Below are 71,863 nucleotides of genomic sequence, written 5' to 3'. Positions count from 1 at the left end.
ATTTGTTCGAAATTTGAATAACACATTTAGACTCTAAATGTTCTCTTGGCTTTCATTGTAATTTGTTGCTGGGAGCTGATGGACAGTGAGGACAATGTCTTCAAAACAAATGTCCCAATACATTTTGATGACAGCTTTTTATTCAAATATATAGCAGACATGTGTGAAACAACTTAGTCAAGTTGTTCCTAACACATTAATTTGGTTTGTAAATGCGTCGTAGCTCAGGACAGTGACGGGAAACGAGTTCCTGCTGCAGTCGGAGACGGACTCTCTGATCCGAGAATGGTACGCCACCATCCAGAGCATCATCGACAAGCTGGTGAGACAACGCACCAGGAAGGGCGTGCATTTAAGACGTGCTCGGCTCCATATTGCTGGATAAAGCGTGTATATTTAGGATAGAATAGTTTCACAATCTAATATTCACATATCACATATCAACACAATGAGCAGCATCTCCCTCTGCCTGCCGTCCAGGAGCGTGAGAATCCTTTGGACAACGTCCTCCTGTACTCCCTGAGGCGGGCGGGCAGCGTGGAGATGCTGGAACACAGCGGAGACGAAGATGAGAAGAGAAAATCCCGTAAGTCATCAACTCGCCCATCCTGACCGCCCTCCACATCACATCTCTTCAGGTTTCTGTCACTCCATCATCATCATCATCGCTCTTTTTTCTCTATACTCTCACACAGGCTTTTTACATCCCTCCATCTTCTCCTCCATCCTCTCCTCAATCCAGCCTACTTACATTTTCACACACCCTCCGTGGCAAATAATCCCCCCGGCAGTCCTGTCTCACCTTCGCCGTCGCCCGGCCCTGCCACTGTTCATCCTCACCACCATCCCTCCTCACTTGCTCTCCTATCCTGCAGCCGAACACCCTACGTTGATCTCCTCCTCGTCCTCCAACTCCTCCTTCTCTCCTTCTGCAGTCCCTCGTTCCTCATCCAACCTGGAGAACACAGAGCGGAAGAGAGTGAAGACCTGCCTGAAGAAGCTAATCCTAAAGAGGCCTCCTCTGCAGGCGCTGCAGGAGAAAGGCCTCATTAAAGGTGGGATTTCTTTTGGATGTTTTTATTTTAATGCAGGTGTCCTTTATTCAGCAGAGTGATGGATATGCATCCAAAATAATCTTTTCTCCACAGCGTGTTTTGTTGATAATGTCGACAGTCTCAAATGATCCTTTGCTTTTGTCTGACGAGTTTTACAAACAAAACGACCCAATAGGAGGAACTCTGCCTTTGTAAAAATGATTTATTTTGTTCTTCAAGTCAAGGTCAGAATCAATCCTCAGAACCACTGAAGCTCTTTCTGAGTGGCGGTGGCCCTACGACTGAGGCGAGAAACAAAATGCAGTTATTTAGCCTTTAAGTCTTTACAGAAATAAAACAGTTATGTTTTGAACCTTTAACTTGATCTTTAGCTCAATGGAGGGAATGATTTTTGATTAAACAGCATCCTGTAAAAAGAGGAATAAGAGGTTCTTTGGGGTTTCCTAAAGAAAAAGAAAAAAGAAAGAGTATCTTTAGTTGTTTTTGCATTTTTTTTCTCCTGTGAAACAGATTCCAGACTCAAACTGGGGATGTTTCATTTACGTGGTCAGACTCACAACACGGCCGGGATGTTCCAACACCTTCCTTTTTTTTTTTTTTATCAAAGATTAAACAGTTGTGTGGTTAACATTGAAAAGCTACAGCTTCCTTACAGCTTTGGCAGGATCCCAATGAGCCACGTAACCTCGACTCATCCTCATCCACCAGGAGGCGTTCCATCATTTTCACTAAACCACCAGATGAATGTTGATCTGTGGACTTTGGGAAATGGGGCTAATTGGGGTCATTCATTCAGTTGTCCTAATAACCCGATCCAAACATACAGCTGCAGTATGCATGAGAGCAAACCGAGTAGTAAGGGGTTGGTGATGACTTTTCATTGCTAACAGTACAGTACAACATGAGTTGCATTGCATCATCAAGGGTGGGCTTCCATCCCTGCTGGGAATGTGGCGGTTTTCTTCTATAATGAAGAGTAAATGCATGAGTGGGTTAAGTTGAGCGTGCAGCTCTTACATCATGTGTCGGCACACTTAGTTTATATATATATAATACTGTAACATAAGAAGCGTGTGTGTGTGTGTGTGTGTTTGTGCCGTCTGTCATCCCTTCTCAGATCAGGTGTTTGGCTGTCGTCTGGAGATGCTCTGCGAGCGAGAGAAGAACACCGTCCCTCGCTTCGTCAGGCTTTGTACCGAGGCCGTGGAGAAGAGAGGTAGAGCCGCCGCCGCCGCCGACACGCAGCAGTTCTCAAATTAAAGTAGACGCACGGGAAAAATCCATTCAGTTCTGTTTGGCTTCACGTTACAGTTCATCCAGGGAAGGTTCGCTGGCAAATGCTTGTGATTAGCCGACTGAAACGCACAGAGGAGTCATGACAGCTGCCAGCCGGGGAGAGATCTAAATGAGACACAATTGTTGTTTAGAAACAGTGCTCAAAATAAATAAATAAATAATACTCACAAAAGTATCAGCATTTTGATCATAAGCGCTTTTAAAATCCTGGGTTTGATGAATTATATATCTTTAGGGAAAACTTTCAGCTGGAAATATTGAGGCTGTGTCAGACTTCAAGGGCAAAGTCCAGTCCAGCAAAAGAAAGAGTCATTATTTAGATAATTTGACAAAAGATAACAATTACATTTGATAGCAGAGGAACAAAACTAGCAAGTATATGAAATATATTAAAAAGATATTTGTGAATTCTGAAGGGTGATTAAAGGAACAACGGATGTGTGCAAATATATTGATTTTGCACTTCTTGTTAGGGAGTATGGACTAGTGTTTGATTTAATTAAAATAAGCTGTTAGTATGTTCCTCATCCAATATCAGATTGCTATAAATAAAGTGCATTCAGATCATTTGAGACGAACGCACCAGTGATGAGGTCTGCCTTTAAGACGCTGAAGACTTCGTTAGATCATGCATTTTGGTTACCAGCAGCACGATGGTGCCTTAATTATCCTTTAATGGCTCTTTGTGTCTGTGAATTTAAAGTGAAAGCTTTTAACGCCGCAGGTGGCACAGTGGGTAGCGCTGTTGTGCTCACAGCAAGAAGGTCACAAGTTCAAATCCAGCTCGGGGGGCCTTTCTGTGAGGAGTTTGCATGTTCTCACCCCGTGTCGGTGTGGGTTCTCTCCGGGTTCTCCGAGTTCCTCCCACCACCAAAAGAAAAACACACAACTTAGGTCCAGGTCATGATTGGAAATGAGAGTTAGTTCTCAATTAACTCACCTGGTTAAATAAAGGTTAAATAAAATACCAACCAATACCGGATACCAACGTTCATTTATCCCTAAAGCACCATTGTTCCACGACTTCTCGGACTGAAGACTACGCTGAAAGAGCAGAAACCCTATCATGGCAACACTTGGTGCAAGTCTAACACCCTGAAATATTGAGGAGTTTAAAAGGCGATCAGTCACAACGGAACTGGAGATTTTGTCTAAAACAATCATGAATTATTTTTGCCTTCTTTTAGACAAACGTTTCTGTGCAACAAAGCAAATTTCCTTGATGCAAAGAAAATGTCTGCTCCTTTGCTCTTGGCACTGACCCTCATTCATACTCAGCAGCTGACCCAGACAGCTCTGCATGAAAGCAACTCTGTGTGGTATGTTGCAGGACTGGACACTGATGGCATCTACAGAGTATCAGGGAACCTGGCGGTGATTCAGAAACTTCGCTTCCTGGTGAACCACGGTGAGGATGAAGGGGAGGCGGGGCGGGGGGGGGGGGGGGGATGTCTGACAGTGAATGAATTCATTTTTTTGGCAGGTAGAAATTGGACTTGTCTCTCGTATTCGTTTTCAGCACACACAATCTTGCTTGCATGCACAAAGCGTCCCAATTAGACGCTGTGGGAAAGCTGAGCGAGTGACTGTTGGTTTTTACAGAGCGGGCGGTGACCACTGACGGCCGTTTCATGTTCCCAAAGGAGTTGGTGCAAGGTAGATTCAAAGTGTTGGTGGGGGGGGGGAGCCGCTGTTCACGTCGCCTGCTTGTTTTGTGCATCGTGTGTTGCGTAATGTAAAGCCCACGCCTTAAAGCACCCACCCACAGACCAGCAGTGAGAGCTGAGCTGCAGCGCGGGCCAGCCCTGAACAGTCTGGGAGCTGAACTGCCATTTGCTCAATGTGTGTGTTGCCATTAGGCTTTTAAGTTTTCTGATGGCTCGGCAGCACGTTCTCACGCGGTCCACAGCTGCCACCAAGTGGATGGATCGGCTCCGTGCGATGCTGTGCTCACTGACGGATGTTTCTCATCACTATTAGAGCCCCGCTTGCGCTATAAATAAGGAGCATCTTGATATAGAGCATCCTTCCTTTTGGTTGTCGCGCGCTTTGAGAAGCGCAAGGCAAGATGTGCATTAAATGTGTCCGTTTGTGCTTCTGTGTCTTCTCTCACTTTTACAGACCGTCTCTATCTCCCTGCCGCAGCTGCAAGCTTCCGTGTTTACACGTTAAAAAGCTTTTTCTCTCTTCACTCTGACTCTTTGTCGCTTTTTCCATATTGCCTGACTGCATTTCTCCTCTCAATCTCTCCTCCAACACCCCCCCCCCCACCTCCCTCCTCCCATTGTCTCAGAGGAGAAGCTGAATTTGGAGGACAGTAATTGGGAGGACATTCACGTCATCACAGGAGCTTTGAAACTTTTCTTCCGTGAGCTTCCTGAGCCCGTGGTGCCCTTCGGCTTCTTCGCCGACATCGTGGAGACAGTCAGTGAGTGGCCGGATTTAGGCTCAAACCAATCATTTGTTTCGCGTCCTGTGTATTCCCTCGCCCTTTTCATGAAATACTTGAATGGCGTCCAGAGAGACATTTGCAATCAATCCGAGATGGAAATCAAAGCATTCCTTCAGGTCCTGATGGCTGACAGATGTCACAACAATAATAATAATTATGTTTGAGGTGAGCTTAATCAAAATTTTTTTTATTTTGACACCACTTTTGAAAGGATACTGTTGGTTTTATTCTGCCTTTCTTCCTGTCAACAAATGCCATGAAATCAGTTATAGACAGACTTCATTATCTTGTCAACAAATGCCATGAAATCAGTTATAGACAGACTTCATTATCTTGTCTGTGGTGTTCTCAAATATATGGTTACGTAGTTTAGAAAATTCAAAATATTCCAAAATGCCTATATTTTCTTCAAATGGTACGACAAGAATACTTGTCGTTTTGTGGACATTTTTTGGCTATGAATTAAAGCGCCCTCGGTGCCCCATGTTAGTTATGACTATTTCACCAATCACAGCGTTGCGGTGTTATAAACGGCATTGCGAGATTCATCTTTTCCTTTTATCAGTTCATTTCCACAAAACTCAAAACATGTATATTAATTTTCAGTTTGAATTTCATGTGAATCCTTGGGATTGTATTTTTTTTGTGTGTGAGTGATCATCAGTTTAATCTTCATCAAACCAGAGCAGTGAAGATTGATGCTAATCAGGTCCGCTGGTTCCCGGCCATCGGGATGTCTGTCTAATAAAGAGCCAGATTGATATGACGTGATGCAGTTGCTGTGATTTGACATGGCTCTCACTCTGTGCTGCAGAGATGTCAGACTACATGGACAAAGTGGATCGCCTGAAGTGTCTGGTGCTCAACATGCCTCCTCCAAACCACGACACCCTGGAGTTCACCTGTCGCCATCTCATACGGTGAGAATGCAAGAGTGAAGCCGCTAAGGACACCTCTGCTCATGCCGATCTTCACTGCGGCGTGTTTTTATTTGCATTTAGAAATAGAAAACTATTTCATAATGGAGTCTATTCACTCGGGACATTTTGGCATTAATGGGATGAGCCGAATGCCCTTGTAGAAATGCAACGTCTCCTCCTGTTAATTTGACTTTTAAACGTGTGGCCACAAGAGGGGGTAGTTTCACTGTTTCACTCAGTCATTCTGGTCAGTGCTGATGCTTCTCAGGATCACTATTGTTATGTTTGGGTCTCTGAGAGGATTAAATGAAGATGAATGTCATACAATACTCTGTAAGCCAGTTCCTTTAACAGAACATATAATGTGTGGGGTTGTTTTTCTTTCTCCTTCTAAAGGGATGTGAGCTCATGTTCTGAGGCCTCTTTTTATGGCAGGGTGTGGTGGGCCCCACAGATTTATCAGCTCTGCAGCTTTCTGTCATTCCTTTCTATCCTCACGCTGTTTTCCATTGATCATTTCCTCTCCCAATCACCCCGTGCTCTGCTGTCTCGCTCTTACGCATCTTTCTTTCCTCACTTCCGCTTCATTCGCATCCCACTTTTTTTTATGTTTCCCTCTTCCTCCTCCTTCTATCCCTTCCTTTCTGTTCTTCTCCGTTCTCGTCCTCCCTCCGCCCCCCTGCTCGCCCCCTTGCCTCACAGATCCCATGAGAGCCTTGTGGTTCGTCTGCTGGAAGGCATACCAACACCACCGCCGCCACCACTGGAACCTCTCTCTCTTCTCTTTTTTTGCCCTCTTCTTTGCTCAATTCTTTTTTTCCCCCCTTCTTCCCTCTCGTTGCTCTCCTTCTTCGCTCCCTCTCTTTTTTTTCCTCCGCTCTTTTTAATGTGGAAGTTTTGAGCAATTGCTGACTGCTTCTGTGGTTTGGTGGGAATGGCATTTTTAGAAGAATGCCTCATGCTGTGGCTAAATCCATTCCTACCCCCCCCCACCTCCAATCGTACACACTCATACACACAACATGCTTCTGCATGATTTTTCATGCATGGTCTGCATTAAGTTACTGAATGTATAAAAAAGATATGCTGACAACAATTTTGAGGGTATTTGGGCAGTTAGCTCTGTATCTCTGCAATCCCAGAGATCGAAAACCGACAGGAATATTTGCAGATCTGCGAGGTTGTATTTAGGCACCGCGGTGCTTCCAGCTAAATGCAAGAGTCTCACGTTTAGACTTCATGCATGAAGCCTGTTATGATGTGTCTCACGTTCACCGTCTTTATTTAGTATTTTAGCACGTAAGCATTGGCTCATGAGCGCGTAAACACAACGTGCAGCCGAGGCTGACGTTTTGAAAGCCATCAACAAAAGAATAATGACTTCAGCTTCAAAGAGCAGTTATTCCAGCTTTACTACAGGCGAGTACAATTCATCCTCAGATGAAATAAATGCACCAAATACGATGACAACGCCATGCAAATGTTGTTGAGACACTGCACACAAAACCACAAATGTCAGCCTCATGGTGGCGTCGTGTAGAAATGTCAGCGGATCATCAGGATGCATCATCTGAAGACCACAGATGTCTGAGCACAGTTTCAAGGCAATCCATCAAGTCGTTGAGCCCAGGTCAAAGCGCCAGAAACAGACGTCCTACTTTCAATGTTTTGTTTTAATATAAAATGTTAAAGCTCTGTCTTTCTTTCTTGTGCTCGTCCGCTCTCTGCAGAGTGCTGGATAATTCAGACACCAACCGAATGACCACGCAGAACATCGGCATCGTGTTTGGGCCGACCCTGATGCGCCCAGAGCGCGACAACGGCAACATGGCTGTGAATATGATTTACCAGAACCAGGCGGTGGAGCTCATCCTCAGCGAGTTTGACCACATCTTTGGATCAAGAGGCTCCTCTTGATCTTTTTTAGACAGAGGAGGCGGAGGTACCAAAAAAAAAAAAAAAGGAAAAACATTTGCCTGGTTCAGAAGAAAGCGCTGCTTCTGCATTTGTCCTCTTTGACTGTTGACTCGTGGTGGGGAAAAAAAATAAAAAATAGATTTCACATTAAACGCTAATTACCGGGTAGAAGAACAAGAACAGAGGAGCTGCTAATCTTGACATCTGGCCTCCACGCAAAGCCATGTGAAGACAATAGTAGGAAAGCAAACTAATTTTAGCTGAAATACTATGAATCCAGACGTAGAGCCCTGTCGGGGAGCTTTAGACGACAGGAGTCATGGGATGCGTCACGATAAATGAAAGTCGATGGCGCCAGAAAATCCTTGTGACCTAATAATTACGGAAGGAACGCTCTATCTGAAAGTTGTGCTGAAACAAAACGGGCCAGAACCGTCTCACTGTGAACACAAAAGCACCTGCAGGACTTCTCGCAGAAGAAATATGCAAGCGTGGAGGAAGGTGTGTGCTTCTCAGCTGAGGTTTTTTATTTTTCTTACAGACTTCAGAGCAAAGAGGAGCTCATTCATTCGTCAAAATTAAAAGCACCGTTTTGGTGATTTCATGAATGCACCATGAGTGTGTGGGACCTTCAAAGCTTCCCTTGTTGTACAAATTAGGATGTATTTTGTTTATATCAGTACAGCCTCCTTTGGATAGTTTTAAATAATATAAAGTTGTAAATATCTGAAAATGTCTAAGTCTAGTAGCACTTTCTGTGTAACACAGTGATTCTAACTGAAACGCCCTGAAATATACAAATATAATTTTAAAAAAGAACAAACTTATTTAATATATTTTATATATTTGTCCAGGATGTGGCCGTTAGGTTGTTTACTCCTGAAGTCATAAGTTTGTGTGAGACAGTAGAATTGTGGGGCGGTATTTAGGTCTCAGAGACGCGGGGGGTGGGGGGGTTGTAAGGCATCTCTCCCTGTGATCGGTGCAAATGCTGGTGCTTTTAATAACATAACAAAAGAAGACCTGGAAATATGTATGTGTAAAAAAAAAAAAAAAACACATTTCTGGATTTCCCCCAAAAGCCTCTCAGTCTCACTCTGTGGCTTTGGTAATGTTATATTGGCTGCGGGTTTGGCAAGAGACAAAAAAGAAGGAACAAAAAAAGGGGAGATTTGGGCGTGGGGGTTCATAGCTCAGAGAAGTTTTATTAGATTTATTTATTCATTTTTTATGTTCATGTTATTTCAAGTCCGGTAAGTTTGTGACAGATGGATCATCTCATCTTTTCTGTGCGTTTTTAACTTCATTTTTTGGATGAAGGAATATTCTGTAATTTGGTAGGAAGCCATTTTTGTTGATTTGCCTCCAGTGCATGTGCAATGGCCACATTATCACCTCGTGTGCCCCCCCCCCCCCCCCGGTCAGTATTACAGCTGCACAGTGGTGTTACTGTGTGGTTTGTATTTCTTATACAGAAATGAGTTCTGATACAACATCCTGATTGAAGTTGGCCGCTGTTTGTTTTAGCGTTCGTGCTTTGTCTCCTTGAATAAATATTTGTTTAAGAATGTTAAAAGTTTGCTAAATCTTTTCCTCTGTTGTATTTTTTCATCCAAGCAGCTCTCCGGGCTGGTATGCTTTTTTAACCTACCAACCTGTGTGCTCTTATTCTTACAGAGTGAGAATGGCTTTCTGTTGAGCTGTTTCATCCGTTTCCTTGGAGAGTGGAGAAATACTCTACACAGAGAATAACTTTTATTTCGTTGTCTCCTTCAAAAATCACATAATAGCAACTATAATGGCTAACAGGCCAGGGCACCTGGCCTTGACATTCCTGCTGTGGCTGACAATTATCTTTATTACAGATAAATCCATCTGTAGCTGTGTTTTGTCATTCCTTCATTCTTTCTTGACAGGCATGCTTGTCGGTCTGTACAGACAATCTGGTGTGCAATGGTGGTGATGTTCAGGTTGCTGTCTGACTGTGGAGAATGTTACACGCCTCCAACATAATTAATATCACCCGTTATAGATGATATACAGTACCGGTAGTTTAAAGTATTGTGTTGCTGCAAGGCTCCCAAAAGTATGTGCTGTCTGCCACCCAGTATAGTTTGTTACTCTAACACTCTCAACCTGCCACTAATCCTAATTAGCACACACACACACACACACACACATGCACGGGACCTGGCTGAAGATCTTTATGTCCACACTGTAAATTAAGGATTTGATAAGTTTTGTTTGGAATAACTTAATAAAACCCATTTCATAACCATTGGAGAGAAACTGTGTCGATCAAAGTGATTACTCAATAGTCTCATAAAACGACAGCAGGATGTTTGGAAATAAAGGACTTAAAAAAGCGATTTATGGAGGTTTTTAATTACAAAATAACCTGAAATTCAAAATCTAGAGATAAAGTATGTACAGTTGTATCCACAAACATGCAAAAAAAAACCACAACAACATAATATTATGCAAACTGGTTCCTAGTAAAAAAGGTAAAAACACTGCTTGATATTAAAATAGTAGTTTTCTGCCTAGTTTTGGCCAGATGAAAACAAATAAGGAGCCAGCAAGAGTAACTTGGCAGTGAGGGTGTGTGTCACATATGCATAGCTTTGCTGGTAAACACACACACACACACACACACACACATACAAACTCTCACATTCAGACCAGGAAGTGCCTTCGGTGCTTGGTACGCATGAATACTACAGCTGACCCCTTGCAGCACCTTCTAATCTCGTCGCACCAAGGCTTCATCACGTCCCTCATCAGTGTCCGGGAACAGCCGAGGCACTTTTCACGTTTTTGTTTTTTTTCACGTTGACTACACTGCAGTCGGAAAGAGGAAGTTAAAACACTGAAGGGTGGGCCCTGGGTCTGGACCCTTTCAACACACCCCAACGGAAAACCAGAACGTGTGGCACAACAATGTTCGGTGGGTGTCAAAATAAACCAAATATGGATTATCATGAGAAATAAGATGTATTTGAGCAATCGATGAAATAAAGCAGCTTTGTGTGGCGATTCCACGCATAGTTTGCTCCCACTAAGCAAGGGAAGACAATCCAAGAGATAGGCTTTGCCTTTTGTCGCTAATACAGAGCTGCAGAAATGACTGTCCCCCAGCAAGGCACACAGTTACTGTTAAAAAAAACTAAAGGTGCAGTCCACTGCTTTAAACGAAAGAACTAAATAAATGAAATAAAACAAAAAGCCAGGACTAGAAATAGCTGCGTGTGTGTTTGTCAATTTCTGACATTTTAAATGTTATTGCTCATTTCTAAAGACAGAGGTAAAGACATGCATCAAATAATAGATATTGGAAAATTGTTATTCATTTGGAGAAATAAATATACCAACTGATCTATCTACCGATTCTGGCATTATCTGTGACATTTACCTTTTCAATCTGACAAAGGTAAATCTTACTGAAACAGTACACTACCACTACTACTACAGTACTACTACTACTACTACTTTATTGGTGGACAGGCTGCAATAGTTCAAGGAAACAATTCAACTAGATCTGGGGATGTGTGATTAAGGCCTCTGGATTATGGGATGTGCCACAGCTGGCAGCAGGAAGCTCACATCAAACTTGATTTCTGTTGCGGACTGGAGCGAGGGGACCCCAGGGAACAGAGGACGGAGACGGGGTGAACGCTGAATTTGTATTTTACTGAGGCTCATCAGAAAGCTCAATGTCCTGGAGCTGTACACAGGATAGCGGGTCGGCTGGAGCCCAACGAAAATAACTGGGTAACAAAAAGACACAGCCGAGATGGAAAAACCAAAAAGCCAGCTCTAATACAAATCGCTCACAACAAAAGGAAAACGCTGCGCACGACCTGGGCGCACGGATCAGCTGCGGTCGGCAAGGCGAGGTGAGGCGAGACGAGACACAGGGACGGGGAGCGGCAGAACAACGTGATCTAAAGAATAGTCCGACAGGGAAGAGCGGGCGGAGCAGGGTTTATTGATGGCTGGTGGTAATCTGCCTCAATCCGCCTCAGGTGTGTCCGGGGTGACCGCAGCCAATCCGCACGCTGCAGGTCCTGGAGTGAGAGGCAGGCACAGGTGTGCGTAATAAGGCAAATCATGAAGTGCAGCAACATGACCCTCACAGATTTCCATGCTTGTATGGATGACATGACACCAGGTGAGTAAGCGCAATGCTTTGGAAATAAAAGAGTGAACAACAAATCAAACATACAAACGTTACAAGAACAGGAACTCTATATTGCATGACGAAATACTTTACTGTCGTATATTTTATCTGTATGGCTTCATCCACCTATGCTTTGGCTGTTCCATGAATTTTCTCATACTGTGAAATGTAACGTTAAAAAAATATGTATGGAGTGTATAATATGTAGTTAATGTACTGCATCGACATGTTTAAGGTTTTATTCTGGCTAAATCTTTTATACTCAGGTTCAGATCACATTTGTCCAAGTCTCCATTCTGGTCTTTAGTGTTTTGCTCCCAGAGTTGTCTCTTTGCATCGTGATCATGCAGGCATCCCAAATCATAACCATTTCTCTCGTTGTCCTCTGAAGGCGACTGCTGGGCGGTACGCGCCTCTGCTACCCCTGCCAGACGTGGCTCTTCCTCTTGACCATTACTGACTCCTGCCTCTTTATCTTCCTCCTCTTCTTCATCCTTCAGAGCCTCTGCAGCTCCATCCAGGCTGGAATCGCTGAGAAAGGAGTGCAGCGTTTGGGTATCCTCCATCAACAGCGGGGTCTCATCGGCGAAGCGGCCCCCGAGGTTGTCGCCGGTCCCTGGGGTGAGAGGAAGTTCCTCGTTGTCTTGGTCTGGATCCTGGTCCTTGCTGCAGTAGGCATAGCGGTGGTTCATGTGCTGAGAGTAGGAGCCGGAGTGAGAGAAGCGTTTGCCACACTTATCACATTGGTAGGGTTTCTCTCCAGAGTGCAGCCGACTGTGCTCGATCAGATGATGCTTATGCTTGAAGGCCTTGTTGCAGATTTTGCACTCATGAGGACGTTTACCTGTAATAAACATTTTTTTTTTAAAGTTTTTGTTATTTAAACAGCAAAAAGGGTCAGACTTTTCTTTTACCGAAATCTCTTTGACACAGATATGTTTAAAGAACTACGGAACTTAAACTTTTTAACCCACCCTTGTGTGAATTTATCTGAAGTTGAAAGGTGATTTCTATCACCTGTAGGGCTAGGCCAATTGTTAGTCCTTGTTTTCAGCATATATATACCTTGAAAATAAATGACAGTAATCTGCTAATTGAAAAAGAAGACCTGAACTTTAAAGACGGTTCACCTCTAATCCAAGAAGCTTCTTCAGTTCTACATGACTGGGTGAGAGTCCAGATACTTAAACTCCTGTTGGAGCAAAAACACAAAGAAAGGTCCGAAACCACCAGGACTATAATTCTCAATTCTCTCAGACAAACGGAAACCCGTTGTCATCCCCTGCCCTGGCGTTTCTGAAAAATACCGAACCCTAACCCTGCCAGTCGTTCAGAACTGAAGAAGCCTCTCGGATGATGAAGGTGAACCGTCTTCAACCAAACTTGTACGAGTCCAGTTGACTCTTTGTTTTTGCTCTTGGTGATTTACTTCAAACCGGGATCACTGAGAGCTACGGCGCCTGGGAAATGCTTTAGCGGATAGTGTGGCGGGCTACGGACCTGTGTGCTCGTATTTGTGTCGGAGCAGGGAGCTGCTCTTCTGAAAGGTTTTTTCACAAATGTCACAAGCATAAAGCCCCTCGTCTGTCTTCTTCAGTCTCTTCCTCCCTGGCCCTCCTTCTCCATCCAGCCCTTCGTCCATTAGAGAAAGATAATCCAGAGCTCCGCGGTTCAGCACCTCACCCTGCACAGAAACATTTATATAGCAGTTTTTGTTCTTCTTCCATGCAGACTTGTATTTCAATAACTCCCCAGTATTCCTTAAAACAAAGTGCTAGGAGAGAAGCCTTACTCACCATGAGAGCCTGTCTCTCCTGGTGGATCTTTTTCAGTGTCGCCTCTGCATCCGATTCCATCATGTAAGCCATAGGAGAGAGGAACCCGGGGCTGTTAGGCTGCTGGCTGAAGGGAATGGCGATTCCATCATGCCCTGAAAGCCCTAACCCAGAATGGTTAAAGATCGGAAATTCATTGTATAAGGAACCTGGAAAAGCAGGCGCTCCGGCCCTGCTGTAGACTTGGTGGTGGTGAAGGGGTAGATGTGAAGCTGGACTTGGCCTCCTAAAGCCCTGTGTCCTGAGGTCCCTCCGCTCTCCTCGGCCTGAGTTGCCATTTACAATCTTACCCCTTTGGTCTTGTTCTGGGAGTTGCTTGGGCAGGGAGAGATCTAGCGGCTCACTCTGGGACCAGGGGCTGCTGGTCTGGCTCTGTGGAGAGGGGAGTTCATGGGGGCAGCTGGTGAGGTCGAGGCAGATCGGAGAACTGAGCTCAGAAGAGGGAACTCTCCTCCTTGTTGAAGGTGATGACAGCTCAGTGGATTGATTGATTGCTTTGCTTGGGCTTCCCTTTGATTGGCGAGACCAGAACACTCGTGAGGGGATGGCATCGTTTTGGGGCAGAGGGGGCGAGTGCATGGCAATAAAAAGCTGCTGGGGTACAGACTGCCAGCCGGGCTTCTGCAACGGTGAGTTGCTGCCAGGCAATCCGTTGCTTGCTTCGCTCCGTTTGCTGTTCTCCGGTTGGAGAGCAGGTCGAGTGAAGAATAAAGGTGAAGAGGGGTGTTCTTTAATGCAGAGACTCTCAGGCAGCTCCCCGACCTCTGGGTTCATTTTACATTGGTAGCGCTCATGCCGAAGGAGCATCTCCACATTGGGGAAAGGCTGGGAGCACCAGCGACATGTCAGCCCAAGCACACCTCGTTCCCCTCCGCCTGAAACCACAGCATCTCTTCCACTGTCAGGTGAAGCCGTCCTGTTGGATCTGCTTCCTCCTCCTTCTATACCCATCTCCTCATCTTTCCTCACCTCCCTATGAAGCATCTCTTGGAGCAGCTGCTCGAACTTGTTCCCAGAGTGCAGATAAGGCAGCAGGGTGGCCCCTTTCAGAACACTGGCCCTCAGCGAAAGCTCAGCGGAGGCGTCCCAAAGCCGTGCCAGATCTGAAGCTCCGGGGAAGCCCGTGGGATCGTGGCTGGCGTTCCGAACTGTAAGCTCCGGCGTATCAAAGAGTGACGGTCCCAGAGTCATGACATCATCCTGGGTGTGTGAGGCCATCGCAGGGCCCTTATCGCTACTGTTTCTACTTCCGCCTGCAGAGGGAGATGTTGGAAATGAGTGGTTGTAGGAGCTTTGGGCATGCCCATTGAACACATTGCTGGCTCCTCCTGCACTCCCTCCGCCGCTTCCTCCGACGCTGAGGCACTTCTTGCTGCTTAAATGTGAGCTATAGGAGCCTGAGTGGGAGAAGCGTTTCTTGCAGTTGGAGCACTCATATGGTTTCTCCCCTAAAAGGACGAAACACAGACGGGATGCATTTGTCAAAAAGATGCCAGCAATGAATTGAAAGTCTAACTTGGTATCTTCTGTCATCAATTATTTTAACTTGGCTTCTGTCAAAAGATGAAATGATGTGTAATTTCACAACACATGACTGGTAAAGTCACTGGAGCAGTGGAAGCAACAGCAAACTGCAGTTATTTTTCCTCACCACTGTGGATGCGGAGATGCTCTTTGAGGTGGTGTTTGTACTTGAATGCTTTCCCACACTGCAAACATTTGAACTTCCTGCTTTCCACAGCTTGATCCAAAGTAATGGCAGTCTAGCATGATGGGACATTTTTTATTATTATTAGTTTTTATAATGCAACACATCTTAGGGGCAAATTTGTGTCACTTTAATCATAAATAAAATAATAAAAATACACTTAATAAACCCACTTGATTGTGAAGGGCCAGGTGCCGGTCCATCTGTGCCCTATGGGTGGCAGTGTACCCACAGAAGGGACAGGACACGGGGCTCCCCTCACCCTCCTGGCAGTACCTGACATGGTCCCTCAGTGAAGCGCCTTGCTCATACATCCTGTGGCACACGGGGCAGGTCTGCTGGCTCCTTCCTGCATCTGCGTTAACAGAAAGGCGACAGTTTTAACCGACAATTTTCACACATTTATTTAAACTCTTACTCACACAAGTACATTAAATTCTCTTTGTCTTAAAAACAACATAGATTTACTGTATTAAATCCTCAAAATTGCATCAACATGTAGCCGTATTAAAAATGTAATGACGAACAAATTTAGGTTCCACTAGTTTAGCTGCCATCCATCCATCCATCCATGTTTCCAGCAATAACACACATTGCATTTAAATATCGTAACCATATATATGTGTATAAAATGAAAATCCTTTGTGAATAACAGCCCAAAGAACCAAAAAACAATGCCTTCTAGAATGGCTTCTACAGTTCTGAGAGACTGGTAGAGAGTTGAGATACTTTTACTCCTGTTGTAGCAAAAAACAAACAAAGAACCCAAAGCACCCGGACAATAAGGCTCGTTGCCCCCCCACCCTCAGGTGAGCTGTTATGTTGAGCTGCTACCCAGGTGTGGCTGGGGTGGGGGGAGGGGGTTGTGGATTTTGGGGACAGAGGTCAATACTGAATTGTATGTTGCTGGCTCAACACAGGAGAGACAACTCATCAGGACAAGACTCAGCAGCCCACCTGCGCCTGAAAGACACAGGACACTCTTTTGAGGACAGTAATGTCCAGGTTTTATCCAGGGAAGACAGAATATTTGAAAGTAGGAGTTAAAGAAGCCATTTTTATCAAACTGGAGAAACCATCCCTGAACAGAGGAGGAGGATTAAGACACCATCTATTAGCAATTTACAATTCAGTCCCCAAAATCCACAACCCCCCAGCCACACCTGGGTGCAGCTCAACAAAACAGCTCACCTGAGGGTGGGGGGGACAACCACCCTTCACCTTTTGAATGCTAATGACCCCTGAAGAGTCGTATTGTCCTGGTGTTTTCTGCTCCAACGGGAGTTTAAGTATCTGGACTCTCTGCCCGTCATTTAGAACTGAAGAAGGCTCTTGGATGAGAGGTGAACCGTCTTCAACCAAACTTAAACAAGTCCAGTTTATTCTTAATTTCTGCCCTTTGTTATTTACCTGGATGACTGAGAGAGCCTACACAGACATTACACATACTATGAATTTTTTGTTAAACACTCTTTGTTAAACCATGAGTGATGACTTTTTTTATTCTCTAGTTCCTCAGAAACGAATTTGTAAAGAACCATCCTGTGTTGAGCCGCTCTGATATTCTGTCTGGCTGATTATCTAGCCTACCTGCGTCCTCAGGTGAGTGGTGCTGAGCTCCGGGTGACCAGATAGCAGGCGGTAGCTCATCATGCCTGCTCCCCGTGTGGTACGCAGCTACCGTACCGTTGTGGTTCAGATGGTCCAAGACGATGGCTGAGGTAGAGGCCTTCCTGTAGTGGGCCAGAAATTCATAGTGGGTCAGGTCCTCAAAGGAGTTCTGGGAATCTGAGTTCTTACCTAAGGAAAAAAAAAAATGAAGCAGAGGAACTGAAATGTTCATATAAAAAAAAGGAATATCTTCATTTTTAACCAAAGTTCAGCTCTTATGTGAAACTGCTTTTTGGTCAGAAGCCATGCTGTCACAATAAATATAATACAGGCAATAAAACAGACCAACAAACGTGTCAAACATTGTCCAAAGCAGCATAAAAAACATCCAGTTATTACGCAGTCATATATTGGAAATACAGAATCTCTTCTGGAGAGGGAAATTCTTTTGTCTTATATTTTTTTAATGATTGATCAGCATTCTTGCCAGCAGGCGCATCGGTGCGGTTGAACCACTGCCTTTGTTGCATTGTCACATGCTAACTCAAATTCTAGAGGGAGGGTTTGGTCTCTGGCTTTGCGTGGATGTGAATGCCTCACATATGCATTCACGTGTGTGTGTGTGTGTGTGTATGTTTGGCCACAGGAGGTCAAGTCAGATCAATTTCATTTTTACAGTCAAATCACAGCAAAAGAAAGCTCACGAAAGGTTTCGTGCAGAGCGGGTCTAGAGCCTACTCTTTAATTTGCCCAGCATTCCTGCATGAGTGAGATCTCAGCATCAGGAGGAAAAATTGCCTCAGAACAGGCAGAAACCTCAGAGCGGAGCCCCAGCCTTGGTTTCAAAACTATGCGCTTGGGAGTGGGGATAAATTGCGAAGCGACACTGAGCAACTGAATCTAATGGAACTTAAGTGTTTATGTGAGTGGCAGATAAAACAACATGCTTCCAGATGGAACAGAACAGAATTAGAGAACTCTTTCCAAGTCAACAGCAACAGGCAGGCAGGGGGAGAAAGCCACAAGAAAGGACAGGGTGTCTCTTATCACGAATCAAGCCAGTCAGCTCGCAGCGACTTTGAGGAACATTTGTCAAATGCTTGCAGATGTTGGCATCATTTGAGCTGTTTTTAATGTGGCAAAGGGAAGAGTCTGTGCGGTTGAGTGTTGTAAAAGCTCAGCTTCGCCTTCATCAGGCGAGGCGGAATCACGCGAGGCGAGGGAGCTAAGTGATTGTTAGTAGGCAAGCCTCGTGAGCCTTTGATCGCTCCTAAATACAAGGGGAAGCCTCGCAAAGCTCGGCGTGATTTCAGTGCCGTAACATCACCTCTTTGATGCGTGGAAATATAGTGACATTGTGTGGGATGAATTCTTTTGTTATGCGTTCAGAAGGCTGCCTTCTTAAATAGAAGTCGGAAAAGGGAGCGGCTTGAAGGGAAGGCATGGTTTCACAAGGAACCGATATGAAGGTGTGTCTAGAGGGCTCTGAGGAGCATCAGGAGACTGGAAGTGTGTTGCATCAGAAAAACACCGTGAAGTTGTTAGTCTCCTAGCCTGCTGATAATTCTTCAGAACAAGTGCAGAAATATTTCAGAAAATAAGGTTTTAATTTGAAATAGCAATTTTTTTTTCGTTTGTAACTTACAGTGCATCTTCCTCATTGGCTCCTGGTCTCCCTCCCTTTCAGTGGAAGATGCGGCGCCGTTGTCTCCTGCAGCTTTGGGCTCCAACTCAGCCTGGCTCCAGTAGCTCCTGCTGTCGGGGCTGAGGTTGTGCAGCTGTGTGGGGCGAGCCGGGCTGCCGGGCTCCTCCGTCCCCTCGCTAGGTGTCAGGCTTGTCTTGTCCAGGCTCTCCTGGGGCTCCAAGCTCCACAGGCCAACATCATCCTCCCCCTCAGATCCCAGGGAAGTGACTTGCTCGGCATCCACTTTGAGGAGAGACAATGAGAAGGCTCATTTAAATAGGAGACCAAAGACATGTTGATCATGGGCCAGTAGTCAGTATCCTCACTGGAGTTCAAAATATATTTATAAAATCAAATATCACGATGCATTCGTGATATTTGAATGCATCACATATTCGATGTTCTTAGTATACATCGAATGTGATGCTAGTAATAATTTATTTTTTTGTTAAATATGAATATGATGTGTTTAATGTGTTTTAATGTAATTATAGACATGACTCAAAATACAAAGTATTTTTCTTTGCATTTTAGATGTAATTTAGGTGGATGAGATAATTGTTACAAAAAACAAATCACAACCATTCCATCGTCATTTTAATAAACATGACAGGAATTGAAAGAGAATCAGAGAGACTCAACCAGAAACCTTTTTAATATGTTGTCCGTTTTTACCTCTGCCAAGAATGTTATATTTTTGACGCCGTTTGTTTGATTGTTAGCAGGATTATGTAAAAAGTGCTGGAGGGATCTTGATGAAAAGAAAATCTGAAGATGGGTCTTGGTTCGGATACCTGTCTGGATTTAAAAAAATCCGGAAATTCACTCACTAAAAAGTACAGTCACAAAGAGGTCCGATATGCACTATTGTGGAAATGTCTTCTGGATCTGATCCAGAATGAGGTCAAGAAAAATGTAACATTTTAACAATGAATCCCCATTTATCGATTAAAAAATCTGTTAAAAATACACATCAACTCCGATTCACTTTTACTTCTCATTTTACTTTTACTTTTTAAAGATACTAAGAACAATTTAGAACCTTTTGATGATGATCCAGATCACCATGTGGACGGTGTATGTATACGGTCCAATTACAAGCGGATTGAGCTGTACCATGAAGTAATTGTCAGAACAGTCTAATTTTAGGAAAATAAGGTCTTAATAGAACCTTCTGACAAATTTGTAAAAACAAACAAAGAAATTTTGGTGGACACGAAGATCGATAAGTATTTTACTTTCAGTTCTTATTTCACCTCTTTTTCCACTTCACATTTAGAAGATGCAGACAAAGACACACACTCACTCTGTTACTGAAAGACGGAGGCCGGCGCTGCTGTTGGGAGGCGAGGGGGCATCAGGCAATCACAAAATCTCACTAACACCTAAACATGTAACCGTATGCATCACAAGGTTGTGTGTCCTCCTTCAGCTTTGTTACCCCCCCCCCCCCCGTAAAAAATGCAAAACTCTGATTCAAGCCAAGCCCCTGCTCCACGCACCACTGCTTCGCTGATGAAGGGGGGGGGGGGGGGGGTAATACTCTCTCCTGGGGGGGTGAAACTGGTCATCAAATTTGTTTGACCGCAGCGGAGAATTGTGTGGAGTAACGGGTCGGCCCATCAGGCCTGCAGGAGTTACCTTTGGGCCCAAAACGAAGCCCAGTCTGGTCCTGATCATTATTAAGCCGACCCTGTGTTTTCCCTTCAGTGACCGTGAATGACAGTAAGCTGCGTGATATTAAAGCGGGCCGTGCTGGCATGGCTTTCATTATCAAGGGCCATTTATTTACGTATGTGGATGATGGATTGAGTCCTTTCATGTAGCTCTTTTGTTGTAGCAGCACACCTAAATTATGTATGTCAAGGCACACGGGCAAGCAATGAATTCATGTTTTAAGAAAAATGTCATTTAAAAAAATAATAAACTGGACAAAGGACAACAACAACACCCATCAGAGCTCAATGGAAAACAGTCCACTGCTGCTATGCCTGCACTGAATCGTGCATGGGAAGAGCGTGACTCATACAGAGACAGCAAACCGACAACGTCGTCAACCACTCGACTGCCCGTGGACCGTTTCTGCTGGTTGGACAACAATGGCGCGTTCTTTTAATTTGTCTGCCTGATAGTGGACGAAAATTTGAGAGACTGACAGTCGAAAAAGATTATGACCAAACAGCAGTTGTTTTATTATATTAGTTTGGTCAGACAGAGACAGACGCCTGAATGCATTCTTCAGCACACATGTGTGGCACATGGAAGAACATCATTTTCATGCAGCTACATTAAAATTCAAACCACACAAAATGAAGGTCGTATAAGATGAAGAAGAGGAGGATCATATAAACATTTCTTATTGTCTGTATAATTCTACTCCCATTTCAACCCGAGAGGCATCGACTGAACATTGACACAATAATCTGCATCTTATTTACGATGAACACATATGATTCGATTGACTTTGTAACTATGTGGCTCAATGGTTGGCAAATTCTTTTTTTTTACCTTGTTTGTTTCTCTCTCTCTTTCACACGGCAACAAACAAAGTCGAGCTCAATTTACCGCAGAGGGGCCTCTTACAGTTCCGAAGATTTCGACAGTTCAAGATTGTAACAGGAAAGAGAATAACTTTGAGCCAAACTGAGAACAATTAAACAAAAAAATAATATAATGGATTTCTAATAAATATATTGAATTAAATGTGTTAAAAATGTTTCAGACTCAGACCGTATGGTCATTTAAACCGCTTGGACTATTTGAGCAAAACACTGTTGCTTAGGCCTCAGTGTGCATTTAAATATCCATTAAATTAAGAAATATGATTAAAATAGTATAATAGAGTAATAGAGTACATTTGCAAATTTCTTCCCACTCCCTTTTAGGCAGAATTGGCATATTATTTATTGTTTAAATATGGCTAGTGCAATATGGCACGGGTTGTTTTGTTTGCTTTTTTGTCATTGCCTGAAATAACTAACTAACTAACTAACTTGTGCCATTAAAAAATAAATAAGGTACAATTAGAATTCAAATACATTTTCAATTTTTTTTTACATTTTGATGTTTTATTATTATGCTATACTTTATTGATCAATAGTTGACCAACAACCTGGAATAAATCACAATTAAGAGGAATCTTCAGACATATTGTATTACATTAACATCTGATTAACTTCATATGGTAGAAAATGTCACCAGAAACGAGAGGAGAGGACAGATTGAAAATATACTGATTGGTTATTTTGTTACACAACTCTCCAATAATTTTTATTTTATTTTTCAACATAGTTTAATTTGGTTACCGGCTTAACTAATCCTTCTGGCATCAGTTTAATTTGGTGATGTTTTCAGAATGTCAAAAAAAAAAAACCTTTTTGAACTTGAGGGTCATGGACGCCCACACATGGAACAAAATTCAAGTAGAGGAAGATGTGTGTGTTGTAATTTTGCAGTACCTATGAGAGCTGCTCACAGTCGAGGCAAATCCTGATTCATCTGTGGAGTCATGCAGACAGCAACGGCCTCGCTTAAACAAAATATATCCTCGAAGTCATATGTGCCACTTAAAAAGATCCCGACTGCGGCAGCTCTTTTTTTTTTTTTTTAAACTTACAGACATTTAGATGATGAGTCATAGGGGGGGACCGAAACCAGAAAGAAACACCTCCCACCTGATCTCCTTCATCTCAGCAGCAGCTACACTCTCTCTCGGGATGATGCTTCCTTCACACACCTATAAGACTGTTCTGGTTTGGGGTGTTTACCCTGCCTTAACATCACTGACAAAAAAATTCAAAGCGATCACAATGTGCCGGCTAACTGAGTCATGACATGCATAAGATGTAATTAATAGTTATTTATTTTACAGAATGCTCTGTGTGCTAGTTTTTTTGGGTTGTTTTTTTTTAGCATTTTTGATCATTTCATTTAAATTTATTCAGATGTTTAACACAATATATCATGAACGTTGACAGCAAATTGAAAACTAAATGCTCTAAATGACATGCTAACAACAGGAATGGTGATAATATGATGTCTTGCTGCACTTCGGCTGCATTTTTGCAGCTAGAGAAAATGATCATGGCAAAAATAACCGAAATACATTAACATGCAAATCTGCATCACAGTCAGGTTCCAGAGTCATTTCGTGACTGATTTGTATTAGGCCACTCAAAAGTGTACCGATGACAGCTTGTGAGACTAGATCCAACTGACTGATGTGGATTGTAGTCATATCACGATGTGAAGCATGGTGCTAGAAGGACATTTGTTCTATACCGTGTTGTGATATGTATTTTAGAGAACAGGAGGACAAGAGAGTGAGTGAGTGAGTAAAGAGACATAGATGCATGCATAAGGACAAGAAAAAATAAAAAAAGAGGACTGGGGAATTAGTGAAGCAAAAGAAAGTGTCAAATTGTCCATCATATCCTCCAACAATGCTGAACTGTGAAAAAAACATGGTACAATACAGGCAGACACACACACACACACACACACACACACACACAGTCTGAGAGAGAGAGAGAGAGAGAGAGAGAGAGAAATCCAAATAATAAAGAAAAACAAACAAACACAAATGGAGTTGATGGACATGATCAAAAACGAGAACAAATAAAAATGCGTGGCAATAACTTTGTGGGTGTGTGTGTGGGTGTGTGTGTGTGGGTGTGTATTGGTGTGTGTGTGCGCGCGCGCGTGTGCGGCTCATGCAGTGCCACAGCAGCAAAGTCACGGCTCTATGCCTTTAGATGCTCTTTAGGAGACGCCACCCTGTCAGAGCATTTAAACCACAGCGTGCAGCCAAGGGAAAACATCTGCATTTTGAAAGGCGCAAAAGGCACACACAACAATCAGATCAAGAAAAAAGGACCGGATAAATTCTCCTTCAATTGATTAGGCTGTAAAAGACAGGAGTGCACATCAGCAGTGTAATTCTGCACACTCAGCTGTTTCTAAATTGGCAGCAAACGGCATCGAGATGGTGTTTTGCCTTGTCGAGTCTGGCTTTTAATGATTCTGTTCAATTAGGCCTTTGTGACACAAAAACAGAATCAACCCTGGGCATTTTACTAGCTTCAAAGCCGCCGTGCGATTCACTGATACCGCTAACAAAGTGGATTTGCCAACAAGTTGCACTTTTAGTGTGACTGTGCACTGCTGTTAGTTTCATTATTCACATGTCAGCTCCCAGTACGATGTTAGAGGAGTCTCTGTGAATCAAAGCACAGCCCCAAGACACCGACTGCGACAAGCAGCGCTGCTGCTGCTGCGTGCAGCTGCTAATGCTGCTCTGAAAGGCTTCTGAACATCAACTGAAATCAGAGGCACAGATCTGAAAGACTACATGAAAACACACATAACAGTGAGAATGCAAACCTTCAAAAAACACGACAAAAAAAACGCCCCAGCAAAGCAAACCCAAATGATCTACCGCGAAAACCACCAAATAAATAATTAGCCTTCTGTTCATATTCCTTTATTATCTTAAAGCTGTAAGAATATGTGCACATTTCTAAATGTGACACTTCTAATGATGTGCAATCGTGTCGGGACGTGTGAAGATGGCGTTATAAAGAGTTGGGTGTAAAACAACCAAACAGAGATTACAAAGGCAGTCAAAGCGTGTGTGTTGGGTGTGATCGCTGCTCAGAGCAGGGACGGCACCACAAAGGTGATCGTCCCTGCTGGTGAGCTATCTGTTAATTAATTTAATTTGTTAATTTGCTTGTTGCTTTTCCGTTTTGTGGTGCAAATACAGTGAACTGCACATGCAAACGATACATTCACAGGGTATACTTTCACGCCTCTTTTAGGTTCCCACCAGAGCGATATATTCTTAGATTATGGTCAGGCAACTGTAGACATCCGTGATTATTTCTGTAGCCTATAATGATTGTTGAGTTGACAGCTGCCTCTGCACGAACTCCGAAATTAATAACTTTACAGACCAGGATACTTCAAGCCAGGGTAATTATCTGACAATAAAGATTATTTTTATAATCCTTATCTTCCACAATGGATTATGTTGCCTCTTCTCCATATGGTATGTTTTTTTTTAAAAACATGCAGTATTTTAGGGAGTTTCACAGCTCCCAAAGAAACTAACCGCAGAAGGACAAAAATGGAGGCGCAGCTCAATCGCAATGAAATTCCAAAAAGACATAAAAGAGTGCAATGCAAACAGAAAGTAAAGTTCATATGTCAGTTTGAACACATTCCACAGAGGCTTTGACCGTGATGAAGATGCTGCCTCGCTTCTTTTGTCTACGATGAGGTCGTCTCATTGAGTGACGAGAGGCACCAAGAAACTAAGATGCCAACCAGTGAGACTCTTAGCTCATTAATGTCAATGCGAAATACATCGTAATCAGTTTTTATCTCTGCAGAAGTGACACGAAATATTACTGCAGGTGAGTGCAAAGACCTTCTGTGGTCGCTTGTGCTCTTCCTTTGGAGGTTTCCTGTATGCTGCTGCCGAGACATTTGCCACCACGTCTACCTGTCCTATAGACCGCCCCGGGGACGCGAGTCAAAGGAAGGACCTCGTTTGACACCAGCACTAATCTTCAAATAGGCACATGTGGCTTCCTGCTTTAGTACCATTGGTGGGGGGAATACCAGAAGAAATGCAACATTAGATTAGATTAGATTTTGAGTTTTCTAGAGTTACTCTCTTTTCAGTTTAACATCTACAATATTCATAATGACATCCTCACAATATTCTAAATTACTCAAACACAGATTACTCACACACACATTAACCTACCAAAATAAAATAGAAAACACGGTTGATATCATTCTGGACTTCGTGAATTACGTTATTTGACTCATTTAGCGTGGCAATGATGACCAACAATATATGTAACTATCTATTATCACTGCGTGTGACACATATGTATTCAGTCTTGTCACCGTGACTCTGTGATCGCACTCCCCGCATGTATCTGCAAGCGCTGGAACGCAGCACTGATGCCGCTGGGAAAGGTTAGCTTGGTTATTCCGAGTTGGCCCTCTGCCTCCTCCTGTGGCCCGTGCCGGGTTTCCGTGTAGCGAGGGATCGGCGCTGGAATGCAGTAACGGTCGCGGAGGGACCCACGCACTCACCGCACTGTGAATCAAAACCCAAACTCCACTTCATTAGAGTCCTGTCATTGCAAAAACTCTCACACCACTCTATAAATACCCCTGCTTTCCCCCCTCCAAATTTGTTTTCCTTCTTTTTTCTCTGCACATGAAAATGCTCAAGGACTGTTTCAGCTTTCTGATGTGGCTCTTTATTTTGTACGTTGGTGCAAGAAACCACACAATAGTGGCTCCTTTTGAATATTAAAACTTTCTCCGACAGAGGACAAAGGTTCTGAAGTTTTTTTTTAATAGGGGTGCATGCTAAATAAAACTTCTCTTTGAGCTTAACAGCTATACAATGTGGGATTTGGTTAAGCTTCAACTTTCGGTTACTAGCTTTGGCAGATTTTGTGGGCGAAACAAAAATGCCTGGTATCCTACTGACTTTGTCCACTTCAAACATCTGCATTTAAGCTCTATTAAAGGTGTTTTATGGGGTGTTCTTATCCAAGTCTGAATGTCTTCATCTGAGTCCATCCACTAATTTGCTTGCTGCTTTTCCGCTTTGTGGGTCACGGGTTCGCTGGAGCCTATCCCAGCTTGCTACGGACGGCAGGGAGAGACGGACAACCATTCACACACACGCACACACACACACACACACACACACACACCTACACACAAACACTATGGACACATTGGCGTAATCAAGTCACCTAGATTTAATGTTTTTTGGAGGTGGGAGGAAACCAGAGAACCCAGATAGAACCCACACAGAACAGGGAGAACATACAAACGCAGCAGAGATAGGATTCAAACCCACGAGACAACAGCGCTAACCACAGCACCACCATGCCGCCCTTCTTTATCTGATTACTCGTAACCATTTTACTAAAAATGCATATTGGAAAGATGGACAAATATTGAGGAACCTACATTATAACAGATAAAAGGTCATCATGCAAAGGTGTTCACTGCAATGTAAAACTACATTTACAGTGAAATCTGAATAGAATTACCGCAGTAATGTAGCAGCACGATGCAAAATATAAAATATATATATGGTTAGCGCATGAATTCCAGAATGACATCAATTACAGTTAACATCAGAACATGATGAAGGTGGGAAGTGAAAGACAAATGTGTGTATGAACTAAAGCGTGAGATTTAACAGAGTCGCTACAGCCATTTACATCTTTTGACAAAGATGCCCAGAGCTCCAATGATTAGGCGACCTTTCTCATATAAATGGTCATTTCGATTACACCCCACCACAAGGGGCATAGGATGACACATGTACAGGATTTATTGGGCAACGATCTATGATCTCCGCTGAATGGTAGTGTGGACATTTGCGTCCTAGTTCTCCCTCAAAAGGTTTCTTTACTTGCTTACTAAGGCATTTTAAATACTTCTTATATTTCCTTGCACATTGGTATCAGCATGAATCTGGCATTCGCTTTGGGTCAAAGGTGTTATTCATTGATTCTATTAGTATCACAGTAAAGTTCTTTAATCATTTCCAACTATCAAATAGATGCAGTATGCACGGTATTAATATGGAGTAATTTACTGACAGCAGTATGACCAGTATTGCAAAGTCCTGCCTGGACATTTATCATTAATGATCATTCCCCATTAGGCTAAATATAGCAAATAAATAAAAGACAAGTGGGCAGTTAAAGCAAAAACATCTAAACCGAATCAGGGACCAGTTGCTTCTGATTCAGTCTCTCTCCCTGTTTGGCCTCATGAGGTCTGACAGCCAGGCCCTGGGTTTGTTGAACATACAGATAGGGCGCCATCATCTGGTATAAATCGACATTACACCCTCAGGTTCAGCGTTGATTTACACCGTGACCACACGTGACCTCCGTGGCTGTGAAACACAGAAGAGATGCCTTTCTCATGGGTCACTCTGATTTTATTTTCATCCTCTCCCTCTCAGTTGTTCCTTGTGTGCCAGTAAATGCTTCCTGCCGTGATGCTTCCTCTCTGTTTTGTTTCCTCGCTTATTTCTGTCCTTTGAACAAACACATACATAAACACAGACAGCAAAAAAAAGAGGAACACACATTAGTCATGTGAGTGTGTGTAGACATAGTGAGGACATGCGTGTGTTTATGCATTGTAGGGACTCGCCTTTCTTTTTGGGATAAGGCAGCATCCATGATGTGAATCATTACATTTTAAGGGGAACACTTAAGTATTAAGATTAATTTACGATTATATTAAGGTTAATTTTAGGTTAGGAAAGTGAAGGACTCTGCTTTTGAATGTGCGTGCATGCATGCATGTGTGTGTGTGTTTGAGAGAGAATGTGTACAGTGCATGTGAAGAACGAACCAACGCCTTGAAAAAAGAAACTAATTAAAGTCATGGATAAAAATGCAAAGGCAGCAGAACAACCCTGAGAGTGTGTGCATGTCATTACTGACCTAGCCCAGTGGAGGAAAAAAATGATGGCGAGCGTGAAGAAGAGAGGGAGAGAGCGAGAGAATAAAAACCTCAACCAGCAAAAATAATGTATATAAAAAGTCTCAACAAGAAGAAAGGTTTAAAAAGCAAACGTGGGGAGTTTAAGAGGATCTTTGATGTGTATCAGAAGAGGAAAGCAGCCCTGCGACTGGGACGACAGTAATTTTAAGTCGAAGCAGAAGGCTGGCTGGCTGGCTGACTGACTGGCTGACTGACTGTGGGCTTTGATGGCGTTGGCTGTTTGAAGTGGTTTTCGGGGGGATGGGAGCAGTGTGTGGTGTCAGTGGGACAAGGGAGGCGAACCTGGAACCCGGGCTGGGAGGAGCGGAGGATGCCGAGATGGAAGGAGACTGGAGGGAAAGCAGGAGGAGGTGATTAAATGCTGCGATGGAATAAAGGGGATAGGGGAATGAAAAGTCCAGGGTACATGCGGATGAAGAGAAAACAAAGGGATGATGAAGAAAGAGGCAGAAGAGAAAAGACAGAACACTGGAACAGTAAGAGAGAACAGAAGAGTGTGGGGAGAGGAGAAGAAAGTCAACCTTCCAGTTGTGTGTCTGAAGTTCTGAGCCCCATCCCAACATCAGGCCTGGACACATTCTCACCTACCTCTTACTTACATGATCTGGATGACGCAGCCTCCCTCTCATATGCTGCCAGCTAGCATTATGACTTCCTTGCCCCTTCTATCCCTCTTGCAAAACTGGACGCACGCACTGTATAATCATAACTGCACTGTTTCCTTGAGGTACCAAAGTCCACTGCTTAGCCAAAGAGTATAAATAACTCGATTCTGTACAACTTCAGGATAGGTTGTTTTTTCTTTTTTCTTCTCTCTCTCTGCCTTTTCATTTTCAGCTAGTGAATGGCCAGCCTTTCATTTAAAAATCTGCCCCTGCAATGCTGTTCGAAATAAGCATGAGATATACTCGGAAAAAGGTGCGATAAGACCGATGACATCGGTGCATGCTGACAGTTCGCTTGCTTTGCTTCCTCTCTAGCGTGAGATGCTTCCGGTGAATGGATCCTGTTCCTTATCATACCTGAGCCACCACAGATTAAGATTCGTGATCGAATATTGCATATCGCCAGTGATCACAGACATGTTAGCGTGTTACAGCTGGCCAGTGTGTTTTATGTGTTTAGGGTTTATTGGATGAATGAGAGAACACATGCCTTGACTTTAATGCAGCATCAATGAAAATGATTCCTTCACATCCTCATTGTGTCTGGGAGACAAACCGGATACTCCAAAATGGTTCGGAGATTATCCATAAAAACACAATGCAATGATTTATCAAAAAATCTTTTAACTTCACTGATTTAATAACAATATTTTTAATGTTCAGGTTTTGCTCACGTTTCTTCTCACAGGTTCATGTTTGTAGTTGGGTTGATGTTCACAACACTCAGTGTTTGAGAAGAGGACACTAATTGTAGAGTTCTGAAAGTGGAACTTTGTCTAACTCTTGTTTGATATACGACTTGAGCGGCTCAACGGTCTGAGATCTCCATTGATGTATTTTGGGTTTCGTAATGTGCCACACATTTTCAATGGGAGGCAGGTCTGGACTGCAGACACACCAGAGGAGTCGAGTCTCTTTGTCTGAAGCTACGCGGTCCTAAGGAGACAGGATGTGATTTCATTTGTCTCTGGCAGACAAATCTTTATGTGCATATCGACATTAATGGCACTATCACCCCCCCCCGATGCCATCACAGATGCCGACTTTGAACTCTGAGCTGGTAAAAAAATCTTGATGATCTTTAAAAAAGCTTAAACAGCGAAAAAAAGAAGTTGACTTTGTCAGAACGGCTGAGCTGAATTCCACTTTGCTCCAGTCCAAAGCGTTAGTGATCTATGGTTTGTCTTTAACATCAAACTTTATCTGAACTTTCATACAATAATTATTCTGAGCTGTGTTTACTGACAGCGGTTATCCAAAAGAGATTTTGAGGATATTTTGGGCTGTAAATTGTGGAATCCTCACATTTCTTGCAGTTACACATTGAGAAACATTATTCTCAGTGCCCCCATAAGCCGTTTCATGGATACCGCCATCTTGTTGACGTGCAACTTTAGGATTCTGGACCTGTTTGGGGGCAACTCGTCTGTTGCCGCTTTGCGGTTTGCGTTGCTGAAGAATATTTCTCTAAATATGGGGAAAGGAGATCGTTGTGCTGTATATAGGTGTCAAGATAGGTATGTACTACAGTATATATGTGAAATATCTTCCGTAAACTGGTAAAATGTTAATATTCTTCCAGATACCCTTACAGTCACACGTTAGTCTTCTGATAGGCTGATACTTCTCAATATTGAACAATCAAACAAAAGGATTTATGTTTAGAAAGAGTGAAAACAGTTGTAAAGTGCTCACGAATCTTGATATACTGTTCATGTGGACAATGTGTAACGTACATCTCCTTGTACACTATACTTATAGAGTGTAGAGTTCTAAAAACAAATACACATTTTATTTTGCCAGCTTGGTTGTGCAGGACCATGTCAAAGAAATGAAATGGCACTATTGCCCTCCAAAGTCCAGGTCTCTGCGGCAGCGACCGCTCAGGCCGAAGGAATACATGTATCATGTACATGTACAAGATTTATGGTACACTAAATCTCTCTAGTTCATGTAATTCCAGAAATGTTGGTATATACTTGTATTGGATTTTTTTTCTCTCAAATGATGTATGTAAATACTGCTGAATGGTGTTAAATAAAATTCACATTTTATACTTATTACATGTCATTTTCCTAAAATTGTCTTCTGACCTCGTGTTGACAGATAATTGTGAATATCAATATTAGTTAATATTCAATTATTTTCTTCCTTTATATTCACGACTGCATACTACTAATTATGTTTATTCTTGCCATCACAAGTTTCAGAAAACCACTTCATTTTTTTCCCTCTTGAGAAATATTTCTGTTTCTTTGATATCTGTCAAGAACCCAGCCAGAGCTTCCTGCTCTAATCTCGCTCCACTGCCTGCCACGCCCGTCATCAGCTCACCCACGTCACCTGTGCTGCTCTGGACACCTGCTGCTCATCTCCTCATCAGCCCCACTGCATTTATACTCAGATCAGTCCTCTGCTGTCTGCCGGATTGTCAGCGAGTTGTTCCACTCTAATCCTGATTCTGAATCACGGCTACCTGCCCTGCCTGTTTTTTGGGCTTTTCCTCCATTTGCCTGCTCCTCTGGATTTGTCTGCTGGAAACATTAAAGTTACAGTAAAGTTACGCATCCGCAAAAGGGCCTACGGATTCTCACAGTGGTGGACCTCTCACCCCCATTTCTTGTGAATGACTGAGCCATTCGAGGAAGTCTCTTCTGTTCTCAATCGTGGCATTATCACTCTAGCAAATAACCTCTTTACCAATGAGAGCAGTTATTCAAAGTATTTTCGCTGCGCTGTTCCAGTCTCTCTGGCATGTGTCACTTCATCAGCATTGCATTTAATGAAATTTCTGTAACTGTAGAGGTATGACTTTTATTGTTGTATTTATACTGTTTTCAATTTAGGTGTATCAGATAAAGGATTTGGAAATTGTCTGATTTGTTTTGCTATTTCTTTTTTTTTAATAAAGCATCTTAACTGTTTTGGAACCGGGTATTTGAAATAAACAGAGAGAGAGAGAGAGAGAGGTTGGCGGGGAGGGATCAGATAGATATTATCATAGTGTAAAATATTACAGCTTCACCATTACAGGTGGGCCTAGAAATCAGTGAAGCATATCTGCCTCATGATGGAATGTGTTAACTCCCTCCCCAGGTAGCTGTGTGTGTGCGTGTGTGTGTGTGTGTGTGCAGGTCAGAAGGAGGTGGTGGTGCCAGGTGAACACAGGTACAAGGAGAGACAGGGAAAGAGGGGGAGCTGGCTCGTTCTCCTCTCCCTTGAATTTCTTGCTTTCAGTCCAAGTGTTATGTTTTTTCTCACCTGAGGTTATGAAGGTGGAGTGGACAGGAAGGAGGAGGTGATGCTTTGAAGAGGAATCCAGGGGCGGGGTTACGTGTTATGTTACGTGTTATCTCTGCACACACACTTATGTTGAGATCTGTTGAGATTTTCAAACTGTTTGCTGATGCTTCCTTCAGTATTTCTGTTTTGCGCTGGGGATCTTGTTAGTAAAATCAAGCCTTGATTCTTGACGTGGCCAAAATGGAGAAAAGAAAATTAGAATTAGAGTTTATTGCAGATTATTTTATCAACAGAAAATATGTTGTCAACAAATTGGAGCCATTGTTTTCCTCAGACTACTTAAGTTAAAAATTTGTTTTGGCATCACCCGGATAGTGACGTGCAAAATGGACCTTGGCATCATTCAAAAATCTGTTAACTCTGATTCACTTTTACTTTTCATAATTGGTAGATACAAAGAACAATCTAGAACCTTTTGATGATGATCCAGATCACCATGTGGACGGTGTAAATTAGGAGGGGAATGAGCTGCTTGGCGGAGGTCTGTGCTCTCTGAGTGCTTTTCTCGTTGTAAATAGAATAACTTTGAGTTTCATTTGGACAGTTTGAAGGTGGTATCATTGCTAGTGAGAACTTCTTTACTGTAGACCAGGATGTTCCCAGCTACAGGATTAATTAATTAAAGTGTACCTCCCTCAGTCGAAGTAACACAATGATAGAAGCTCGTTTTGGATTTTGTGCGCTGCTTGTAATAAAACATTTAACATCAAATTTTCAGAACCAATACAGTTATTCTAAAAGTAATGAATACCAGTCTGTAGTTATATGTTCCCATCTTGATTATTGAGAGCATACATTAATTCTCATATGGCGATATCTCATTACAAAGAAATCACATACCATGGAAAACTATTTATCCATATAACCAACTGAGGCTGTAATCTGCCTGCTATTACTTTAAACAGAGCTCTTTCTCCTCTGGCGCTGCACTCTGATGTTGAGAAACAAGATCATTTTGTTTGTAGGCCATCCGATCGTGAATGCAATTGCACAACTAAACCATTTAATTGATTGTTTCTCTTTCAATACATCTGTTTAGTTCAAGAATACTTTTTATTAGTGATCTAACGGGGAGTGGAAGAACACGTCGCCCCTGAGACAAAGTAAAAAACAACAACATTTAAACGATACGAAGAAAAAGACTGGGAGTCAGAGCGAGGCATAAATGAGGAGTTGAAGCTGAAGCACTAAAAATGATGGTAAAAAGGTTTTCCGGCCTCGGCCGCGATCTAGACAAATCCTAAATGAATGCCTCCTTTATCCTGACAGTTGCTGATACAGACCACATATCAAGCTCCTCCTCCTTCGCCCTGCTGCTTCACTATATTAAGTTCCTTTGCTAAACTCCGTCACTCCCCCCCCCCATCCTCCCTCTGCCATCCATCTGGGCCTTGTAATATATGACAGCTGAAGCTGGCGTTCCAAATTTAATTTGAGGTGTGTGATAAAACAGCACATATCTATAAATTGTGCGCAGAGAGGCCCGCCTGCGTGGATCCTTTTAACCTCTACCTTGTGTAAAACATATGCAGCACATCAAACACACCACGAAAGGGAAGCGCCACAAAATAAGACTTCATGGTGAAAAGGTATTGCCAACATAAAGACAAAGAATGGAATAACAACGGTGCACATGGAATATGTTGCGAATGAGAAGGGATTAATTTACAACATCAGACTTTTACATTATGTCTACCATCTCTATTATGGTAGACATAATGATGAAAAAAAGACAATTGAATATATATGAGAAACCTCCAAAAGTACAGTCTGCTTCCACAACGTAAGGAGTGTACTTAGGTCAAACACTGTGCACACATGAGCACATGTTATGAGCACTGTTCTGTAGCACTGTCCTACAGTTTAGAAGGGAAACGTTCAGCTCCCAGGTTTCTGATTAGGATTAAATTCACCACGCTACTATTCTGTTCTATTCCAAAATGTATTCCTGATCACCAAACTGAATTTCACCAAACCTACCGACAGAGAACATTGTGATTTTCTTGAACCAAGTTTGAATTAAAGTCTGCATGGATTTATTTAAATATATATATATATATGTACAGAAAAGGTTTATGACAAAGGAGATCCAACAACTCCACATAGTCATGTTTGGGGGCTAATATAGCGGAAAACGCCTCCTGCAATGTCGCAGTGAAACTTTCCGAATAATTCCTTCTGGAGCGGATCAACAGTGTGGCAGCCAGGCAGCAAGAATGTAGCGCAAAACATGCGACTGAGCGGCTACATCTGAACCATTGGAATGAGCAATAATTGACTAAACATGTGATAAATACCAGCGGGACTAAATCAAGGGATTCCCTATTACTGCTGTGCAGATCTGGCATCGAGCACAAAGCTGGGATGAAAAAAAACATCTTTGATACTCGGAGCTGTAAGAAAGTGGAGGAGCGAATCAGGAAACATCTCCTCTGTCTCTACCCCTCACGCCGCTCGACCCCTTCGGCTCTCGTCTTCTCACGCCGAAGAGCATGCTTTCACCGCCTCGGGCCCTGTCGATCCCATCAGCTCCCCGCCTCTGCCGTCCACCTCTCTTCTTTTCTTCCTCCTCCTATACATCCCTCCCACCCACTGATTCTGACGCCTGAGCTGAGCCTCTTGAAAGGTCCTGGTAATAAACTGTGGTGCCTGTGAGCTTCATTGCTGCCTCACGCTCGCCAACCGTCATCCCAGAGCGCTGATACGTCTGCCGTTTGAGCAGGCCCGGTCCAAAAAGGCCCGGCCCTTCCGCTCTCTGCAGTACAAGCACCTCGGCCTTCACATTCAACCCCCCCATCATTCTCTCTCTTTCTCCTTTTCCCTCTGTTTTCTGCTGCTCCGGTCCTTTGTGTACAGTGTGCTATGCTCGGTGTGGCAGCGCTGTGCCAGAAAAACCCACACAAACACACACACAGTCACAGACACACAGCTGGGCCCCAGCTGGATACAAAGACTGGGGTTTGGAAATCAATGAAGGAGAAAGAAGAAAAAGGGAAAAGGAGTTTAAATAAATTGGCACTTGAAAAAAGAAGAAGAAGAAATGGGAACGAGGGATTGGGGAAAACAGAGAATGCAGTCTCCTTAAAAAAAAAAAAGCCCATCAGCTCAACAACAGAGGGAGGCTTTTCATAACCAAACACAATGAGCGAGGCAACAAGACTAAATATGTTCATGGGGGCGCTCATTAAATGCTATTTGATTTAAGAGCGAAGCTTTGAACGCGTCTGATCAGTCGTGTGGATGTCATTCTGGTGGTGAGGATGCCTGCTGAGTTGGAGGCAGGGCGGAGATCATATAAAACACAGGAGATAAATGACAACATTTGGTTTTGCCTCTGTCGGAAAGAAAAGACAGAGGGTGGGTATTAAAGGATTGCTTCATTCTTGTTTCAGTTCTTTTCTTAAAAACTGAAACAATAAATTTGATGTTCTCCATAAATGCAAACTGAATACTTTTTTTTGAAGTAAAAAAAAAAAACAATCGTATCACACATGAAAAAAACCACATGCCATCTCTGTTCTTTAAAAATCATCCATCTTTCTTTTTAACTTAGTAAAAAAAGCAGTTTTTAAAAGCACGAATGCCATGGATTTCACCACTATCTCTCGTGATAAGAAAAAAAAAAGTTAAAAGACCCCGTGATGTCATAAATCAATGAGTCCACTGACTGCGGCCTGAAGGAGGATGCTGAACCGTTGGCTACTCCCTCTGAAACTCACATCTCTCACACACACGATAAATAAAGGACATCATTTCAAATGGGTGTTTCTTTCGGGCCTGTTTTCAATCTGCCAGGAATGAAGAGTAGTAATTTCATCACATTGCTTCAGAGTGGAGAACATTGGCAGTTTTATTTGGGGGGAGACAGAGACCTAATCAATAGGCGCCTTGGAGAGAGGAGAACTCTGCCTGTGCCTTTTCTCTCTGCTGTCGGTTTGGAATGGATGCCCGAATCTTTGTCTTATGAGTCTGGCCTGCCAAATTCATTTGGTTTTATCAAGGACCTTTAACTCCCTGTTCACATGGACGACTCCTTGCCAAGCACATTCCAAATCGCACCCACTAACACAGCCAAACTGAAATAGGAATACAAACAGCGCGAGCGCTCACTCGTGCTGACTTTACATGCACATGTCTGACATACACACACACGTTATGTTCAATCATATCATCACCATCAGCAGCATGCAGAGTCACATGCGTTTCAAAACGCCGACCAAATCTATGTCCTAATGTGTCAAACATGGCGGGGAATCAGCAAACTGGCGACAACATTTCTGTCACTTTTTCATGACAATCACTTTAAAGCAGCTTCAGCAGTCGAACTAACTGGAATCTGACAGGAGGTGAAGTTTATCTTCCGTCTGGGGTCCCTGCAGGAATTAAACTGGACTGCTTCATAATAATCTGATAAATAGATGTGGGTTTTTTTTTGTTAAACATGCAGTCGCAGCAGTGGCACAGTGCTGCTTTGTTAAATAGACTGCAGTCAGTCTGCAAACTGTTACGTGAGTCAAAGGGTGTGTGTGTGTGTGTGTGCATGCACACTCAAGTACCCGTTATCACTAAGAAGCCAGAAGGGATCTCACCCTGGTGATACTCCCTCTGAGCTTCACACCTCCCCAGATTAAATGAGGAAACACTTTACAGCAAACTAATAAACTAAATAAGAAAAACAGAAGAAGTAAACAGTCTCCTCATAGCAAATAGGCTTAGGACAGATGTGTGTGTCAGCTCAGACTAACAAGATCTCTGCAAGGTCGAAAGGGATGTGAACCTCCAGACTTCAGAATAAATCCAGCAATGTTTGCGAGTTTCTGTGGCAAAAAAAATAAAAATCATTTCAGTCATAGCAAGATGTCTGGTTTTTGTTTCTGCGTTAAGACTTTTGGGGAGCGGTATAGGTTTGCTATAGGTCCTGGACTTTCTGTGCATCACCCAACAGTTTTGCACCAACTGCAGTGCCAACAGGACACAGCTGTGACGCATCACCCTTAAACCTCATTAGGTAAAAAATATGATAGAATTACTTTTATTAGATAATTAGATTTGCAGATTTAATCTCGGGGCTGCATGTTCTTGTGATGTTAGGAAGAAGTTTAGATTTAAATTGAGAGACTTTTATGTTCTAGACAGTTTTTTGTTGTTGTTTTTGTTTCTGGAAATATAGATTTTAGTCTGATGTAATTTTTTGTACTCTTCTACTGCCAGACGTTTGCGTCCATACTTCTGCTGAGTTCACGGACAATCATAAAAAAGGGTTCTAAATCACTGCCCACGCCACGCTGTTGTAGTGAGTGAAGGGATTATCTATAGATTTGGTTCATCTGAGGCAATCAATAAATTTACATTAGTTTGATTAATTACTGTAAAATATTAGTATATTAAATTGTCGGACACTTTAAATCAATGCAGTCGACCAGAAAACTGAGATCGTAAATTAGCAATCAATGATGATCGATTTTATTTACTTGTATTTTTAAATCAAAAATGTTTTCAGATTATACCTGAACATGCAACTAAAGCGATATGTTTGTTCCGATGAACTTCGTGTTCAAAGAAACTCACTAAAATCGGGCTGCAAATGTCAGATCCGTCTGCAGGCATTGATTCTGGGTTCGATATTAGCGGCGCGTCATTGAAAGTTTCAGTTTCAGAGCTTCGAGACAAAGTCGCGCTGAAGAACCGGAGCTGAAACATTCTCCGTTGACTCAAGAATACTATTTCATTCAACGAACAAAAAACGTTTAGTGACAAAGTTTTAATCTTTTTCCAAGTCGTTGATTTACGACTTCTTTATAAAAATGAAAAACGGAAATAAAATTCTCTGGACAGATATACAAAAGAAAAACAAACAACAACAACAAACAACATTCAGCTTTTCTTGCGAATCGCCGCGCGCATTTTACTTCTCGTCTTTGCTCAGGTGTGCGCACAGGTAGACAATTGGCTGACAATTTACGCAAAACGCGCGTCCGTGGATACGAACGCAGTCCAAGAGCTCGCCAATGTCTGAGGAAACGTTTCCACGAGAAGAGTTTGCGCTGCCCGCATCCTCCACCCGCTTTCTGATCGAAACTTTCACCAGCTTTTTATTATTATTTTTTTAATGGAAACTTTCACGCGCAAGATGCTTCAGAACTTACCTCGGTTTCTCCTGGGGTTGGCTTGCTTCCTTCGTTTGCCCCTGCTTTCTTCTGTCATCTTTCGTCTCCAAAAAGTTGCGCGGGGAAGTGTCGCGGATGCGTCTTTGCGCTGCGCCTGCCTGAGAATGAATGGTGACGAAAAGCATCGCCCTCGTTCACAGCGGGGAGGCTCAGACCTCCGGGCCGGAGGCGACGGAGCCGCGAGGAGGAGCGACGTCAGCCGCAGAGGTTGGCCCTGAGGTCAGCCCACCTTCCTCCCCACTGACAAGGCGTGCGTGGGTTGTTTAATCACGCTTTCATTGCCCTGAATCCACCGGAACTCCGACTCCCAGAGTTTATTTTACGCACACATTTCCATTTCTTTCCAGGGTGCCCATCAGATGGATGGAATCTGCTCTATGCTGGAATCCTTTTTTGCGCAGCCACTCACAGACCATCTCGTTGTTGCAGCGGCAGCAGCGTCTCCTGCGCCACGAGATGCAAATTTGGATGTTAACTCCATCCCGCTGCGTGTTCACCACTCGCAGCTTGTACTAACAGCAGGTTAACGAGAACAGGTATTCCTCAACCCCCCCTGCCCCCCCACCCCGCTGTGTTTTATGGATCGACTGTTATACAGGTCGCACCTGCGCTCAAGTACCCTGGAGTGGACCCCGTCCTGCGCCCCATTCACCCCTGGATGGCTGTAGGAAGTGCTCCGCGGACTGTCCTTTGTGTTGCAACCTGGATTGTAATCGGTTTTGCAACTGAAAAAAAGTATCCGAAATAAAACTGTAATGTAGCGTTCAGGACCCCCACCATGGCTTTCTACTGCCCCCCCCCCCCCCCCCCACACCTCTTTATAACGCTGAGATTAAGTCAAGCGTGCGTTTATTATGGAGTCTGTCAGTGGGGTAAAAAAAAAAAACTGTGGTATGACACAGCTAAACAAATTAGTGGGATTATCTAAACTAAATTTAGAAACAGCTACAAATAATAAACCCAAATCTTAAAAGGAAACCCCCCCAGGAGAGTGGAGTCATTTTATCTGTTAACTAGATCCTGTTATAGCACTTTAATACTAGAGGCATCTAAAAAAAAAGGTCACTACAAATCAAATTAATATCATTCCTGAAGGTAAAACCGACCTCAAGCAGAAGGCATGGCAATCTGACATGAGCATAGAGTATATCATCTACAACAAACCGATTCAATGAATAGCACCATTCAATAATAACAATTTATTGTTTATTTTTGTCAGTTAATACTAAAAGAAAATACACCCACTTTCATTCCCCCCCACCCACTACCACAACTGCTGGGGGATTGTCTCTTAATGATTCTGGAAGAGAAAGCATCCTGAAGGTGGGGAGGGAGCAGGGGGCCGCAGAAAGAGAGGGATGGAAGGGTCATCACGGCTCTTTGTGGCGGGATGGATGGAGGAGCGGGAGGAGAGGAGGGTGACGAGGAGGGGGCAATAAACCCTGCTTACAGATGAGGGTCACGGAGGTGCAGAGGTGCTTCAGGGGTCCTGGGAGCTAGTTTTAGGATTTAAGATTTATAAGATGTATTTGACTATTGATCCCTCATTGGGGACATTGTTTTTTTTCCACTCTCTAGTCTAGTATATTTATCCACACAAACAGGTTGAAACACACAAATACAAATGTTCTACTTATTTCAAACAAACAGTCATTTAAAGTAACATCCACTGTCCTCTTATCGGATGGTTTATTTATTCCCTTCTGATGAACTATAGACTTTATGAACTTATTTATTTGTTTAATAGTGTTAAAAAAGCAAGGATACAGCAATGCTGTGCTCCTCTAGTTTGAACTTTCTGCTGTCTGTTAAAATAACTACCTGGAACATGGAGGAAGCTGTCCCACTGGGGTTTTGTCCCTGGCTGTGGTCTATGGGTTCAAAGCCTCTTGCATGGGGAGGAGAGCAGAGCCCTTAAACAGCATATTAAGCAGGAGTTAATTATATGCTAACCTAAGTGACAAAGGAAAAAGAAAAGCCTCCCTCTGAATGGCAGGACAAGAAAAGAGAAGTCATTATGCTGCCCACTTCTTTGCATTTGAAAAACTCAGTACTTATTTTGGCATTTCCATTTGTAACTCTAACAGAAAAGCAGCGATCACGTCGTGAGGGGTAGACAACATGATCCTGTGCTTCATCGCTGTCTGGGGCTTAAAATAGTTTCAAGAAACAAGCTATGGTCATTGTGCAACAACAACTGTTGGCGTGAGGCAGGAGATGAAACGGGGTTTTCCAAAATCTTCCTTCAAAGAGAGGAATCAGCAAAGATGCATGTGCTACAAAAACAAATCTGTAAATCTGAAGAAACGAATAGAACACCGACTTTTTCTACGATAGCATCCGGATTTCCTTCTAAATGCCACGGATCTTGTCAACATTTGTGATGAGGGACTTCTTTAACTTCAACGAAGAGATGTCACTTTTCTGTCTGGCAATTATGAACTTAACAAAAAGACAAATAACAACACTAAAAAATCCAATTTCAAATCCAAGATTGTGTTTTGGAATAAAACTGCACATTTCAGAGTGCCCTTTTATTTTGACCTCTCCAACTCACACCTGTGGAATACTCCCATTGTCCCATCAGCATCTTAATATGCATGCGAAACCTCTCAGGTGGATGGACTGTCTCCATCAAAGGCAACTGCTCATTCAACAAATGAAACAAATTTGTGAACAAAACTTGAGGTAAATACCTTTTATGTGAAAATGGAAAAACATCTTAGCTCTTGTATTCATAAATAAAAAAGTTACATTTCTATCAAATGAATTACAAATGTATGTAGTCTACGCTTAGACCCAAATATTACTAGAAGAGCACTCAGAGAGCACAGACCTCCGCCAAGCTGCTCTTTCCCCTCCTAATTGGATTTACACCATCCACATGGTGTAACATATCCTGACCTTATTATGAATCCGATCCAGATTAAATCTGATGGTGAGATGGCGGCCCCCACCCTACATGACTGTGTCAAATTCCATAAACATCGGTCAATAATCAACTGATATATTGAGGAACAAATTTTGAAGCTCTATTGACTGCAATGTTCTGGAAAAATTGCACGTGATCCATAATTCATAATCTCTTCTGGATCATCACCAAAATGTTATCGTCTGTTCATGGTAACCTTCCCAACGTATCCTGGAAATGTCATCAAGATCCATGTGTAACGTTTTGAGTTGTGTTGCTAACAAACAAACCAACGCCAGTGAAAACATAAGCTCCCCGGCGGGGGTAATTAGAGTGAAATCAAACTCTTCACACGTTCTGCTCTCATTTGCTGCCCTTCCACTGAAACCCGCGGTAGCGGCTCGGCCATTGTTTCCAATGGTTCATGTGGATATGCCAGATTACAAATCAGCAGGGCACCTCGGAGCAAGTGAGTCAGCGGTGTCATCAATGCCAGCCTGCAGCTAGTGGCTGCAGTGACGGAGTCTGTGCCTGCCATGCCACAAACGCCACAGTGCCAATACGAGCCCGATGAGAGCACGCTGGGGCCTCCGAACCAAAACCACTTCACACTGTAAAAAGGAAAGGCAAACAATACCATTTTGAAAATGTTACTCTAAGAAGTGACTGCAACAAAGCCTTTTAAACTCACAGCACACATAAATCCATGAGGGTTCGTCGTTAGTTTCTACTGTAGGCTTTCTGAATGCTCTAATATTCCAGTCAAGGGGTATTTACTGTGGGTGTGATTAAATCCTCACTAAGTTCAATAGTTGTCTTGTCGTCACGCAGTTAAAATTAGTTTTTGAAAGATATTGTAATTTATTTTTGGTTGCGTGATACCAATAGTTGAAGAACCAGGTATCAGATGTTTGATGGTATCAATGCAACTAACAATTAATGCACATATTGAAAAAAAATACATGCAAATTTGCTGGAACCACTGTGTCATTACCCAGTTTAATTCATCTAACCTCATTTAACTTTACAGTTAAAGTACAGTTAATTAACTGTGCAGCTTTGCTTTGTCAGTGTGGCGGAGGGGCTTCATTAGGCCCAGATTATCAGGGATCACAAGGCGAAGTTAGTTTGACTGTTTCTTTTATTCAACACCAGCATGACCTGGTCACAAATAGACACAAGTTATTTTTTTGGAGCCAAACCTAACAAGATCCTTTGATATACAGTCCCATGACACATTATCATGCATATGAAGTTATGAATTTGCAGTCGAAAGATTCCAACCTCTCTCTTATTAGATGTCTTTTAAACTAGAGATGTCACGTTGACAATATTTTACAAGGAACATTTGTGAAGTTTTCCTTTTTCACAGCATTTATCCTGCATTGCCATTGACCACAGCAGCCCGTCCAGGCACTGATGTCACCAGGAGAGAAGCCATTTTTATTTTTATCATGCTAATTCACTTACTCACTTTAGCAGCCTAACAGATCACCACAGCCCATAAAAGGCTGCCGTGACAGGCTCGTCTAAATCAAATTCATAGCAAGGGGGTTTCCAAAAAGACAGGACGAAAATAATTTACGGTAAAGGTCTTCTGTTTTGTCACTTGGTTAAACTTTCAATTATTTTCTGGTAGAATGGTATTAAATCACAATTATACAGAGCAAAATAGCCACATAAAGAGATAATAGACCTAATAGCGTGTAAAGGACCCTAACCATGATATGAAGGGCCTTTATTTGTAATGAATGAAATACAGTTGGCTATCTGGGCTTGATTTGAGGCTGTGTTGCCCCCTGCTGGAGAAGATCAGTCATTGCATCAATCTGTTGAACAGACATGATTCATCCATTAGGTTAAATTTAGTTTTGAAAATGGAAATTTGTTTTAAGGATCTTGAATATAAATAATGAAAAAATACAATGGGAATGTGTCAGTGTGTGATGTATGAAATGCATCGATATCTCCAACTGCAAGCATTTGAATAGTGTCAGGGTTTGTTGTAACAAAACACAAATGCAAACCCACAAATGTGACAATCATTCTGCATCCATCATTTTTATTCATGAACTGGTAAAATATAGCACATTTGTATAAAAACGTAGAAAATTGTACACAAAATATAACACTTGGCCTTTGTCTATTATAGTTAATGCTATTAGCTTTCTGTTGCTAAAAGTGATATTCTTTTGCCAGCAAAAAAGTCAGAATAAAGGATGACAGTTATAAAACACACACACACGCACACACACACACATAGAAGGCATCGTCCATAAAGTTCATTAATATAAAAAGATAACTTTATACAAAACATCTCATACATTCTAAAAAACCGTACTATCAGTCAATGTTCATGCCATTATTGCTAGTGTTAGTGTTGTGTTAAAATAAACTATTTGTGCATTTCTTTTTCTCAGTCATTTTAAGGTGTCTTTGGTAGGTTGTACACGTTACAAAATGTAAAAAGGTTCATTCCTGCTAAATACGTAGTAAACATTGAAGTGATGCTGTCCTTTAACTTTTAGAAGTTACCTAAGAAGCTTCGGCAATACTTAAATGTGGCATTATTGGTTCTTGAACGACATAAGAAGAGTCTCGACAAAGCTTCAGAGACCTTTCTACATAGTGCTGTATTCAGTGCAAAGCCACAGTGTAAAATGAGATCTCCTGGCATGGGTTGCAGCCTTCATCTGTGTGATACAGCACATAGTACCTGAATGTACAGGCAGCTACATGTGTTTTAATACAGTGGTAGCAAGTGATATATTTCTTAATCCCATCTCCTGATTAATAATGCAGATTCTTTCCCCCAAACAGCTCCTCTTAGGGAACACCGTACTTTAAATGCACCTCAATTTCTCAAATGTGACCTCTGTTAACCAATAAAAATCAGCTGAAGCCGGTTTTATATAAAATAGCCATCACGTATTAGCTGCAGTTTGGGTGGGTGCACAGTGAATTCATTATATTTGTGTATGTCAGACTTAACATTGTGTATATATGGGCTTGTTATGCATTCTTTTGAGCGTTTTACTTATTATTCATCATATATGTACCTTAGAAAGAGCGCGGCTTTAGGAGCACTTGCAGTAAACATGTTGAGTGCAAACTCTCCAGAAAGGCAACGTTAACAATGATGTAATCTGAACACCAAAGATTCAACAAGTCCTGAGTGTCTGTGCAGGCTGTCTGTATGTCTGTCTGTGTGAATGTGAAATACTGACGTGTCACTATTAAGAGTGTGTTGTTCATAACAAGGAAGAAATCCCTAGCAATAGAGCTTTAACATTTAGTAGTACAGAGAAATGATTTCTCCGTCACTAAAAGCACATCTTTAGTCTTAACTCACCTTCAAACCATCTTACAAACTCGCGTCTGAACGTTGTCATATACACAACATATATAACTGAATATAAAACGTATTTACATGCATCCTTCTCTGCTCCCCTTTTGCCACAGCCTTATGTGACAGGAATGCCTGTTTGGAAAAAGTTCAGTGTCAGTTTTAATACCAGGCATATATCGCTCTGTGATTATAGTAAAGCACAGAAAACAGCCAAATACCAAGGCAAGGAAAGATCAACACAGCAAAGGCCGTTGATCAGGCACCTTTGGCTTCAAGGTTTTGGGCGGAAGTATGATTTTGCAGCCTTCGATGGGGGTCACAACTTCAAACTGAAACTCATTACAATATCTTGAAAAGAAATCCACCTGTACCCAGTTGAGGTTTGCTCAAACAAAGGTTAATATGTTGGGTTGATGTATAAAGACCGATGGAGATGTTGACTAATGATCCATTATATGAAGTGAATAATTCAAACGTTTATGTTACCTTAGGCTTAATTGAGCTACTTCAAAATGTACAATGGAAAAACGTAAGCGTTTATAACTCCTGGTGGGCTACCTCTGGGTAGAGGGATGCCAAGATTTCTATTTAGGACCTCAGTCCGAGCAGAGAACTGCCTAGAAAGGCTGAAGGCCTCGGCTTGACTGCTGGTCTTGGAAGGGATGTCCTGAAGTCTAAGACAGTGTATTCAGGTATTTATTTTCCCCAGCCAGCGAGGTAAGCATAGATGTCATGTCGCCCACAGCCATGTTAGACAGGCCAGAGCCTGCAGCTAGGCTGACAGAAGTCTGGGGGGTAGTCAGGCGGGATGAGGCCTGGGAGGAAGACCCTGGTTGACCCTGAAGGCCGTTGTTGACTGGGCTGAACGAGGAAGTATCAGCATCATCAATGATCGAGGTAAAGTCTATTCGAGCATTGTCCAGATCAAGATTTTCTAAGGCATTGGAGATGGGGCCAGATTCAGGATAGGGAGCCAAGGGGGAAGACTTTGCGCCACCTGTTGGGTCCAGGTTGGACTCCATACTGTGCTGCCGGTTGAGACAAGGTCCATTCTGGGGATCGATGTGCTTCATATTCATGTTTACCTGACCTGAGTAGTACATAGGGTTGTTATTTAAAGGAGTGAACGTTTCGTTTTGTGGGTGCTGTGGATGCTGAACTGGAGGAAGTCGGACCCCCCGTCTTGGGCTGGAGGTGGAGTGGACAGGGCTGAGGTGGGGTGGGCTGCCCAAGTAGACTCCACCTACCTGTGAAAGGCTGTTTTGGCGGCTGAGAGGTTTCTGTCCCTGAGGAGGCCTTGGGACCATCATCTCCTGGCCATAACACGAGCCTTGGAGACCTGTCAGCTGCTGGTCTTTAGGTGTGGCAGAGCTGAGCCCTCGGCTGGGGGTTGGCGGACTCATGACCAGGTTCGGGTTAGGATAGGATGGATAGGTCTGGCTGGAGAAAAGATTCTGGTTTTGGTGCTGTGGACTGTGTTGCATCATCGCTGTCTGTGCACTCATATCCATGTTATCAGAGAGAGGAGGGGGTTTTATTCCACTTTGCTGGTGCTGTTCTTGTTGCTGCTCCCACATAAGTGCTTGCTGGGACTGGACATAATTCCTCACCATCATCTCCTTCACCTGCATCATGGGGGTTTCTGACCTCTGCCCATCTGAAAGTGCCTTACCAGCACAGCCCAAGCTCAAGCCCCCTCCACTAGGGAACGAGTTCTGGTTCTGCCCTTGGAAGTCACAGCTGGGATTTTTAGAATTCCTCATCATAACCTGGCCAGTCTGTGGGTAACTCCGAGTTTGCTGGAGAAGCATCCGCTGCTGTTGAAGCTTAGTGCTTTGACAAGCATCTCCACCGCCCATCCCAGGCTGGAACTGCTGCTCGGGCTTGATGACAAGTTTATGTGTTCCGTCAGGGCTGTTGAAGAGGCCAGTGTGATTGTTGAAGTGAGCCTGAGTTTGTTGAGGCTGCAGAGCAGGATCTGAATAAGGCATGACTCTATGGTTCTGGAGAGCATGACTGGGAGTTTGGATTTGTTTGTGGGCATCACTCCAACAGCCTCCAGCATCACCACCCTGCCCTGGACTAGGGTAATGGGGGCCTGACGGACTGAGCTGACAGTTGCTCAAACTGTACTCGGCCTGTTGGAGAAGTGTGTTTGACATGCCTTCCGAGTGAATGGGCCTCACTTGGCTCATTGAATTCATTCCAGCCCTGGAAGTAACTTCCCCACCCTGGTTCTGGTACTGACCCCGCATGTAAGCCTGGTCAGGGCAGCACAGGGAGTCATGATTTGGTGACAGCTGGTTTGAAAGAGGGCCGGCACCTCCTACGCCTCCTCCTCCTTGATGCTGTTGCTGGTATCCCATGCCCCCGGGAGGCATCATTAAAGTACGATCCCTGGCATCAACAGGTGCAAGGTGTGCCTCCATCCCCATAGCCTCCATCATTACATTCTCTGTAATGCTAGGTGGTCTAGGGGAGTACATGTGGCGGGCAAGACTGCTGTCAGAGCCACGGTGTTGCAGTGCATTCCTTCGGCTCATCAGAGCTACGTTGTTAAGGCTATTGAAGCGCTTGGGGAGAGCTTGTGGATCTGCTGCTGCTGATCGAACCGGGTCACTGGCCCGCCTGAAATTGTTGCCTGAAGCCTGGTGGGGGTAGATAACACCAGTACCATAATCTGTATTGGCACTGTGTCTTCGGGGACCCCCTTGTTGAAGGAAAGGAGGCAAAGGATGACCCTGGTACTCACTCAAAACTCCTCCTCTTCGAGCTTGGGTACCTGTTGGCTCCATGTTGGGTAAAGGAGTGGGCGGGGGTCCACCAGTAGCCGCAGCATATTTGGCCTTTAGGCTGTATTGCTGGGCCGGCGTTAAATTAGGAAGACCTGGCAATCCTCCGCCCCCAGTACATGGTGCTCCTCTACGACTGGTTTCAGGAGAAATAGGGTCTGCCCCATTCTGCTCTGGGCCAAGGAGGTGACATCCTCCCACCAGTGTTCCTCCCATTTGTGAGACCTCACTGGAACGCCGACTGGAGAGGTAAGGAGACACCATGGAGGAGCGACGGCTGACGGTATACGCAGAGCTCAAGCTGCTGGTGCCGCTTCCTCTCCTATCGTTGGAAGAGCAGCCAATGGATGCGCCACCGCCCAACTCGTGATTGGATAGCTCCATCACTCGTCTGTTTGAGATTAGCGGTGAAGGTGCACACATTCCGACATTCTCCCCTGGACCTAGAGATAAACATCCAAGAGAAGAAACAGGTTAGGAAAAAGTTAATGTACTTAGATACCATGATGAAACGAACCTCAAATCCTTTGACAGTCATGTTTGGCTGTCTTAAATAAGAAAAATGCAGAGTTCTTAAAAAAATAGAAATCAATATAGAACATACCAGGAAGTGCAGGCAGTTTGCTATTGGTACAGCGGGAGGAAGGAGTTGGCCTGCGAATTTGCTTCAGCTTATCAATCTTCAGGTTCTCCAGCCTCTTCAAAGCTTGCGCCGACATTCCCATTGCTCCTCCGACAGTTCCTGGCTCCCCTCCTCCTCCTCCAGCAATGCTATCCTCCAGTGCTGTGAGATCCTCCAAACTGCCTGCTGCATTCAGGTTCATCTCCACTCCACTGTCATTGTTGTTGGCGCTCCCCAGTGGTGAGCGTTCACTACTGCAGGATGATTGACCACCAGGACTTGACTGGGATTTCTGAGAGATGGAATTTTTGTTGTTGTCACGTATCAGTTAGACAGCTGACAATCCATTTTAAATAGCACAAATGTTCTGTCCATGCATAATTGATGCCCTGAAATAACTACGGGGGGGGGGGTCGACTTACGACCTATGCGACAGTTCGACTTTATGACCGTACTGGCCTGTTGTTGTTTTATGTCTGTTTACGAGGTGTTTTTACGACATACCGGAAAGCGAGCGAGTGAATCGGGTGTGCAACCGTTTTTACGGTCTCATCCACGATGTCTACCAAGAGGAATTTGTCTCTTTCGACTCCTCATTTACAGAATCATGACGCAGCGTAATATATTTACGGTAATTGAACATGGGACAACTTTTGACCCAATTGGCATTCGACAAAACCCTTGGAACCAATTGTGGCCGTAAGTCGACGACCCCCTGTATATGGTGCATTTAACATTGGTGCTTTGTTAATTTAACCCTTTGTCACCCACCAGAGCAGTCTCGGGAGCTAACAGTTTGCAGTCTTCCCTGCGTGTCTCCTCCTTCTCCAGCAGGACTTCAGAGCTCGGGCCTCCAGGGGTCATAGCTGAACCCGGGGGGCGAGGTCCTGTGTCCCCGCGATGCTTCTTGGTGATATGGGCTTCGGGACCATGTACTGTCTTCACATGTTTACGCAGAGAGCTTGGATCTGTGTACCGTTTAGTGCAGCCAGGAATCTTACATACATAGGGTTTCTGTAAAAGAACACATTTGTTGGCGTTTGCAGTCTAACATTCCAACAGAACTTGAGAACAGCTGGAATTCGTATCATTTTAAAGCTGTTATTTTGACTTCATAAGCCGCTCATTTCATTATCATGAGACACCGAGGCTTATTTTCTATTGAAGTCTGATCATTTTTCTTGCCCTCAGAAAAAAAGAACATTCTTATCATAATAAGGTAATTTAGCACAGAAATTGTGAATGCTGACATACACACTGCTGACATGCTCATACTCTCTCTCGTGAAAATAAAAGTCGGTACTTTCCTGCAACTTTCTCAACTCGTCTGTCTCTTAGTCTTTAACTGAATTAAATTTAAATGAAACATAGAACAAAAACAAAAACTTCACTTAACTTTTAACCTCAGAATGAATAAGCGTGATTCACATCTCATAATGAACAAAGTCACAACAGCGGATGTAATGACTCCTGTGGTGTGAAGTACCTCATTAGAGTGAGTCCGGTTCTGGTGCTTGGCCCGGTCTGAAGCGTTGGAGAAGGCCTTGTTGCATCCTTCATGCTCACAAACATAAGGTTTCTCTCCCGTGTGAGATCGTAGGTGGGTCTTCAGATTCTCCAGACGAGAGTAGGCCTTATTACAGCCTTCAAACTGAATCAGAAAGTTTAAGTTTAATGCTCTCAAATGCCATCGATTCTCAAATATGTCCTCGGATTTTCTCGAAGCAGCTCAACATAAACGGAGATTTGCGATCCACTCACCGTGCACTTGTGCGGCTTCTCTCCTGTGTGTCTGCGCATGTGAACCACCAGCATGTACTGGGCTTTGAAAGGCCTCTGCTCTCGAGAGCACTCCACCCAGTGACACACAAACTCCTTCTTTTCCCCATGGATGTGCTCATTGTTAATGTGCTGTATGGGCAACAGATGAGAAGTAAATCAACTCCAACATCTATTTTAGCTGTTTCCTGGTCACTTCAGGGGTTAAAGTGGGGCCTGGGTTATGGTGCTGGAATAAATCTGGCTGCCAGTTTCACGTTAAATAATGTCAAACCAGTTCTAGAAGGAGCCAAAGACAAAATATTATTATTGTCTCCAGCTCTTTTCCACTACTTTGGACTGATGCCTTCCTCCATGTTTAATAATAAATAATTGGTCCTGCATTTAATTCCATATTTCCTGTGGACTTGTCTGGGTCTTGCCAGATCCCTCCCCACCTACCAAATCCCACTTTAACTCCTCGGATTACCCATTCGTGATATTTATTGGCTAATTTTTCCGTTACATGAACTAGTTGGTCTTGTGTGTCAAATTCTTTGCTGCAGCTCTCCCAGTGACAGTTGGTTTCATATATGGCCTCTTGCTCAGGCTTGCCATCCTCCTTGTCCAGGTCATCTCTGCCATCCAGGAGACCCAAGAGAGGGTCCTGATAAAACACGTGGGGATAGAAAATGTTAAGAAAATGGTGCAGAACATATCTGAAATGTTCCTCCAGGCATTAGAACACATGCCTCATACCACATATTAGATATCAGTTATTTTTCTCGAGATATAATGGTGTTTTTATAGTGCAATAAAAGTTCAATAAAATGGTTCTCACTGCTTGCTATACTCGTGGCAAACAAGACCACAGCTGCATTAATAGAATAAGATTATACCTGAGTGCCAGTGGAAGAAGGACTGGCCACATCGCCCTCTGATCTCTCGTCCAGGCTCTTTGCATTCATGCCATCCATCATACTTCCCAAGCCTGGCTCTGTCTTCAGCTACGAAACAAAACAACATTCATATAATAATCCCAGACATTAATATTCCCTATTGTGCTCCGTCTGCCCTGTAAAGTGTGAGACAGTCGTCTTACATGCCCATGCTTGGGTGCAGCATGGAGACGAGGATTGTGGGGAGGTAAGCGAGAAGCTTGGCAGGCACCGGGCAGGTGTCCACCCAGTGGTGTCCCCCTACCTCCCACATACATGGAACCATGTTGCCTGGATTGGCAGTTGATATTGCTGGAATAGCCAAGGGACGGACTGTGGAGTAAAAAGCAATACTGAATCAACTTTATCCTGATAAAAGCTGATGTGAGGTGGTAAAATCAGTCAAAATGAATATGAGCAGTGGCCATAATATGAATGATAACATTATTATGAACATTTGTCATCTGATAATTACTTGTTTTTATTTTCTTTTAATACTGAAATGTGTTCTTTTTGTCTCCTGCTAACCTAGTTTGTAGCTCTCAAGTTGGAAAAAGAAGCTTGATTGAATGTGTTAATATCACCAGTTTTGTTTTTTCTTGAATAAACTATGATAATTTGTCTAAATGATGGACACAATATCTCATTGTGCAAAACTCCATGTTTGTACAGCTGTTTAAAAATCAAAGAATGGGCGTCAGATTGAAATTAGATACTTTACTACTGCTAACTTTTACGTAACATAGACATGGGAAGAGGCTGACCTCATCGCGCTGACAGAGAGATGGCCATAAGAGCTTGCTCCATTTGGATTGCAGCGAGAGTTAACAAAGGCCACCAGAGAGTTGGGTGATGTCCTGATCACTGTCTGGAGGTCTACGCTGGCATCAGATAGAGGGGAGATGGACAGAGCTCTCTTTTTACTCAGCTTCAGCATGGAGCGAGGGGTGGAGAACCTCGAGCCTGAAGGGACAAGAAGAAAAGGGTTAGTATTGACTGCACCAAATTATTGAAAGACGGCTTTAGCGGTCTGACTCACCATCTACGGAGCCAATCTGATCAGAACCGGGTTGAATCTGGCAGAAGTTGTGGTGAGAGGACACCATGTTGTTCTGGTTGCAGTAGGGGGTGCTGTTTCCACCTGCCAGACATTCATGATAGAAACACTGAAAAATAGCACTGCAAAGATCTTTCGCGCTTTAGTTGTGGAGTTTCTTAGTTTCTGTAATGTAACCCCCCCTCAAAAAACAACAACAACAATAATCTGGTAACCAACATCCACAGACATAGATGATTTGACCCCCACAGTGTATGTCAAAGACCAGACTCATGGTACACAGTACATTAGATGTGTAAAAGCCACATTGTCATCTACTTGCATCTCTTCAGTATTTATAGTTGCATTCATTATTCATTTCTGAGACGGGGACTATATCGGTAGAAGGATGCTGAGGATGGAGCTGCCAGTGAACAGGGCTAGAGGTCGACCCAGGAGAAGATACATGGACGTAGTGAGGGAGGACGAGTGGCTGGTGTTGGGGAGGACGATGCAAAGGACAGGGTGAGGTGGAGAAGGTTGATTATATGTGGCGACCCCTCACGGGACAAACCGAAAGAAGATGATTCACTTCTGTCATGTTTATTTGAAATTATTATAGCATATCTCTCCTCATCATTCCTATAACTCTCAGCTGTGCGGTGAAGGATATAAAGGATGCTCTGTCTCACCCTCTGGGGGCAGCATGTTCCTGTGGCCCATCATACTGTGTGGCGGTGGAGCCTGAGGGGGCCTCATATATTGATCCATGCAGTGGCCGAGGCTTTGTCCTGGTCCTGAGCCATGAGGCATACTGGGAGTCATGGGATTGTACATAGCTCTGCAGTCCTGGGGAGGACCGTTAAGGAGTGGGGCACGAAGAGAGGACACATCACTGTAGGATGACTGGTCTGAGGAGACGAGGCTGCAAACAGAAACAAATTAAAACATTATATACAGCTATTACTTAAGAGAAATAATCTTAGCTTGACGTAAAAATTAAATCACTTTTAAAAACTGCAGATGACAGAGAAATTGGATCTGCAAATGTTAAAACATCAACGAAGCTGAGGAGTTTAAGTTTGAGACATTTTACTGTTTCTCCAGACAATATATCGTAGGTTTTCCAGACTGTTGTGAATACACAGGTCATCAGTGCCTCTTGATGCTCAGACTCCAAGCTCACTGCAGCTTCACAATATTCTCAGGGCTGCAGTCGTCCCGGTTGCTTGTGCACCTTTTCCTACCATGCTTTGCCTGTCCAGTGACCCTTCTGTGAATTTGCTTTGCTAGCAATACGCTTCTTGGGATTCCTCTCATTGTGAAGGGTGTCAATGAATGTCTTCTGGACAGCTGTCAGGTCAGCAGTCTTTCACAAGATTGTGGAGTTGTGTATCAAAACTGAATGTGAGAATCATGGTGTTTTGCACAAAATATTAACATTTTTAGATTTGAGCTGTAAACCTTATTTATAAAATAAAGAAAACAAAAAACATTGATATTTTCCATGATTCAAATTTTTTTTTTAGATGCACCTGTATTTGAGAAATACATAAAAAACTAAACAATAAAATGAAAGTAAAATTACATTAAAAAAAAACCAATCAATAAAATTATACCAGGTAATGAATGGATAAAATAGATGTGTAGATAGTCAACACTTCTACGACATGAAAATCTGTATACATAAATGCCACAAACAATACTGTTTTCTTGCAAACTTTAAGAAGTTTTCCTCCATATCTCTGGTTGAGCTGCAAACACTTGACATTTCACAAAACCTAAAAGTCAATTGTTTGCATGACACATATCTATATTTACTCATATTCACGATTGGGTATTGTGCAGGTTTGTGTTTTCCGTATCTGTTTTGGCACCCTCCCAACCTGGTTTCCACTTTGAGCAAACGTGCCCATGGAAAAGGCAACAGAGCCCCAAAACTGCTCCACATGGCTGCCTTTAAGTGTGAAGAAAACAATCATAAATTGTGTCTACAGTAATACAGTAAGTTATATACGCCTTTAAGGTAGCACCCTTCTTGTAACCCAGAGATATACAGATGGCCTGTCTCTCATCTCCTGCGTTGTATCACTCTCACCACTAGGTGTCTTGTTCTACACTTAAATACTGGGCATTGAAATGTTTGGGTATTCCCCTTCCAAACTGGAGAAGGGATGCTTCATTAGAATTTTCCAGCTCTCTCATGAATTTCAATGTTTTCTCTGACCTTTCTGTAGCCTCGCCGGTTGGAAATCTGTCTCTCCTGTCCTTTACTTCTTCGTCTCTCTCTTCTCACTCCTCTTCTAAAGATGCAGACTTCATCTGCCCACCTTCTCCTAAATCGGCCTTTCAGTACTTTATTTCTTTCACCACAACGTGTATTGCACACAGGAGCTTAATCTGTCCTCTCTAATCCAATGGGTTGATTCCCCCCGAATTTACCTCCCTCACATCCTCACTCCTTTCTCCCATTCATCCTCCCTGTTGCACTCCTCTTTCTCTCTCTCTCTCTCTCTAATCCCCCTCTGTCTTTTCTGTCACTTTCTATCTCCTCTTCCTTTCTCCCTCCTCCTCCTCCCTCTGCTTCTCTGTCTTTCTCTGCGGTGCCCGGCCACCTTTCTCTCCATCTCTCTCTTTCTCCCTCTCTCTGGGTAACCTGAGTGGAGCGCGAGGCAGTCATGCAGAGCGCAGCGGGGCCTGGTCAGCCTGTAATTAGCAGCTGTCAGAGAGGCTGAGTCCACCCGCAACCTGGGTGGCATGAAGATGGGCGGGAGGGAGGCAGAGGGGAGGGGTGAGAGGAGTGACGACCTGAGCTCGCGCTGATTTTTGCATACTCAGACAAATCTGTGGGATTAAAAATTGGAACAGTTTCGAAGCCGCTCATGTGAACATCATCCCTTTCTTGCTAGATCGGTGTTGCAATTTTTGTAAATAAGTGCCCTGCTACCATACTGAATGAGGTGAGAGGAGAAGCCGAGGTTGCAAAGCAGCAAAATTAGAAAGAGTTAGCAACAAATGTTTAGAGAACTGATTTAACAGTTTTTTTTTGGGGGGGGGGGATTCATGTTCACCTTCTTTTAGAGAGTAAAATGAGAGGATTTATAAGTAAGTAAGAGTGAAAGCAAGATAAACCAGCTTCCTGGGTCAGTCTTGAGTTACAAAATATGTAAACCAAAACCATGAAATCTATGGACATACTACATAATATTAATATTACTGCTTGGGATTATTAACGGGTTTTGCTGGAGTTATATCTCAGCAAGTCAGCTCAGTGCCCGCTGGGCACTGCCCAGTCAACTTCTCAGTTACTGGGCACAAGAATACGAATACGAATCTGTCTTTACTGTCATTGCAAAGAGATTGCAAACTTTCAATTTCAATTGGACAACTTTAGTAAACTTGAGTAAAACAGCCATGTGAACCATCATGCTGAAAAGAAATTGAAATGCACCCACAGCATAATGGGTGTCACGTAGCCCATGCTAGCGGCTGTCTTACCCTCGAGAGGGGTGGCTGGGGGAATTCTCGTAGTGATACAGCCCCTGATGTGGCTGCATGTCCACTGGCATTGGAGCTCCTAGACCCACTGGTCCCCTTACACCCTGGATGTGACGCACAAGGACAAGGACACAGTTAGAGTGAGGAATGGAAAATCAAACAAACAATACCAACCCAAGCTAAACTACATCAGAAGGAAAAGGTAAATACACAAAAACAACTGTGGTTGGGGAAAAAGAAGAATATGTTGGGTGGTAATAACAGACCAAACCAAACTGTTTAAGGTAAAATAAGCTCTCTGAGTTTGAGTCATAGCTCATTTAAACAGAGGTGATAGAATACACTGTATACACTTTTTAGTAAAAGCTGACCTAAGGACAGAAATAAAAGAAGAAATCAAAAAGAAACACATACACGTCTAAGCAAAATGAAGACGGCTAGAAGTCAAGTTTCGCTCAATAAAAGTACGAGTACTCGAAATGATGTGTTATATTTTATTAGAGAGACGTATGTCAGGAATTGAAAATGGGTTTCATAACTACAGTCACGTCTGAATAAACACTAAAAAGTCTCATATAATGGACATGCATAACAAGATGACAGTTAATGTGATTTAAAGCCAATGCCCTTCATACTCTTTCTCACGCTTTGAGAGCCTTTGAAAGCCTCTGACGGGAAAAAAAACAAACAGCTGTTAATCTGGGACAAACCATAGCTGCCTTCCTGCTGACACGGCTTCAAATTTGTATAAGGAAGCATCTATTTATTTAAATGAGCGAACCACATAAATAATATGTACTTGTATCAGAGTAAAAGCAATTTGAGACTTTAAAAGCAGGTCATGGGGTACTGATTTGCCCTCCTACAGATTAGGCAAAACCCTTTGACAAAAAGTGGGCTTGGCTGTAATCCCCCTTCTCTAAACAGAGTTGTGCATCTCAAACACCGCTGACAGACACCAATAACCTGCTGCACCTTTCCAGAATGGAAAGTAGCAGTCAACATGGAAAAGGTGTATAAAAGAGCAAAGTCCGAGTTTTGCCTTAAAGCGCTCCAGAAGTTTAGGGATATTAGCAGCAGAAACACACAGAGAAAAGAAAAGAACAAGGCGACCTTTTGTATCAGGCTAAGATTGAAATTGAGATGCCATCTTTCAGCAAGTGTGCATGGGTTTGGTAATTCTAGTTGAGAGATCTTGGGAACAAGCACCTGCTCATTACATCCAACCACATCAGTGCAGGTACTAATAGCCGTGGCTTGTACATGGCTATAAATGTAATTGGAACAAAAAATAAATACAAATTTGGCTTCACAATGATGTCATAGCAACAACAAATGGAGAACTCTAAAATGTGTTCAAACTAGCCTGGATCATTTGTCAAATTGTGCTTTGCGTTGACAGATATTTTCAACAATGTAAATCCTACAGATGGTAACTCGGGCTAATGCGCTTTATTCAAGTATGTCTTCACTTTGGAGTGCCCTTTGAAGTGATATTTAAAAACATAATGAAACAATGTACTTGTTGATGACAGGAGTTTATAAATCTGATGCTATTCCATCATAATTGCTAATCCTTGTGGAATTAGCATGTGGAATTAAAACTAACACAATCCTACTGTTCATGCATTCAACCCTAAAATTGAGGAGCACTGCAGATGAAAGCAATGCGGTGTCAGTTCAACTGGTTGCTTGGCCTGTTATGCCGACAAGTGTTAAAAGGGCAGCAGGGACCTATTTAAGCCCACAAGCCATCAGGGGGGGATTTGAAATGTAAAGTTAGCAAGTGGCTAAATGATGTGGGCGGTCCGGGGCTAATTGCATATACTCGGCGTTGCCGTCGGTCGTGTCTATGATAATTAGCCGGAAGTGGGAAATAGCTATCTGGTCGAGCACCTCAGCTGTCCAGGACTAATAAATACCGAGAGGGGGGGTCGCCGGAGGGCCTGACACACACAAACACATACTGACACACCTGTCAATCAAGGGGGGGGGGGGGGGAGTAGCATAATAAACCAGTGGCCACCATGTACAGTGAAAATGAGTGTGTGTGATAGAAAGTTATACACTAAAGCTGTTTTTTCGAGAGTGTGTGCGTGTGTGTGTGTGAGAAGGAACTTTTAGCGATAAGTGTGTCTCCCGGGAGCAAGGCAGCAAGGAGTGAGTGTGTGTGTGTGTGTGTGTGTGTGTGTGTGAATACACGCACTCCACGATGTGTTATATTTATATTTGCACGGCACATTGCTCACGTTCGCATCCAGCGAATTGCTGCACAGTAAGCAACTTAGAGCGAGTCAACAAAACAGATGTTTGCTAAGTCTGCACATCCAGAAATTTGCACAGCATATGCATTGTGAATACATTTGAAAACATTATTACATTTTCTATCAATAAAAGGAAGTGTTTCAACTGAAAGAATGCGTCAAGCTGAACATTTCTGCAAATGAATAGTTTTGCAAAACATCCAAAACCAACAAATATGTTCTCATTACAATATCCACTCAGAGAAACTCGTTTTTGTCATCAGACTTAATTTCCTTTAGCATTTTTGCTAAGAATGTCCCAATGATTTTGGTGGAACATTTATGGAGTTAATTGTCTTCACTCGCTCAACTTTAAATCCAAACCACAAGCTTTCTCTAAACTTAATACGCTATTATCAGCTCTGTAAAGGAATCGTTTTTACGATTCAAAAATCCTCGGCTTCGTATGCTCACAGTAAAACATCAGAATTTGACATGGTGCCGTACGAAATAAAAAAAATAAAAACATTACTCGGGATGACTAAAGTATTTAGAATTCTTGCAAAACGTATTAACAAAAAAGTATTAAGTAGGAAACCACAAAAATGATGCAAATATGTGTATTAAGTATGCACGTATGTGCAACCCTACTACCTACTTTCTCATATGTGCACACGTAGGTGAGGTTTATTTTTGTACAGCTTGTTTTCTACATATGGGATGGATGTATGTATGTGCTGACACGCATGTCTTGTGGAACTGTGTTATTTAGGTCAATATTTTGTGACAGATTTTCATGCCGTTTGCTCCCTTGTGTAATTTTGTGGTAGTGGGTTTGAGAGGAATTGGGCAGAACTGAATTAAAAACCTCAACACCATAAATCAAATGACTAACTAAACTAAAGTCTACTTCACTGCAGCAGTGCAAGCTGGGTAGGAATCAGGACAGACATGAGCGTCCAGCCACTGAAAACTCCGTATTCAAACACTCCTTACATCACTTTACGACACAAGTAAGACAACTCTGAAAGTCCGACATCTCTGAATCCATCGTAAAAATGAAGTCTGCAGCCCCAAATCATTTTAAAGTACAGCTTGGGGACCTTAACTTGCTTTTTACAGAGACGCAAAGTCTTAGAGGACATGACTGCAGACCACCAACATGAATCTACATTCCTGCTTAGTCATCAAACCAACACAGCTAACCATCAATAAATAACGTTTTTTTTTTAGACCCGATATACATTTATACACTCACCCTCACAAGACCAGCAGCTTTGCTGTGTGTAAAAGCTGCAACTAAATGAAGGTGCACACTTTTTATTGTCTTCCTTTTATACAGAACAAGTTGTCCAGAAGTCTGATTCAAAGAATGTGGTCTTAACGGCAGGCAAGTGCTAATGTGATAAACTCTTTACACAATGTTTTAGCATTATTGTAATCCAGTGATTGTCATTCAGGGGTCACAATGGCAGCTGCCAGTTCCCTATAGCCACAAAACAGCTGGCTCACTGCACACATTTCTGCTGAGTCACCAGACAGCGACAATATTGCATTCGTAATTATTGACAACATAAAAAAACACAACTTCCACGATGCTGCGCTGCTTCCTTCTTACAGTACCGTATATGTCTTGCTTTTTACGGAGACATCCAACAACATGAATTTAACTTTTCTATTTTGTGATGACACTTGAGTGCAATTCCATCTGGACAATCATTCAACCCGATTCCACATCTTGATGTCCTCAAACGTCGCAGAGCTCGTCGTGGGGCTTTGACTGTGGGCCTTTGTCGCACAACTTCTCAGGTGATGGTTGGCAATTTCTCTATTCAGGGGGTCAGTTAGTTGGGCTTATTGTACAAAGAGAAGTATTGTCGAGTCACGCAAGGCTTGGCCATTTGTGACATTCCTCCAAAGCGTCTCGGGGAGTCTCGGGGGAGGACAGCCATTTCCACAGGTCAGCGCTCGTGTCAGTAAAAGGCCTGATCCAGCTCTGCTCTCCTCTTCTTGGGTGTAACACTAAACTGGGGCTCACACATGGGTCCTCCCCTGCTCCCTCCCCGGTGTGAGGAGCAGCCTTTAACGACAGCCCCCTCTCTTCTTATTCCTCCTTTCCACTCTCAGATCAGAGTAAGAGAATACAACATGTTTGTACATTTGCCCGATGATCTATATCTTTCTACCACACCCTCTCCCTCTTTGCTTACTTTCCTCCACTTATTCTGCATTTTTCCATTGCCTCTGTATCTCTCTGTCTCCCACTCTCCCTCCTCTCCCCCGGCTGCTCCCTCATCCCTCATCCCTCCCCCCCCCTCTCTCTCTCTCTCTCTCGCCTCATTCCTGCTGTTGCGGCCACTCCCTCACCCTTCCCCCCTCCGACAGGGCTGCAGTCGAGGTGGGTGTTCTGTGGCTGTTATGACTTGAGAGACGATAATGGCTGCTATAACGTGGCCAGCCGTTCCTGATGTGGCTGGGCTTGTGGGGGATTCTGTTGTGTTAAGGCTGGATGCAGAGCGAGGGAGGGGCCCAGGTCCTCGGCCAACCACAGGCCAGATTCTGCCTCATTTTGTTTCTCTCTCTCTCTTTCTTTCTCTCCTTACCCGTACACGTTATTCAAGCTCCTTTATTTTCCTTTGGTGATAAAATTATTTTTTAAGTTCTGGCTTTGTTTTTGTAACCCTTCCGCCCACCTTCCCTACGTTTGCCCCACACCCACCTTCCCTGTATGTGTTTTTTTTCCCCCCCTATTACCCAGAGTCTGCTGTAATGTGATGGGGCCAATGGCGTGACCATTGCGTGACGGGGCCGGAGACATCACTCTACTGAACAATAAGCCCAACTAACTGACCCGCCGCAGGCAAAGATTAATGTCACGTCTGCTTAAACGGCTACTTTGAGTTTTAATTAAACTACTTGATTCATCTAAAGTCAAATGTTTCCAAATGACACAAAATCAAATATTCATGCTCATAGTTAGTATACAATCACCTTTCATTAAGAGCTGTCAGATACTGGCTCCAGAAACGACCTCTCAACAGTCATATGATTTTTGTGGCCGCTGCAGAGAAGGCATGTTTGTTGGTATCAATCTGCAGCAAATCTCACAAACGGACATTAACTCTCTAACTCCATCTTAAACCCCAGGAATGAAAATGTAAATACCTTCAATAGCTTTATTCCAAATTCAATACCTGCAAATCAAAATCAAAAGTGCAAGCTTATTCTTGTCTGTTATGAAACCAGTAAGATGCGTGCCGACTGTCAGCATTAAATGAATGAACGATGCAACATTTGGGCTTTATTCGTGTCCACGGTCAAAATGGTGTACATTTGAAAGGTTTTGTCTAATTTTGCACAAAAATGCAGCAACATAGATCTTGTGTATAATATCAGCTTGGCTGTGATAGGCTGTCTAAATATATGCAATCCAGAACAGGGAACTGGTTGCTATAAATGTCCCATTATTATAAATGCGTGTATGAAAGTCAGTGTGGCTGTTTGTTTCCTTGCTTTGACCCTGTGTTGAGCTGCCAACTTGTCCAGAATGTACCCAACTCTCATCCAGTGTCAGGGGGATGAGGCTGATGGAAGGATTCAAAAATCTAAACAAAAACAAATGAGGAAATCAGTGAACACATCTGCTGTGGATGAATCTTCCTCACGCATGAATAAATTCTACTGACAATCTTTGGTACAAAAACATGTTATTTGATAGCTCTGTTGAAAAAGAAGCATCCCTGAAGCTTTGTGCTATAATAACAGCCGCCACAAAGAAAAGGAAGGGTGTGCACCGCCTGTTTAGAGCCATAAACCTCATCGAACCGGCAGACAGGACTAGTCAAGATCCGATGCTGCAGCTTTTACCGCTGCACCTTGAATCTCAGCCTTTCCTTTTGCTAAACCCAGAATGCATAAATGTGATGCCACTGTTGGGTTCACTTCTTGTTTTCCTGTGCACAAGCAATTTCTGTGCTGCTGGACAGCTTCACGTTTTTAAAGGTAGCTGGATGTTTGACACTTGTCAGTGAAGGGATTTCAACCGACAACCATATCACGAGGACAGATGAGGTGTCAGAAGCATATTTCCGAGTCCCCCATGTTTTCCCTCTTCCACAATCCCACTTTTTCCTTTCATTGGGCCACCCATCCACCCTCCTGCACATACCTGTGGTTTCCTGTGCCCCAGCTCTCCTCCTCCTCTCTCTCTCTCTCTCTCTCTCTCTGTTTACATCCAGGCCCCCAACTCATGAGTTTACTCCCCTCTCTTTCCACCAACTACTGAGCGCCTGCCTTATCTTGTCCTCCTCTTCTTCCTCTGCTGTTTCTTCTTGACTTCTGTATGCCAGTGTATCAGGCAGGTAATGCCGGATGCGTTTTAAGCAGAAAAGGCCGATGTCGAAGTGAGGAGAGAAGGAGAGAAGGATAAATGGATAAAGCAGATGAGGAGCGTTTGATTCTCACAGCTGGCACCCAGCTGTAGATCGAGGCAGGGAGCAGAAATGCTTCATCTTTAATCAACTGGAGGCCCAACCTCCACATTTAAGACAACACAACTGTGTTTTTTCATTGCACATTGAGCTAATCGTTAATTTACACCTCCACCGGGTCTCCTGACTATCATCCACCTGCTTCTTGCTTTTTCGTGGCTCATCCTCTCATTGGATCCAAGTCATATTGTCTCCTGGGTTTTATGCTGTAAGCGTAGTATTCTCAGTACAAGTCAAGGTGAAACTTCTTAAGTAAATTATCTCAGCAGCAGCAGCAGTAACACATCCGTCGAGATATTCACTAGAATGGTCTGAAACACAGACCACAAACCAGATAGTCATCGCTTTAGTTTATAGAAAGACCGCAGTGATTATAAGCAAAATAATAATCCTAACAATCGTGGGTGGGCAGGCTGATATTTATAGCCAGCCTGGTGTTACTTATATTCCTTAGCTGTATAACACAGCTGGAAGGGAGGGAGGTAGAAACCCTGTGAGAGAGACGAGACTGACGGCAGAGAGACTAAGGGGCTCCAGTGAGAGAGAGAGTGCAAGTAGGCTATATTTGTGGCTGGGAGAATATGAACAAAAAAAAAGTGGGAAGAGAGACACACACATAGTGTTGCCGACGCACGGCTGTGTTTTGTGTGATTTTTGTGTGTGTTTGCATTCAGCATGTGGGAGGACCCTCTGTGCACTCCTTCCAAGCGGCAGCAGGAGCAGACGGGGACTGCAGGCCACCAGATGAACGCAGTGACCACAGCGCCGAGAGCCTCTCACAGACAGGAAACGAGAGCAGGCAGGGCAGAGACAACACAACCATCAGGCCAAAATGGGTGCCGTAAATCAATGGAAAACTACATGGAATTTGTTTACTGACAATTTATCATTACCCGGCTTGTTTTGGGCTCTGAAATATGGCTCTGCAATGCATCATTTCAGCCAAGTGTGCCTGTTCAATAGTCCAATAGTTCAGTCCAACACATGCATTTGTTGCTTAATTAAAATAGTGAGTCCTGCTGATTACTTTACTCTGATTTAGAGTTTCTTCATATGAGTGACATGTTCGATTGTTGGAGGAAAAAACAAACTCTTCCTGGCAGAGCTCGTCCTTTAAATATATCAAATTTCATACAAATCAGATCTAGGATAATCAATTATTTCCTAAATAATTAATCAATTAATCAGACGTGGGGGGGGGGGTGTAGTAGCACTGTTTCAGATCTGACCCCCACCCCCCCTAAAAGTCGAAAAATATGCAACATGCATAGTTGAAATACTGACTTTAACAATCAGCTGTTTGTTTGTTTTTCTATAGGTTTCCTTGCAATCAAGAGGTGACTTTTACAGGTGGTGCCCCACCTCTCATCCAATGGGCTCCAGCCCCCCCAGTGACCCTACACAAGATAGCAAGCTACATGGAAGGATGGAAGATGAGTATACAGTATATTTCTGAAAAGAACTGGAAGGTCATTTGCTTGAATTTACGGTGCACCATCACCAAGGGCTACGAGTTAATCAGATTAAGTGAGGATGATGTTCGGCTTGTCGGCTTAATAACTAAAACTACTGGCTAAATTGCTGTGAAACTCGGAGGGTTGGGCAATGTGGCATAGAAGAAGCCGTGCATTCTCAAGAGGAGATGATTGAGAGGAGGATCCAGGATCGTTCTCACGTTCACATTGAGAGAAAATGCTTCTTTTGCCATTTATGTCAGTTACGCTTAAACTACTTCAACTATTACCAAATAAAGTGTTGGGACTACAAATATATGCATTCGTTAACCCCGCAAAAACTCTGAGGGACAGATTTGCCTGAATTTATTTTCATCAAAGATCCAAGATGGGAACAGAGCTCTACATTTTGGGATGAACCCACCGAGCCAAACACGAAAGGTTGGCTGTTCTGCAACAGCGGGCCCGACATGAATATTTGTCGATAGATCCAAATTTACGTGTGTCTTTTGAGGAGACACACACAAATGATGCAGATCAAGATGTGCCGAGAGAGACGTTTGCAGTTGCTGAATGCTCCCGTCTTAAAAACTGAAAATTGTTTGTGAAAATGAGCCGGATCACTTTTTGAAACTCCTCCAAAAGCAGCAAGCACCTGAGAACCGTTTAATCGGGATCAAAATAAACAAGGCTAACAGTCTGACAAATCCTTCAGTGTTAACGGTTGCTTCTGTACAGTCGGCATCATCAGCACTATTCAAGATGGTGCTTGAGGTTCAGTCACCAGTTTAGAGCCAGCCTCACGCTGTGCACAGTGAATCCAATGATCTCTCCTAAACATGCCTTGTCAGTGTGTTTTAAATGTGTGCAGGGTGGAAGTTCAGGCAGTAACTAAACTGTTTCCTTCCCCTCCTCTGCATTTACACTAAGTTACATTTTCTCAGTATGTGCTTCCTTCTTTACCTCCGCCTCTCACTCTTCTCACCATTATCAGGACACAAAGACTTAATGAGTGAAAGAATGCATGCTCTTCTCCACAGATGATGTGTCTTGAATGTGTTTTTGTCCAACATCATCATTCCTCTGTGTCCCCTGGAAATCTGCAGCGAAATACAAATCAGGCAGGAACTGCTGACTCATGGCAAATCTGGGCTGAAAACGGAACGATGATTGTTCTTCATTCTGCTTGTCACTTAACTGGAACAATCCTCGCCAATTTACACAGCGAATCCATTGCTGCCGCTATTTAGATCAGTGAGACTCTGTGTGGTCCGTCTCAGATCTGATGAATGCATCACGAATATATTGCAGGCTTTTAGTTTAATACCCAGATGGGGCAAGGCATCTGGGCCTGCACTGGATTTTAATTGGCTAGGATCCCTGAGCTGATGTTTGGAGCTTAGCATGTGACTCAGGAAGTTACACACACACACACACACACACATTCACCCCCCGCACAAACACAGCACCACATGCACACACACTGTCCCTGAAAGACTTGGCCGAGCTCACATGCTGTCAGGAAGAGACGAGTCATGACTGTCCAGAGTAGTCTACAAACTAAACAAATGCAGACAACACGCACACACACACACACACACACTGAGTTACATCCTTTAAATCCCAGGACAGACTGACGCCACACGGCTGACAGTCGCAGCCAGAAGTAGCCATGACATCTGTGGAGCTGATTCTTGAAGTATGAGATAAATAGATTGATAGTACAGATGACAAATCAATATGTCTCTTTAACACAAACTGAACATCCACACAAGCAAGATCTGTATTGCTTTTGTCAGAGTGTGTGTCCACGTATGTGAGACAGTGAGTGACAGCGTGTGTGTCTCTGTGTGTGTGTCTGAGGTTCCCACCAGGGCAGTAATTAAGTGGCATTTACATAACTAAAAGGCAACAAATCAGGTACTCAGCTGGTTGTGAATTGGAGGGGTCAAGGCCCTTTAAACACACACACACGCACACACGCACACCCCCCCCCCCCCCCCACACACACACACACAGATAGACTTTTTGGTCTTTGTACCCACAGGTCAAGTCTATGAAATCAAACCATTTGAATTTATTGAAAGGTCTATGTCAGATGGCACGACTGTCAAAGCCACACACTTCTATGCACGTTTTTGGGGGGGTTGGTATGGATACATCCAAAAAATGGCAGTGAGTTGTCAAAAGTATCAACAGCAACAAATAGATTTGGAGGACAATTTTTACAAACTTTATTCATTTGTAGTATTTTGCCAGAATTGCAGCGACACTACATTCACCTGGTATTACTGCATTACTGTCTGTATCCATAAACTCTCTGGAAACATGCCCCAACACATATAAAAAATAAAAAGTAAAAATGCAGAATACATGAAAGGCTCCATCCGTATCAGAATATGTCTTTAATATAGAACATATCTTGGTCTTATGAACCAGTATTATTATCTAGAGCCAATACATTTTCAAGATTGAACCAGGACTTGTTTCCAAACTAAATATCAAATGGTTTATAGCAGCATTTCCTCTAAAATAAATATGTTTAATACAAAGCAATGTGAACATGCATGCCTCAACCATGGAGCCCGGACTTTAACATATTTAGCAAAACAAAACAAATGTGTGTGCTTTTTTTTACATTGACACTGATGTGATAAAGACGTATGAATGTTTTTGTGAGACATGTTGTTGAGATGTTGCATTTACACACCCTCAGGCCTAAATTCCAGTCTGGATCTCCATGCAGTGTTCAGTGATGCATGGATCACACACAATGATAATTTACAATTTGAGTTGAGAACAGCTTAATAAATAAATGCATACACAAGAACACCCAGCTGTTTGACCCATCCACCACCACCACCACCACCGCGTGGTTGATCCTGCTGTTAGCACGCTGCAACGAGAGGACGTCTCCAAAATCACGCAGGAGAGTTGGTGACATGCTAAGAGGTGCTGCCTCATCCGCCATGCTGGGAGGCAAGAAATATTATTGTCCACACATGAAAAATGCCTGAGGACACTGTCCATAACATCCTGGGACACAATTCTCAATTCTCAATTAAATAATCAATCAAATTAAATTAAAAAAAGAGGTTGAGGAATTGACATGGGGGAAATCAAGGACAAAATAAAAGAAATGTTTAACACAGTTTCCTGAAGGGAGGGGGGGGGGGGGGGGGGGAAAGGAGGCAGAGCGATTCACTTGAGATGGAAAAAATCTGGCGGCAGTAACGTTGCTGTGCAGCAGGCGACTCAGAGTCTGTGTGTGGTATTCGTGCTCGCCTGTCTCCTCTACAAAGGAGGAACGGGGGAATCGGAAGGGATGGAAAGACAGAGATGGTGAAGAAAATGAGAGCAACAAAGAGAAAAATAAGTAAAGAAAAAGCGAGTTGATGTGATGGAAGAAAAGAAACAGGGGAAAGAGGGAGCGAGGGAGAGAGGGCAGTGATGAATGGCACTATGCTTGAGCGGGCCTTTTGACTGAGGAGAGAGGGACTGAAGACCTATTGTTGGAATCCCATTCCTCACTGTATTGTCCGACCTTATCAGTGTAGGGTCACCAAGAACAGTGAACTCCCGCAAGTTCTCATGTGTCCACAGCGCAAAACTTATGAGGAGTTTCACATGTCATGATAAACCATACAAATACATTTAGATGATACTGATGACTCAGTTCCAGCTTTCCCCAAACAAATTATAAAAAAACATCTTCTTTGGTATCATGAACATGACTCCACCCATTTTATCACGTGAAGTTCAGTTTACTCCCATTGGAGGTCAGCCTGTGAAACTTTGACAGAAGAATCAAAATGTGGCATTTCTAAAGCACGGTGATGACAAACAGACGTTCCTTATTTATCAGCCGCTGTAAAACAAGCTCCCCGCCCTTCTTCTGCCTCCACTATCCCTCGCTCCCTCGCTCCCCCCGTCTCTTCAAGGGAGAAAACAGAGAGGAATCATTCAGTGACTGAAAAGGTTCAAGTCTAGCCAAGGGCTGGGGCTCCTACGTCTGCCAGGGGCACCTGAAGAGGGGCAAACATTTACCGGCAAAAGAAAAGAGGGGGAGAAAAAAATAATCCACTGCCTGCCCGAGAGCTGCAGCGTCCGCCGTGAGTGGCGGTGTAGAGCTCTTGGAGGGTTTGTCACGTAATTGAGTCAAACGTTGACCCCCCTCGTTCAGCCTGCTTCTGCAAATCTGCCGTTCATCTCCTCTTCATCCATCCATCTCATACTCCTCTTCACTCTGCCCTCCCTCTTCTTCCCTTGTTTTCCATTGTCTCAGAGGATGATTGTGCTGTGAGTCAAACCCAGTCATTTAGAGAGGGAACGGGTGTGTGTGTGTGTGTGAGGGGGGGGGGGGGGGGGTGCACAGGGACCTGCTGAGGCTTACAATCTTCCTTTCACCCCAAATCTTACTTACCCCAAAACACTCACTCTCTCTTCTCTCCTGCTTTCTCCCCCTTTTCATTCCTCCTTTTGTTTGCACCGTGGGATGAATTTTAATCAGTCCACTCTCCACCTCCGATTATCAGTGCCCCCTCATCCCCTCCCCCCCCTTTTCTTTCCCCAGTCAGGCCGCTCATTGCCCCATTTTTAACTTATATCCAGCACCTCCGTCTTTTTCTTACACTCCTCTGCCGATCAGCCGCTCAAAAGCCTCGTGAAGCAGAGGGCACAAGATAGAGGCCTTTTGATGCGAAAGGAAGTGAGTATTTGCTGCTCCGGGTTTAGCGCAGGCCAAATGTTTTTAACAGGCGAAGGAATGGACGAGAACCAGGTGAGAGGGATAGAAAGAAGGCCAGGAAGAGAGGGATTTTAAGGAGGAGGAGAAGGGTGACAGAGAGAGCAGGGTCGCATTCTGTTTGTGGAGAGCGATCATTTTTAAATGCCCCCTTCAATGAAGAACACTTTGTTGGCATAAGGGCTCTAGTGTTGTGCTGCCTTTGTGGTGGCGTGTCCCGTGGGACAGAGCCAGTCAGGGACACCGTTGTCATTCGCAGGTGCTCTTCTTAAGATTGGACGGACAAAGTCCTTTAAATACACCTTTAAAAAGCGAGAGTAAAGGTGTGTCGCTGTGGAGGAGAATGGCTGTCAGCCATTGACATAACAATGTAAACTGTCACGTCAATGAATGGCAATGTCAATAACATTGCAGGAGGCAGGATATCTCCAAAAACAAAGATATTTTTTTATGGTTTGGCCCATCATCCACACAAAACCGTATATTTCTGTCACTAAAAAAGGAAGGTTTTTGAAAACTCCATCACAAGTGAAGATTTTGGGAAAACTCCGGTTACGCGTCTGGACGCCGGTAAATTGAGTTTTAAGTTTAGAAACGTCAAAAGATATTTGTTTAAAAAAAAAACCCGGCTATGTGTGTACATGGACTGAGTTTGGATTTCTGAAAACGGCCAACTTTTTTTGCCCACCCCTTAAGACAGAAGAGCTCAGAGATTTATTTTTTTATTTTTTGAACACTATATTTAGGATCTCATTACGTTGAAGCCTCACGAAACCTCAAGAAATTACAGCACGCATAATCTGGATATGCAAAGTCTCAAGTGATATGCAGTAAATCTTTTTGAGATTCCATCTCTATCTCGCTATCATCTTTGTATAGCTACAATTGCATAGTATTAAAACTGTGATTTAAAAATAAACCAATAAAATGACATGAGCAGCAATTTTACACCATGAAAACTCCGGTTTGTAAATTTGCTCCAGTTTCCCTCCAAAGAGATGCTTTTTCAGGACTCGAATCTGGACAGAATTAGAAACCGTTTTAGTGTGTTTTAACACAATAACAGTTTAAAGTTTGTCTTTTTTGTGTGTGTGCAGGGTTGGATCAACATCCCGTCAGACTGATAATTCCACTCTGGATCACAGCCTCGGAGGAGGAGCGGAGTCCTCGCTGCCCACCTCTCTCCCGCTCTGTCTCTTTTCTCTCCACCCGGGTCCTCCTTGTGGAGTGTTTGTTAGGAAATCCTGAACAAACCACAGCTGTTTGTTCACCCTTTGTCAATGACGGCTTTTTATTGACTTCTACTATTGACAATTGCACGACTCCTGTTGGCCTCACACAGGCTGGATAACGCTGTGCAAATAGGCGTATGTACACACACATGTTCACAAACCGCCCCAAATACACCCACAACTGGTGTCCAAATTACCGAGCGCACATCATGGAGAGGGAAGATGAGTTAGATTACTGTATATTGTAGAGTTATATAAATATATTAACATCAGGCTGCAGAAAAAGAAAAAGTTAACGTTCCCAGGCTTGCTGAGTTGTTAAGCTGTTGGGCTCCTTGTTTCTTCGACACTTCCTGAATGTCTTACGAGACTTTTACGTTTGTAGAATCCATCACTATTGGCGAAACAACAGTCTCAGTGGCCTGATGTCATGCACAGCCATTACACTCAGCGTTACGAATCCATGGTGGACTCTCCAGAGTTTTTGGCTCTGACTCACAGCAAAAAAAAAAGAGGGCTAAAGAAGGGATGGTAAGACACACTGGGTGCAAAGGAATGAGCGAAAGCCAGATAGGAGATGGAGTACTGAGAAAGTGGCTGACGAAAAACACACAGGGAGCGGAGCAGCGCTTCCATGTCAATGGAGGAGATCATGGATGCCAGTAGGGGGCTCAGCCATTAGCACAATAGGCCCCCGACTGAGCCAAGACCCTTAATACCCGTACTCCTATTTCACACATCTTTTCAAAGCACCCATGCAAATCCCATCCAGCTCCCCCCGGCCTCCACAATCTGTCCGGACCCTGTGATTGCAGCCAGCATGTGACAATAGCGAGAAAAACCTCTGGTGATTCTAAAGGGCCATCGAGGGTCATCAGGACACCTTGTCTTTGTGTATTGGTAGACAATAGCTAGATTTCAGGAACAGCAGCAAAAGCTTCCTCTGTCCTTGCAGGGAGCTGTTAAGAATGACAGGGGCATCAAGTGTCGGTGATAAATAGGTAATTATCATCTGATCTCGGGTGAAGTGTGGAGCTAATCATGAGTCACTGTGTCAAAATGACAGCTGCCAGTGAACGCCTGTCGTGCTAAATAAGTACTTCAGGACAATTGGTGTTCGTCAAAGTTTCTTAAGTTAAACATGTTTTGGACAGTGTAATGCCTAGATAATGAAATTAGGCCTATTTAAAAATATAACTATACACAAATAGTTTAAAAATAATCCTTTCAATGTAATTACTTTCCTCCACACTTCTAAAAAATAACCCAAAATGCCTCATCAACATACAAATTAAAGATCTTGAAGTCGTTTCGGGTTTGATCTGGACGCAGCATTGAGAGAGACATGCAAACATTTATCTTCGGCCTAAAGGAAAACATCTTGAAAAAGTCGTCATTCAGAGCAGGGAGGGGAAAAATACACCTCAACGGAGCCTGCTCCGAGGGAATGCTGGCTCCGAATCAAACACTGGAAACGGGTTGAAGAAGGCTGGGCTTTGTGGAGTAACAGGGTCGTAACACAGCGAGCGGTGCTGGGTAACCCAAACATGATGTACATTAGAAACATAACACAACCTTTGTGACTTATTTGCATGAGACTTTCAAAAGGTTTTGTTTGCAATCAGGAAAATTTGATCTTGAAATTCCTTCTTTTTCTCATCTTCTTAGCTGCAAAGGGGGCTCATTGCATCAGTACCCCCAGGGCATTATCAAGCTAATAAACTAGGCTTTAGTCATGGCCCAGCTCAGGTCCTCTAGCCTCTCAACCCAGCTACTGCTCTCCACTCAAGCAGACCCCCTCCTCCATTTACAAGGCCCTTCAGTAGCCGACTGGTTGCTAGACAATGTGCCTGGTTACGTGGGTTATGTAAAGACCCTCCTGCACACAAAAGCCAATGTGGGCGCCTGTTATGTGCTGCTCTTCACAGGCCCGGGTCAGTTAGCAGAAGTGCTCCGGTGCTAACAATCCAAGGATAAAACGTTAGCCCTTCAATGTGTTTACGGAGAGGAGAGGAGAGGAGAGGAGAGGAGAGGAGGTAGTGATATTTTCGCTGTGTGGTGTAGACAGAAATTAAAATTTACCCACAATGTCCTTTCAAGACACGAGGATCTATTATTAGCATTTCTATATTTTCAACACAAATGCTATTCTTACACCGGTCTTAGTCAATGTTCATATATTACTATCCTGGGAATTGCAAGGAAGTAAGTAAGGAAAAATAGAATCTTCAGACTCCATCACAAAATTAGGCAGCACGTCTCTGTATCTAATAATAAATCATAGAGGTATCAAATAAGTTTTACTGAATCATAAGTTAGTACCTTGGAAAAAAAGCAGTTCCTAGATAGATAGATAAATAGCCTACACTGATATTGTGTAGCCGTATTTATCTATCTACAGCTCGATGGTGTTTCCTTCATGTGTCTGCCTGC

General features: G+C 43.3%; 3 protein-coding genes across 3 annotated transcripts in view; 1 reads left to right on the top strand and 2 right to left on the bottom strand.

Moving 5' to 3' along the window:
* Window positions 1-9,204, top strand: part of arhgap9 (Rho GTPase activating protein 9) — a 20,717-nt gene extending 11,513 nt beyond the window's left edge. The window contains exons 13-21 of the mRNA XM_068742267.1: window positions 224-322; window positions 481-586; window positions 936-1,055; window positions 2,173-2,271; window positions 3,682-3,759; window positions 3,954-4,007; window positions 4,645-4,779; window positions 5,618-5,723; window positions 7,454-9,204. Of these exons, the coding sequence (XP_068598368.1) occupies window positions 224-322; window positions 481-586; window positions 936-1,055; window positions 2,173-2,271; window positions 3,682-3,759; window positions 3,954-4,007; window positions 4,645-4,779; window positions 5,618-5,723; window positions 7,454-7,640 (984 nt within the window). The 3' untranslated portion in view covers window positions 7,641-9,204. The remainder of the gene's footprint in view (window positions 1-223; window positions 323-480; window positions 587-935; window positions 1,056-2,172; window positions 2,272-3,681; window positions 3,760-3,953; window positions 4,008-4,644; window positions 4,780-5,617; window positions 5,724-7,453) is intronic.
* Window positions 9,205-12,050: 2,846 nt separating this feature from the next.
* LOC137898050 (zinc finger E-box-binding homeobox 2-like) lies at window positions 12,051-38,400 on the bottom strand. The gene is made up of 8 exons (XM_068742046.1): window positions 38,343-38,400; window positions 18,620-18,901; window positions 16,954-17,163; window positions 15,537-15,712; window positions 15,307-15,418; window positions 13,617-15,103; window positions 13,321-13,504; window positions 12,051-12,664 (listed from the first exon to the last, which is right to left on the bottom strand). Exons 1-8 carry the CDS (start codon window positions 38,398-38,400, stop codon window positions 12,051-12,053), a joined length of 3,123 nt encoding a protein of 1,040 aa, XP_068598147.1.
* A 6,897-nt stretch (window positions 38,401-45,297) lies between these two features.
* On the bottom strand, window positions 45,298-55,338 carry gli1 (GLI family zinc finger 1). The gene is made up of 12 exons (XM_068742376.1): window positions 55,268-55,338; window positions 52,462-52,694; window positions 51,773-51,874; window positions 51,498-51,696; window positions 50,898-51,066; window positions 50,695-50,802; window positions 50,322-50,462; window positions 49,799-49,948; window positions 49,524-49,688; window positions 48,809-49,051; window positions 48,020-48,329; window positions 45,298-47,858 (listed from the first exon to the last, which is right to left on the bottom strand). Exons 1-12 carry the CDS (start codon window positions 55,336-55,338, stop codon window positions 45,298-45,300), a joined length of 4,452 nt encoding a protein of 1,483 aa, XP_068598477.1.
* Window positions 55,339-71,863: the final 16,525 nt, after the last annotated feature.

Source organism: Brachionichthys hirsutus, chromosome 8 (genome assembly GCF_040956055.1).
Source record: "Brachionichthys hirsutus isolate HB-005 chromosome 8, CSIRO-AGI_Bhir_v1, whole genome shotgun sequence".
In the NCBI taxonomy this organism is placed as follows: domain Eukaryota; kingdom Metazoa; phylum Chordata; class Actinopteri; order Lophiiformes; family Brachionichthyidae; genus Brachionichthys; species Brachionichthys hirsutus.
The sequence above is the reverse complement of the archived record's forward strand: the minus strand, read 5'-3'. Positions and strand labels throughout refer to the sequence as shown.

Excerpts from the sequence above, each read along its gene's own strand:
- gli1 (XM_068742376.1), bottom strand. The coding sequence starts at position 55,338 with ATGCCAGTGGACATGCAGCCACATCAGGGGCTGTATCACTACGAGAAT. Across the intron at positions 49,949-50,321 it reads CACAAGACCAACTAGTTCAT|CACATTAACAATGAGCACAT; the intron begins GTAACGGAAAAA and ends TTGCCCATACAG. Across the intron at positions 48,330-48,808 it reads TAGCTCCCGAGACTGCTCTG|AAATCCCAGTCAAGTCCTGG; the intron begins GTGGGTGACAAA and ends TCCATCTCTCAG.
- LOC137898050 (XM_068742046.1), bottom strand. The coding sequence starts at position 38,400 with ATGACAGAAGAAAGCAGGGGCAAACGAAGGAAGCAAGCCAACCCCAGG. Across the intron at positions 15,419-15,536 it reads ACCTGGCCCTTCACAATCAA|ACTGCCATTACTTTGGATCA; the intron begins GTGGGTTTATTA and ends CCATCATGCTAG. Across the intron at positions 12,665-13,320 it reads ACACAAATACGAGCACACAG|GTAAACGTCCTCATGAGTGC; the intron begins GTCCGTAGCCCG and ends TGTTTATTACAG.